Source organism: Benincasa hispida, chromosome 10 (genome assembly GCF_027475165.1).
Source record: "Benincasa hispida cultivar pf3 chromosome 10, pf3_genome.v1.1, whole genome shotgun sequence".
NCBI lineage: Eukaryota > Viridiplantae > Streptophyta > Magnoliopsida > Cucurbitales > Cucurbitaceae > Benincasa > Benincasa hispida.
In genome coordinates this window covers 45,426,478-45,485,784 of record NC_143487.1, presented here as the reverse complement: position 1 = coordinate 45,485,784, position 59,307 = coordinate 45,426,478, and the positions used below count along the sequence as shown (strand labels likewise).

At 37.5% G+C, this 59,307-nt stretch overlaps 6 protein-coding genes and 1 non-coding gene across 10 annotated transcripts; 4 read left to right on the top strand and 3 right to left on the bottom strand.

Moving 5' to 3' along the window:
* Positions 1 to 1,719: 1,719 nt before the first annotated feature.
* On the bottom strand, positions 1,720 to 10,942 carry RSW3 (Glycosyl hydrolases family 31 protein). The gene is made up of 6 exons (XM_039044707.2): positions 9,383 to 10,942; positions 7,777 to 8,050; positions 7,565 to 7,700; positions 5,904 to 6,114; positions 2,425 to 2,631; positions 1,720 to 2,240 (listed from the first exon to the last, which is right to left on the bottom strand). Exons 1-6 carry the CDS (start codon positions 10,940 to 10,942, stop codon positions 1,875 to 1,877), a joined length of 2,754 nt encoding a protein of 917 aa, XP_038900635.1. The 3' UTR covers positions 1,720 to 1,874.
* Positions 10,943 to 11,205: 263 nt separating this feature from the next.
* LOC120087801 (BTB/POZ domain protein TNFAIP protein) lies at positions 11,206 to 18,678 on the top strand. 4 transcript variants are annotated; one of them, XR_005484685.2, is made up of 10 exons: positions 11,206 to 11,640; positions 12,598 to 12,695; positions 12,785 to 12,830; positions 15,694 to 15,776; positions 15,865 to 15,929; positions 16,889 to 16,950; positions 17,679 to 17,738; positions 17,852 to 17,944; positions 18,307 to 18,372; positions 18,450 to 18,678. XR_005484685.2 is itself a non-coding variant. In XM_039044708.2 (10 exons), the coding sequence occupies exons 1-10, from the start codon at positions 11,206 to 11,208 to the stop codon at positions 18,492 to 18,494; spliced, it is 993 nt and encodes a 330-aa protein (XP_038900636.1). In that variant the 3' UTR covers positions 18,495 to 18,678. The 4 variants fall into 4 exon arrangements, 2 of the variants coding, with proteins under 2 accessions (XP_038900636.1, XP_038900637.1); XR_016524076.1 differs by having other exon boundaries at positions 18,291 to 18,372; XM_039044708.2 differs by having other exon boundaries at positions 17,912 to 17,944.
* Positions 18,679 to 21,218: 2,540 nt separating this feature from the next.
* LOC120088810 (uncharacterized) lies at positions 21,219 to 24,527 on the top strand. The gene is made up of 7 exons (XM_039046249.2): positions 21,219 to 21,971; positions 22,051 to 22,137; positions 22,215 to 22,864; positions 22,942 to 23,262; positions 23,344 to 23,636; positions 23,712 to 23,807; positions 23,893 to 24,527. Exons 1-3 carry the CDS (start codon positions 21,372 to 21,374, stop codon positions 22,599 to 22,601), a joined length of 1,074 nt encoding a protein of 357 aa, XP_038902177.1. The 5' UTR covers positions 21,219 to 21,371; the 3' UTR covers positions 22,602 to 22,864; positions 22,942 to 23,262; positions 23,344 to 23,636; positions 23,712 to 23,807; positions 23,893 to 24,527.
* A 7,794-nt stretch (positions 24,528 to 32,321) lies between these two features.
* On the top strand, positions 32,322 to 32,425 carry LOC120089533 (small nucleolar RNA R71). The gene has a single exon (XR_005485208.1). It is a non-coding gene; the product is annotated as a small nucleolar RNA R71 (small nucleolar RNA).
* Positions 32,426 to 38,704: 6,279 nt separating this feature from the next.
* Positions 38,705 to 44,747, top strand: LOC150033396 (uncharacterized). The gene is made up of 10 exons (XM_090306395.1): positions 38,705 to 38,859; positions 38,949 to 39,073; positions 40,303 to 40,391; positions 40,485 to 40,757; positions 41,560 to 42,025; positions 42,137 to 42,528; positions 42,976 to 43,292; positions 43,572 to 43,921; positions 43,981 to 44,102; positions 44,193 to 44,747. The coding sequence occupies exons 1-10, from the start codon at positions 38,705 to 38,707 to the stop codon at positions 44,745 to 44,747; spliced, it is 2,844 nt and encodes a 947-aa protein (XP_090162521.1).
* A 1,229-nt stretch (positions 44,748 to 45,976) lies between these two features.
* LOC120087622 (uncharacterized) lies at positions 45,977 to 49,123 on the bottom strand. Its single transcript, XM_039044452.2, has 4 exons — positions 48,721 to 49,123; positions 48,418 to 48,642; positions 47,525 to 47,738; positions 45,977 to 46,467 (listed from the first exon to the last, which is right to left on the bottom strand). Exons 1-4 carry the CDS (start codon positions 48,837 to 48,839, stop codon positions 46,267 to 46,269), a joined length of 759 nt encoding a protein of 252 aa, XP_038900380.1. The 5' UTR covers positions 48,840 to 49,123; the 3' UTR covers positions 45,977 to 46,266.
* A 1,364-nt stretch (positions 49,124 to 50,487) lies between these two features.
* On the bottom strand, positions 50,488 to 57,387 carry LOC120088289 (Leucine-rich repeat protein kinase family protein). The gene is made up of 11 exons (XM_039045480.2): positions 56,978 to 57,387; positions 56,316 to 56,441; positions 55,901 to 56,033; positions 55,694 to 55,765; positions 54,783 to 54,926; positions 53,858 to 53,923; positions 53,380 to 53,450; positions 53,152 to 53,295; positions 52,522 to 52,863; positions 51,309 to 51,703; positions 50,488 to 51,199 (listed from the first exon to the last, which is right to left on the bottom strand). The coding sequence occupies exons 1-11, from the start codon at positions 57,324 to 57,326 to the stop codon at positions 50,888 to 50,890; spliced, it is 2,154 nt and encodes a 717-aa protein (XP_038901408.1). The 5' UTR covers positions 57,327 to 57,387; the 3' UTR covers positions 50,488 to 50,887.
* Positions 57,388 to 59,307: the final 1,920 nt, after the last annotated feature.

The following is a 59,307-nucleotide window of genomic DNA, read 5'->3' as shown; positions in this document are numbered from 1 at the left end:
GTAACAAGGGATCTATAGTTATCGAATATTGCATCCCATTCCCATCCTTTAGCTATTGCTATTCTTAACCAACTGGAGGCCACTTGAACAAGAGTACATGTTTTATGACAATTGAGTTATGCTCAATTTCTTTTTTAGTTCATATTTAATTAAACTTCTATTGAACAATAGTAAAGGGTATGACTAAATGAATACATAAAAAGTACAATTGAAAATTTCTAAAAATTGAAAATAAAATTTAAAATTTAAATATACTATTTCCTGTGAAGTGAGAAGTTCAATCTCTCATCCTACGGTACTAAAGAAGAAAAAAACATTCCAATATATTCAATCATAGCTACAAGCCACAGCAGGCCTCCAGAAAAGATGAAATATCTAATTCAAGGAACTATTTTGCCGACCACTCTAATCTAGTGGAAAGTAAAAAAGAAAAAAATAATAATAAAGAAGAAAGTGGAAGGGCAAGGATTGTTGCGCACGTGGGAGAGGGTTGGTTTAGGAGATTTGGTGATTGGGATGTAAAGGTTGAAGAGGGGTTTCCATCTAATGTTGTTCTATTCTGGATAAGGGAAATTGAATTTACACATCAAAATTCTCTCTCTAGTCAAAGACACAATCATCTTCTTAAAGATTTTAATTCTAATTTAGAAAAGGGAGATTATATGTGCTAATAAATCAAATACAGCGCCCAACAAAAAGGAAAATAAAACATCTGAAGTGGAAAAAGATGGTCGTTTTTGTTTAGTGTAGCTTTTCTTTTCTTGGGGGCGTTGAGTTGAAGGTGACGGCATGGAGATATTCCTTCCCAATCCGCAGCCGTTTAATGAAATGGAAAAATAAATGGTTGTGGCAACTGGCAACTGGCAACTGGGTGGGTTCATGCATATAACCTAAAAGGGTCGCTATCAAAGTTGGAAAAAGAAAACCACACATCCAGGTAAAATGAACATGTTTTGCTGCTTTCCGGGAACCTTCTTACAGCCCTCAATCTTGACTCTTGACTCATTAGATCTTTAATGTAATAATTGTGGTCTGGGTTTCAAAACCAATGGGACGTCACCTCACCTATTTGGACCATAAAGTGAAGCCCAACTCAACAATCCCACTCATCAGCCCCAAGCCCAATAAGCCCTTCACCCCAACACTACATTACTCATTACATTCTAATTTCAAACATCTTATTTCCCAACTTCAGAAGGAATCAGAATCATTTCCGAGTTGGAACTCATAAATCCTTTTTCCAGACTCCACGTCACATCATCAATAACTAGATTCCTGACACTGGCACTTATAGATAGAAGAAGTATACCTGAGTGCCAAATACGCTAGAGCTTCCTTTTCGGGAATCCTTTGTGTCCCTCTGTTTTGCTCCTGTTTTCTATCAGCAGCCACAAGATGCCAACTCCAATATCACCTAATATGCCATTCAAAGATTCCTAAGAAAACAGAAATTCAGTGAAGTTGGGTGCCTGTTGTTTCTATACCTTCCGGTTTTTTTTTCTTTTCCCTATCGATTTTTTACCATGGCGCCACATGTTTCATTAGTGTACTTTTTCAAATAGTTAATACTCATATAGCCCAGACCATTGGGGAGAAAATCAAAGCTAAAGTTGAGACAATCAATCATGGATTGGTAAGAAACAACGCACATCAGCAGGAGCTTTTAATGTCTGCTTTCTCAAACGTGTTAGCTCATATAGAATGGTAAGAAACAACGCATTTTAGCAAGAACTTCTAACGTCTGCTTTATCAAATGTCGTTAGTTCACGTATTGAGAACAACAATTTCAATCCCAGGATGTGCCATAAAGACTGCATCATTCTTTTCTTATCGTATCTTTTTCCTTTCTACCATATAATGAAAGTTATGAATTCTTACAAAATTTTTACTGTCCAATCATCTGTAATCAACAAGTTGGGCTTCCGAATTGTAAGGACTGATATGTGTCGGGCTGTTTGGAAGTGAAGTGGACCAAGCTCGATATCTACCTTTCTATTTTCTGGTTCAACTAGAGCAGATTTTGATCTGGAGTGTCCTAGCAGTATAATCCTCTCAATAACACAGTTGGAAGAGAACTTGGTGCTACTAGAAGCTATAGGTCCCACGTTCAATGATGTAAGTTTGCCCCCTGAGAACACAAATCGGCGATGAATGAAAGCCCCTTGCTTAAATTCGAAGCTTTTACCATCATCAATATAAAGTTCGCCTTCAGCTGCTTGTGAACTATTAAGTGCTACCACCTATAAAAGATTAAAAAAATGTTAAACCACCGAACTTGATATCTAGCCCACATTCAAAGAGTGAAAAAGAAAAATTTGTGAACACGCGCAATATACTTCTTCCACCTAAACCACTAGCTGGTTAAACATACCTACAACATGACGGAAATACACCATCTGTATAGGTAAGGTAGCAAATACATACCAGAGTGTAGGGGTCATTCACCATCTGTGTAGAGCTCCGCCGAAATCGGTCCTTTCTGGGTATTATTGTTCCAGCTTTTTGGAAAGCAGGGATGCTTTCTTCAGAAACCTCTAGCTGGTGGGTGATACCACCCCTATATGTAGCTCCAGTTCTAAAATCATACCAAGACTGTTTCCCAGGCAAATACACCGACGCTTTTTTAGCTTCCTACAAGAGTAACCAACGCCATAACATTGAATAACATCAACAATCAATGAAAATAAAACATAGAATAAAATAAAAACTAGATAAAGCTAAGGATAAGGGGATATTATAGTTTATAAAATGCTAAAGAAAGACTAAAATCTAAAAAATTTCACTCTAACTCCTGAATTTGACGATGTGACATCTTAACTTGTGAAGTTAAGAAAATAATTAGGATTAGTTCCTAAAATCAACGCTCCATCACAGATGAGGAAGTTGCCCTCATTAGTTGGCTCATTTTGTTGTATTCTCTATCAAAAGGCAGAGGAAGACTTGGATAACATTCTTTGGAGATATGGGTTCTCGTGATTTGTTTAGAATTCTTTCTTTTAGATGTTTGGGTTCTTGCTATCTTGTCATTAAACTTCGTCAGAAAGATCGGATGGTTGTGATCAACCCTGATCACTATTAACACAAATTTCATCATTGCAAGACAATTTTGATGCTATCTTGTCATAAGAACACTAATGATTTGATAAGAGAGTTCCTCTTTCATCTGTCTTTTTGTGAGAAGGCTTATTGGGGGCACACTATTATGTGGGATCTTTGGAGAGAGAAATAAAAGTGTTTTGAGTCGGTTTAATTCATGGCAATCAGAGTGTTCTTTTAAGATGTGATTCCCAAGATTTCTTCATATTGCTTCCTTCCCAAATGGAAGTGTTAATCATCACTGGGATGCAGCTAATTGGTCTTGGTATATGATTTTCTGAAGGAATATAAAAGAATAGGAGATTTTAGAATTTCAGGACCTGTTGTGCATGGTAGAAGGCGTAAGAGTTAATCAAATTTAAGATTCAAGACTTTGGTCTTTGGATGTATCAAGGAGATATTTGGTGAAGTCATTGTCTATGCATTTGAATGCCTTTGTTCCTATCGAGTAGGAGATATATCATGCTCTTTGGAAGTCCAAAAGCCCAAGTCTCTTCAATATTCTGACTTGGATATTGTTTGGTGGATCTCTCAATTGTTCGGTAATGTTGTAGCATAAGCTTTGGAATTTTGTGGAATACTCAATTTAGGATTTGTCTTAACTGGAATGCTTTTATTTTTTGTGTAATCATATTCTTAAGTCTCTTTGGAACTCATGTATAAGGATATGATGAGGGTTCTATGGGTGTGTCAATTTAGTTGAGATATCCAAGTGCACTGATCTTTCTTTCTCTTTTATGTTCTCGTATTTTCCTTGCTATTTTGTTTCCTTGTATTTTGAGCAATAACCTCTTTTCATTATATTATTGAAAAGTACTGTTTTCGTTTTTTAAAAAAAGAAAGTATTTTGAGATTTGAAAAGGGATTCTATTGATATTTAGTCCTTTGTTAGATTTTATGCATCTCTTTGAGTATCTCTTTCTATTCCTCTTTGAGCTTCAAATTCAAAAATTTATTTGTAACCATTCTATTGGGTACTATTTAGCACAATTGGAGCCCCTTTCTTTAGGGGCACTCCCTTTTGTGCACTTGACTTTTTTGAATGCCCTTAATACGCTTTCAATTTTTCGCCTTAGGGAGGTCCTTAAGCCTAAGTCGAGGGGGTGAAAAAGAAAGCACTCCAATCTAAGTGAATCAGGTAAAGCTGTGTATTACAAAAACATTATGTAAAGTACTTCATGTAGAGGCTGTAAACTGTATATTTTCATGGAAATAATTGTTGGAAAATACTTATTTGAGAACACACCCGCCTATTTCTTTTGTTCCACATAGATCAAAGAGGGCTATGTGCTCGCATTGCAACACAAAATCCTAGCTTTTGCTTTAAACCACCAATCAGACAGCAGCTCAAAAAGACCAGCGATAATATCCTTTGGAGGGAACTAAACCAAGTCAAAAAGATTTGAAATGAAGGCCCATCTCTTGACTCTTATAATCAAAGAGACCGTGAAGGAAGAGATGGTTACTACTTTCAGAATTTATGTTACAAAGCAGACACATGTTGGGGGAGAGGGCAAGATTTGGAAATCTTCTTAGGATTCTATCCATGCTGTTGAGACTACCGTGAGCAAGGGATCATAGGAAAAAATTGACTTTCTTGGTGCTGTTTCACTCCCACAACAATTTGGGTAATACCAGGGTGCAAAAGATTATTATTTCCATAGAGAATCTGAGAGGCAGACTTAGTATAAAAAAGCCCGCATTTTTCAGCCACCCAACAAATTTGATCATCCTCTTTAGATGGTCCTCTAACCTCCAAGATAGAAAATAGCACTGATATTTTTATAATAACTTTCATTGACGGTTCATCTCCCCTTCAGACTGCTCCATCTCCCCATACCCACAGCCCAATTTTGTTCAAAGAAAAAGGTCTTCTCTCAAATCCTTATCACCCAAATGATTTCAGAGTCCAATATTTCCTGATTTTAGTGCTAAATTCTATCTCTCTCTCCTTCCTGCAATTTCTAGGCTTCAACATCTCGCTTTTCCCTCCCTGAAGTTCCACACGACCATCATCTCTCTCTGCCAACCTCCCCACCCCCTGAACTCCAGTGTCTGCCTCTCTCCCTCTCTCTCCTTCCTGTAGTTGCCCAGCTCAAGCATCTCTCCCTCACACATATATCTGCTTGTATATAGACCCACTTGCTTCTAAGATGAGATGTTGAATCAAAGCATTACCACAAGTAAAGAACGTGAAGGTAAGAAGTATGTGAGTCAGACTGTCGGTACAATTTATTTCAGGTGAAATGAATTTTCAATGCTTTTTTTCCTCTCTCTGAGTTTTCAAGCTCTCTCTCGTTTCTGAATATTAGCCATAACCAAAGGAGGCAAAGGAAACGAAACAAATGCAAGAGACAGAGTGAGTTAGGGTTTTTTTTGTGGAACAAGAACAGAAATGATGTTGGCTGAGATAGAGAAATGGAGAGAGAAGGAGACATGATTGGAAAGTAAGAGAGGAATCCATGAGAAGTGTATATATATCATAGAACTTGCACACCACATAAAAACGACCACATTAACTACCACTTGAGCACTTAACTTGCTCAGTCACTAGATCATCCATAGCACTAAAAGAACAGTGTGTAGGGACCAATTTAAACCATTTGTCTAACTCTTAAAGCTTAAATATAGTTTTCCCCCCCTAAAATTAATGGACTCAAGTAAAACAAGTTTCAAGTCCTGTTTCAAGAGCCCTCATCTCAAGCTTTAAGAAGCCAAACGTGTAATTCTTTTTCTCACTATTTTGTTGTTAAAAGAATTACCTTGGTATTGTTTCGTGCTTTTTTTCTTTTAAAAAAAGAAATTACCTTGGTATATATTCCTTGCACCAAAAGAGCGCTCCCTACCATAAAAGCTTCATCATTTTTAAACGTAACTTCATCGGATGGAAATTCCAACCACAATGGACGCACAACAGGAATACCACTTGTATTTGCTTCTCGGAATAGAGTATAGAAATATGGTAGCAACATGTACCGAACGCGTATAGCATCTCTCATCAATTCTGTATTTCGTTCCCTGCAACAATTCAAGACAAATAACACATGTTGTCAATCACAAAACCATTATTCCTATCACTACTTGGTTTCTTCTGGTTTTATACCTCTTTTTAAAAATTAGAAAGAGCGATTATTGAATTACCAAATTGATAATAGAGCTGATATAGTTGATTCCATATTTGATATCTCATAAGTTCAATGAATTGAAATCCAGCAGTCAATTTTACAACATAAACTTTCTACTTTCCACATAAGTCCAACACTACGTTTAGTATTGATGTCGCAACCATAGCTTGCTATGTTCAAGTAAAAACTTGGGTGCCAACTGTGTAGATCATAACCATGAAACAAAAAACAGCTCTCTAACAAAAGTAGCAAAATCAATGGGGACATGGACAGGGCGTTGAGGAGGATATTTAAATTGATGAAGTCATGGCGTTGCATCTTTGTAGGGGAAACTAAGGACTTTGATGATATGCTCTAGAGTTGCAATTTAGCTCATGCAATTTGGAACCAGTTCCTTGAAGAGTTCGGTCTTGACTTAGCTAGGCATAGGGGCTACAGAAAGATGGTCAAAGAGTTCCTTCACCATCCTCCCTTTTGCAAGAAAGGAAATTTTTTCTTGCAAGCAAGGGGGTGCAATCTTGTGGAGGCTTTAAGGAGAGAGGAATGATAGAATTTAAAGAAGGATTGAGATATCTCTAAGCGATATTCTATGTCTATTTGATAATATTAGGTTCCATCTCAAAATCAATTGGCTACGAGAGAATCCATCTATCTTAGTCCCTTGATTTTTCCAACGTGGGACCCAACATACCCCTTCAAGATGGTGCCTCTTTGGGTTCACCATTCTAGGATTGGATCCCAATTTTTGTTGTTGAATCAAATGCTCATTTAGGCTTCATGGACTCTAATACCATATTAGATAACACGGGGTTCCACCTCAAAACTAATTGGCTATGAGAGGACTTGCCTATCTATCTTATTAAAATATTGAGGTCCCTTGATTTTTCCAATGTGGAATCCTCTACAATATGTCTGTGGGCTTAGGTGGCAGAACTTTTTTGTAATTACTAGTTAGTCTAATTTTAATGGATTGGAGTCCCTTCTTGTATTTTACCTCCTTTTGTGCGCTTTTTTTTTTTTTTTTATATTCCCTTGTATTCTTCCTTTTTTTTTTTTTTTTTAACAGTGGAAGTTCGATGATTCATCAATAACAAAAGTAGCAAAATCGAGTAGATTACTCCAAACTTGAAATCAGCAAACAGTTGAAAATTTTGCAAACTGGTACATGCACTTAAAAACATTTAAGAAGACAAGCTTTGTGATGGTTGATGAGATGGAGGTCAGTTAAGAATATTGTCAATAGGTCCCTTAATTACGTTTGTTTTCCTTCTTTTTTTCTTTTTAAATTTTATTTTACTAATAAGAAACATAGTTTGAAAAATAAAAGGTACATGATATCCTACCCGAATAACCAAGGTTCTCTCCTTTTGGTGTCATGGTGAGCATGGCCTCTAAAGAAGGGATAAAAGGCACCCAGCTGAAACCAACGCACTAACAGCTCAGTCTCAGGGTTTCCGAAAAAACCACCAACATCGGCACCTGTTCAAACAACTTAGCCATAACTATCAAAGCAACATGATTGATAGTTTCAACATCCAACAGAGGGAATCCTTACCAGAGAATGACAATCCAGTAAGTCCAAGAGTCAAAACCATTGGAACAGAAACCCTGAGATGATCCCAATCAGCTGAGTTATCTCCCGTCCATACTGCTCCATATCTTTGGGTTCCAGCAAAAAGCGCTCGTGAGAGCACAAAAGGTCTATCCTTTCCATCACCCCGCTTAACTAGCCCCTCTGCAGTGGCCATTTGGAAGTAGTATCCATAGACATTATGCAATTCCCGATGTTCTACACCTCCTTGATGTAGAGCATTTCGAGGCATTGTAACCTGCATAGAGACATCAGTCAACAAATTAAATAATGTTATAGCAGAAGACCACAACTTGTTCCGAACTAATTTTTTTTAATACAAAACAATATAGTATTCAATATGATAAATGAGCCATAAATAGCTAAGACAAATAACAAGTTACAACAAAGTAGAACTCATCGAATATGAACTTGAAGAGAAAAATGCCTGATGACTAGAGATTGCTAGGCCAGAAAGTATTCTCAAAACTGTCTTAAGGTTTCAACAATATCATGAAAAAAAAAAAAATCCTCATACTTCTTTCCAGCAAAGTACCAAAAGGAAAACCCAGGCTGAAGGGTTAAAAAACGAACCTTCAACTTATTAAAAAAAAAAACCTTTCTATTTAGAAGCCTACCAACGGAGATCCCAACTCATGAAGGAAGCAAATGTATAAACTGCTGGGGAAAAAAAAAAAGAACAACCCTAATCAGCGCTTTAAAAGCACCATATGGATAGCAAGGTTACTTACCCTATCATCAAAGCTAAACAACTACCTTACTACCTACCAATTAATCTATTAAGGACTACTGGCTACCACCCTAGGTCACTCCTCATCTCAAAACTAAATTTTTTGATTCATATATGCACCCCTTTATGCAGTTGACCCATTTCCTTCCTAACCATTTCTTCTTTAATATTGTTAGCAAGAATTCCCAATCAACCATATTGTAGAGATCAATTTTCAGCACCTATCCTCAAAGTCCCCTTCCTACATTCTTCCACTGCTTAATTTGCAACTAGAATAGGATCAATAATTGGCCCCTCTTTAATAGAAGCATTTAGGCTTGTTGATATTGTAGAAGTTAATATCCATTTCAACCTTTCTGCCAAGTTTCTTCCACTGCTCTGATTCCAATATGATGTAACCGAAGCACTGAAAATGTTTTATTATCCAATCGACCTCTCTAAAATAACACAGGATAAACTAAAACAGAGATAAAGCCACAAACAGTAAACCTTCGGTTACAAGGTTTACCCACGTCCCACAGTAAAAAGAATAAAACACTAAAACTAAACTATATCAAATCCTCATGCGTCTAAAATTTCTCACTTTCTCTTGCATTTTCTTTCATTTACTTTTGGTTTTGAATAGATTATATATTATTAGAAGAAAATAATAATATTAAATAAGAGTCTCTAAATCCTTAAGCCAAGCCCTTTATAGCTCAGCATGTGATGTGAGTACATAAAGGCATGCCAGTGATGCATACCCTGTGTACATTTCAGGAATCAGACATGCAAGACACTAGAATTGCGCCCAATTACACGTTAGACAAAGGAATAAATGTAGACAATTCAGTAAAATACCTCTGGACCATTGAAAACAGAAGGCTCATTCATATCATTCCATATATATAAGGAAGGGGTAGAACCAACATAGTTTTCTAAAGAAAACTTCTCTCCCCACCATGACCTAATCTCTGGACTTAACATGTCCAGGTAAGATGATGAACCTGGCCAGCACCACCCATCATAATCATTTCCGGCAGCATCCTTGACATAATACCCCTTCTTGCTTGCTTCTTTATGCAATGGAAAAGAATCATCCCGCTTAATATGTGGATCTACTATGGTAACCATGTGCCTTCCTTTGGCAGCCAACTTCCTCTGCATCTCTTCCGGATTGGGAAAAAGCGCCCTGTCCCAGGTAAAATACCTTTTTCCATCTGTGTGCTCGATATCAAGCCACAAGACATCGTAGGGAATATCATGTTCATCAAATTTAGAATCGACATGCGCAACATCCTCTTCATCCCTATAATTCCACCTACATTGATGATATGCTGTTGCAAATAGCTGGGGCATTGCTGAAGTCCCCGTCACACTGGTGTACTGGCGAACAACATCCTTAGGCCCTGGACCGACAAAAAAGAACGTATCCACGATGCCCGCCTCACTCATCCAAAGAGTATCGATCCTACTTTGAGATGAAGGAAGAGAAATCCCAGATTCAGCATCCCAGCCAGATCCAAGAACATCAATTTGCATTTCAGCAGCATTCAACCAAAAAAACCCAGAAGTTCCCCGCGATTTCCCATGCGAAATCATGAAGGGGATTGACCCGTAAATCCCAAAAGGAGATTCATGAACGTACTCGAAAACATCCAGATTGAACAGCCTGTAAGGTTCCGACTCCTCGACGTCGGGTCCTCTGGTGGGCTTCAGAGCGAGACTAGTTGCACGCTCCGGTATTCCATAAACAAAATCAGCATCATAAAACGAAACGTCGAAACTAATGGATTGGGGACCATACGGCCTGGTATCAGTATGTCCTCTGAACTTCTCCTCCCAGTCCTCGCCTTCTTCCTTAACCCTCAATTGCTCGAAATCGAATAAACCATGAGAGTTTAAAGATAAGATACGCTTACCCGACTTCTCTCGCACGAAGACCTCGAACGGATCTTGCCGAAGAACTGCCTCGTAACCATCGGACAAGTAGACGATCGAAGAGGGGCTCAAATCGGAGCCAATTGTCTCGGTTGAAATTCGCTGCAACCAAAGTTTTTTGCTCAAAAACTCGTCGAGAATCACATCGGGCACCTGGAATCGCTTTTTGGATGGACCTAGAGAAGGATCCTCGTCGACCCTGAGGCGCAAAATGCCGTCTTGATACACAGAAAGAGCGAGTAACAAGGGCTTGGGTGGATGATCTGGGTCCTGATTCCTAGGGAGGAGCTTAGCAGTGAGGTCCCCATCGTTAATAGAAACGTCGTGAGCAACAAGGGAACAGGATCCGGGCTTAAAGGCGCGGGCTCGCTTGCAGAAGGGAGTCTGGTTACAGTTCCTGAACTCTTCCTTCTTCCATGGGAGGACGAAGGTCAGGTGCAGAGCTAAGAGGATTAGAAGGAGAAGGTAGGGAACTCTCATGTTAGCTTTTGGTCAGGCCGTGATCATAGTAGATTCTGCAGAGAGAAGGTTGAAATGAAGATGGAAATGGTGAACCAGTGAAAAATCTCGTAAAACGAATCCCATTGGAGATTTGCCAATTTGGGGGCTACATTTAAAAAATATGAACTTGGAGGCTAAATTTGGAAATTATGGATTTGGGGGTTAAATTTGTAAATATAGCTCAACCAAAAAAATCAGGAGATATGTAAGGAGAGGAGCGACGAACGAGTACTTGAGCAAGCATGGCGTTGTGCATCTCAATTCCTTCCTTCTCCGATTCTGTTACTGCTCCTTCGCTATCTCAAACGTATTTTAGTCTCACTCGCCGCCCTTCCAATTCCATCCATTTTCTTAATTTGAGGCTTCCCACTCGCCCACCATGTCTTTGCCGAGCTTCCAATTCTCAGCCTGGACCGTTGCCTAAGCACTCTGTCTCCACTTCGTCTAAGAAAAGGAAGAAAAAGGGTAAGGGAGATACCAAGGTTTTTAATCCTACCGACGTCGAAGTTGTCGATGATTTTACGGTCGATGAGGCTGGACCCTCGAGTTCCAGTGCCAGTTCCAGTTCCAGTTATTTGTCGTACCATCCTTCGACCTTGCCCAAACCGCCAGCTGGGTTTGTGCTAGACGACCATGGAAAGGTCCTCATGGCTTCAAATAAGCGAATTGCTATCATGGTAAGATTTCTTTCTCAGTTCCCTCTTGGAGGTTTTGTTTAAAATTGGTATCATTTTGGTGCTCCCCTGTTCACCTAATCTCCTGTGCCTTTTGATTTTCTTGTATGAATGAGAAGTACAGTTTACATTGATAGTGAATACATCTGTAAATTTTAGGCACTCAGTTACTGAATCTAAACTAATCTAACTAAAAGTATGCAGTTGATAAATTGAATTAATTTTTCTTATTTACATTCATTTCGCTTTCCTCTTTACAGCCGGTTTTCTCATTATTCATGGGTTGTTTTTATGTATTTGGGTTTGTTACTCTTTGACCAATTGTATTGCGATGCTACAAGTGTATGACTGGTTTATTCATATATTCAGTGTATTGCTCTAGCTTTTTTTCATTATATCGATTGATTCTCGAAAAAAAAGAAAAATAGAAGAGATGGTCACAATTGATGAAGACTAAAGAGTACAACACTGTGATTTCATACAGCATCTAATCTCCAGTTGTAGTATTCTTCCCTGTTTCTTTTCTTGTAATTATACTATTAGATCAACCTCGATTGGGGAATCATCTTCCCCTAGCCTTAGGCAGTGTGTTATTATTATTATTATGAATATATTCTTATCCCAAAAAGTATTATTATTATGATTATTTTATGTATTCTAGCGGCATATTGTTGATGTTGTTCTTGTTATTATTATTATTATTATAAGAAACCTGGAGGTATATTAAGAGAATAGAAACAAGAACAACCAAAATGGCCCAGGATAAGAGAACCCCCTCCCAGAAGAACTAATCAATAGTTTAACGAAAGCTTGTTCTTATCAAAGAAAGGAAATTACATCATAACTAAATCCTCTTCCTTCTTTTTATTATTATTATTTTTGTTGCATTTGTGACCAATAAAAATCTTACCTTTTTCTTCCCTTTTGGGTTTTGCATCTTTAAATCTTTTAATTTTACAGGTTGATCCTTTAAATAACTTGCCTCTGGAATGCGTTATACGAAGAATTTTTAGAAGTTCAAAAGGGGATGAGTGCATGCTGCTTTGCCCTGTGGACACGTGAGTGTTGTTACTACCATGTCATTATGCTATAGCCTGATGCTTTGAAAGTTTGACTTTTTTTATAATTTACCTCAAAATTGCTGCAGGCCTGTTCAAATATTAAAGAGCAAGAATGTTGATGGATGGTCAGCTGTACGCTTTCTTTTCATATGGTTAAATTCCTCGCTAGTTTTAGTTTGTTCATGAATTTAAGTGTGGATGGTTTTACAATATTTGATTCACATCATGAAACCGGTATATTTCACATTTCTGTTGTGCTGTGTAAGGACAATTTCATGTGTGTATTGTTCATATGTTTGTCCCATTTAGCATCTTTTTTCTAAATAATTTTGTTATGTTTTTTTTTTCTTCTATATTTCCTAAGAAAATAGTTTGTGCAAACCCTCATTTTTAGCAAGGAATCTATGAAGATTACAGCTTAAAATCACATTTCTAACCTCCTCCAAATTGCTTTTGTAATTTCCTCTCGAGTATAAAGTACTATGGTACACATTGACATTCAAAAAGAATGGTTTAGTAATGTGATTTAAAGTTGCCAGACTTTCTAACTTCATATCATTAAATGCTGACAGTTGCATACTGTGGTTTACTTGTTCAGTATGGGCAATGGAGTTCCCATTATGTTGCGGGATGATTGTTGGATGGACAATGAGCCTTGTAATCAAGTTTATCCTTAGGCTACACCTTGATTGATTCAAGAGAAAAACAGTTAAAGAATGTTTGGACAGAAAATTCATTGGGTTTGAACCTCAACTAGAGAGTGCCTTTGCTTGCTAAAGAATCAATGAAATGGGCTTCATTTCAAGGTCTCTAAATATTTAGAGTGTTCAAGTATATTCAACTCATATATGTAAAAGGACTTTCAGCATCACAAGATCTCTAGAGGGATAGTAATGTTTTCTAGGAATTGGTCTAACGATGGGGCTTTTGAGAAGGATGGTGTGTTGTAAATTGTCTTGGGTGGAAAAAAAAGGAAAAGGATCAAACAAATTATGTAAAATGCCCCTAAACAAATGTAATTGGTTCCTATTTTGTCCTGAATTATCAAAAAAGTTTTGTTTTGTTGTTGTTGTTTTTTTTTTTTTTAATAAGAAGCAAACCATGCATTTAAAAGGAGAGATCATACAAAAAAAGAAAGGGTGATGAGAAATTTTCCAAGGCTATAGGGCTACGAAAAAAAAAAAACTCAGTTAGCCATAATATGTACAAGATCATAATTACAAAAATAAGAGGAAAGAAAACACCAGATTACCAAATGGAGGCCAAGAGGTTAATGGAATCCAATAAACCATCCCTGCTAGTCAGCTTCTCTTTGAATACCCTCTAGTTCCTCTCCAGCCACAATTTAAGAAGAGCAAACCTTTATCCCTAAAGGTAGTTCCAAAATCAACCGATAGAGGGCTTCATCACTTCGCTTGGGCCAGCATCAACTAAGGTTCAAACTGTTGAAAAGTCTAGTCCACAAAGAGCGCACCTAGGGTCAGTGAGAAAAGAGATGATGCTGGTTCCCATTATTTGATCTGCAGAGCACGAACCAATTAGAAAGGAGAAAAAGTTTGGTCTTCTTCTTTGAAGAACATCACCAGTATTCAGCTTTCCTTGAAAGTTCCAATTTTACAAGTTCTTTTGAAACAAATTAACAGGTTTTGGTAGAATTGAAACCGATTACACAGATTAAGATCAGCGTGTATAGCATCTATTTTTTAGAAAATGGTGGACAAGAACGGAAGTGTGAGAGAAATATAATAAAATTGGTGGGTGAAAAGCATCATGTTTTCTTTTTTAGGCACATGCATGATTGGCTTAAAATTTTGTTTTGCATAAGATATTAAATCATTTAGGAAAATGTTGAGTAGGTTAATGTTGAGTTGGTTTGGATGTGTTTTCTTAATAATTTGAAATAAGTGAATTTATAACGATAGATTGACCTACTGGTCGATGAGAGCAGATGAAAATAGTAAAGATCCTAACATTAAAAAATAAAAAAGAAAAAGGAAAAAGCAACAGCACTAGTTCTTCAACCTCGTTTTATAAACTATTGCACATTTCATCACTACTCTTACATTGTCTTTTAGATGAAGTATCACAAACAAAAATAAAGTTTTAGCTTGAAAATCATTGCCCCTAACTCACCTTGCCGCCCAAATCATGGGGCAGCCTGGCCAATCTCTCATTGTTGATAAGTATCACAAACAATTACATTATGGGGAAAAAACTTGTTTTTAAAAAACTTCAATGCTTGCCTAGCATTAGAATCAATGTCCTTAATAGTCTGCATGCTTTGGAGACTATTTGAAAAAGCCTGGGTGAGTTTGGTTCATTCTTGGCTTTGAGAGTAGTAACCAGCGCTGGCTGGTATGTATTTCTTTTGGCTCATTCAAAGGATAAGTATTTCTATTTTTTGTATTGTTTGGGTAAGATTATTTTAGAGAATGCTTTCACCTCCAAATGTACTCTACCTGTTTCTGTTTAATTTTTTTTTTTTAAATTTCTTTTCTATCTTTCTGACTCTCTTTTTATTTAATTATTTTTTTATTTTTAAAGATTGAAGTGGGATCTTCCTTTCCTTATGCTTGGCTGACCTTAGAGTAATTGATTGCAGACTTGCTGTTTCTTAATGGGAAGATCAACATTGTTGTTGTCTTTTTGAGGAGAGCCTGTAGTCTATGGGTCAATTTGTTACTTTTTTTTTCAACAGAACTTGCGACTTTTTGATGGATACTCTTTGTGGTGACAGATTTCTTCTCATCCATCATTTGAGAGCTTCTTGATGTCTCTATTCGTTCTTGTTTGGAGTTCATTGTTTTGATGGGTAGTTTAGGGTGTTCTTTCATTATTCCGTAATCCATATATATATTTATTTATTTATTTTTGTTGGGGGGATGTTTATATTCTGAATGCAAGTTGTAAACCTTCTGCAACTTTTCGTAGATTCAGGGAAAGTTCTGTTTCCTTTACAACAAGAAAAAAATGGTATCCATGTTCTATGTCTCAGGTGAGTGATGATGAAGTTGAAGCTATTCTGCCTGCTGCTTCTTATGCTCTTGCCAAAATACACATGCATTTGGTACACAGCGGGTATGATACATTTTATACTGTCATTTAAACTTTATGAAAACAATTGGTCTACTATCTTGATACATCATATGATTTCTTGTACTGTTAGATTTTGCTATACAGCGAGGGGAGGATTTTGCTATTCAGAAGATGACATCTTTGATTTCCGCACAGGTAGTAATATTAGGTTCCTAAAATTTTGAAAGTGATCATTTTTAGGTTAAGCTATACAAAATGCCCTCAACTTTAGGGTTGGTTTCACTTACTCTTCAACTTTTGAAAATTTCATTTTTTACCCTTAAATTTTTAAATTGCTTCACAACAATCTTCAGTCAACTTTTCGTTAAAATGAAGATAGAAATCTACTATGTGAGTTGTAAAATTAGAGGTTCACATGGACATTGGTGGCTAGTTTTAATTATGCCTTTGAAACTCTAGGATGTGTTTCAATTATGATTCTATGATTTCAAAAGTTTTATCTTCACCCTTTTAACTAGAATTGATTCAAAACGATCATTTAGTTAGCTTCCCCCTTTAAATAAGGATGGGACGACATCACAGTGAATCATAAAAAAAAATCATGAGAGTCATAGTCTTATTTGAGATGACATCATTTGCCTATGTGGATCTCAAAAAGAGGATGGCTTATCTTTTGGAAAATGTTAAAGGACTTTCCCTTAAAGTTTGAAGTTATGATCCAACTGGTAAGGTCTCTTCTTAATCCGCCATTGATCAAAAAGTTAACTCCATTGACAAGGCCTATATATAGATAGTTTTATCTAGTTTAAAGGATCCCAAAGATAATCCAATCAATGAGAATTGTACTTCGATCAATTCTGTGAGACATGGTCCTTTCTGGGTTAGAAAGGTCAATGAGTGGTTTCCTTGGGTTTTAACCATTTATTGGTTGTATCCAAAATATTTTCACACAATGATTTTTCTTTTTTTGGAAAGTTCAGCTTGAAAGTAACTAAAGAACATTTCACGATATTGAGCTTCTCTTTGAAGTCTTTATTTAAACACACCAATGTACAATACTAGAATTATCTGCTCGTTTCCACAAACATAAATATATTGATACTTGAATAGATTTCATTGCTTCCGACTGTTTTGTATGTAACATTCTTTTGCAGATGATGGACAAGATGTAGATGGCTTGCCTAATGAGGGTGTAGAGATCACTTGCTTTCATATGGTAATGTCAAATTTAAGGATTTAATTATAATAATGGGTTTGAAATTTTCTTGGATGCCTTTCTTCTACTTGGAAGCTTTAAGACTCTTTTTTGTAGTATATGTTTTCTTGTTCTTTGTTGATTTTAGAATCTGTTTAAATTGTCACTGAAACATCAATATGATGACATTTCAGAAAACAGGGAGTAATGTACAATAACTTCTTTCTTTCTATAATAATGGGTTGGGTTCTTATTTTCATTCATGGCATTCAAAGTTTCATCTTCTTTTTGTATTTTAACCTGGGCTTCCAATGGTCGTCTTCATTTGATCTGGTTGGTATTGTGCTATAATTTTCTCAAGAGCAGCACCTCCAAAAAATATAGAAACAAGTACCGAAGGTGATACTTGGGATGGGAAGCATTTTGTAACCTTCGCAATAAATAACAATGTTCCAATTCTTAATTCTTTTTCAAGTACTGGTAAACAAATGTATTCCAAGAATAGAGCATCCATATGTAGCTGCAGTAACTTCATATTGCTTGCTAGTTGATTGTTTATTCTACAATAATGCCTTTTGATATACAAAAATCAAGACTAAATCATTCTATGGACAATGACATACGTGTATGTTATGATGTGAACATTATTTCTCAATAGCTGAAGTTCCTCAGCAGGTCTTCTCTGTTTCAGATTGTTGAAATATATGATTTTAATGCCTCATGATTGCTATACTTTTTGTGGGGTGCAGAATGGAGCACATTACATGATTTATACGCCGTCTGATCCACTTCTTTTTGTTGCTATCAAGGTACCTATGAACTAGCTAGAACTTTGCCATGTTTTGATTAGGATCTCCCTTTAAACACTATGATGCTAAATGCATGGTGCTGGGTATCGTTTTTCCAAATCAAATGTTGTTAGGTGGCTGGTGCTTCTATTGACAATGATTAATCAAGTGCATCTATCCATTTGTTCATGCAGGACAAGCTTGGCCAACTAACGATTGCCGATGATGTAAGTCATTTCTTACGTTTTATGAACACTTTCTTGTCTAGTCATATTCCGTCGTTTGGAAGTTCTTTAAAAATCAAACTAGAAACTACTGCATATGGTCAGTGTGTTTTAAACATCTTTATCAACGATTTCTGTTATTCTGACTGATAAAGAGTAGCTTTGAGGTTGGCTGATTATCATCGAAGAACAATGATTTCTAGTTTAAGAAATGAACGGATTTATAATAATTGAATAGCTATAAATTTGGAGATCATATTTGGTGAATGAATGCACAGAAGGGTTGAGGTAAAAGTGGGAGCATTAAAAGAGTAAAGGACCGGTTGACAATTCATTTAACTGATTACAGAATATTGTGGAAACAGGAGCTGTTGGAGGATCCAGCAATTATCAGTGCCATTGACGAAGAGACTGAATTTAATGCACTGGTGGTATGTGAAATGTGTGATTTAGTGAAGTATGAATTAAGACGTTTCTAATGTAATGGCTTCTTTTATAATGTCTGCAGGAGGAGGAGGCTGCTCTTCTTGAATCGGTTTTAGGGAAAGAATAACCCAGCACAGCTTTAGTTTGGAGAACACTAGGTAGCATTTTGTAATATATAAAATTGGGTTTAGATGTGTATGTCCTATTGTCCTTGCATTACTTTGCCTCTTTTGAGTTTCTTGCTGTTGGGGGAAACCACATCAGTTGAGGGCTCTATCTAATCAAAGCTCAGGGCTGCCATTTCATTGTCATTCTTTTAATACGTAAAAGCTGATAAAACTGGTTTGGATATCTTTTTTGTTCGATAAATGTTGTTTGGTGCATTTTTTCTTCTAAATTATAAAAAATGCCCTTCAACTTTGTAATTTGGATAGAAAAAAAAGGGAAATTGTCATAAAGTATTTACACACTTCACAGCAGTCATGTTTATATTTTTTAAAAATTTCCAAATTGCCCCTTTTTACATTTGAAATTTGTGAATACACTGATCGCCACTTTCTTCTTCGGAATCTTCTGGATAGTCTTCTCCATCGGCTCCGAACTTCATCAACTCGATCTGTTTTCTTCCTCTCCTCGTTTTTCCTCTTCTTGATCTTCTTCATCATCACAGAATCTTCACAAAATTTTAGGCCAAATTCATTTATTCCTTCTTATTTTTGTTCTCCTACATGGCATCAACCTCTTTCTTTTTCTTCCTCAATTAATAGACGGTGATAAAACCCTTATCACATCTTCTTTATACAATAAAACTAACTATAAAATAAAAGTTTATTTATCCATCTTCTTCTTAATGAACTATAGTAATGGATGATGATAAACAATCCACCGTGCTTTACTTGGGATCGTGGGATATACACTAGAAAAATTCCATACTTCACTGATACACATTGATAGAATCATGATTTATTTTCTTACTAAGTTGTATATAAAGAAGAACTACCAGTGATAGATAGTGATAATAGTTTATCAGTGTATAGTATTGATTAATGATAGACTTCTATGTTAATGCATAACAAACCAACTAGAATGGAGTTTTGAAGAAATTATATTTGTATGAATTTTAATGTTAGACTCTCCCCTAGCCCATAATTATATTTACCTTTTTCTTATTATTTATTCAATATATATTCTGATAAAAATTCTATATCTAAGTTATCAAAGTTCATTCATTAAAAAAAAAATAGTTGGATTACAATAAACTAACTGGACACTAATGAAAAGTTATCAGTGTATCATTGATAGATAGTAGTAATTTGTGTATGTTGGTGTGTACATTATTTCGAATAGATTGGATAGAACAAAGTGTTGGGGCCGTGGAGTTGGGTGCGGCGGTGGGAGAAAAGAATGCCAAAAAAGAGGAGGATGTTGAATTGGTTTTCACGGCGAGAAACCACTTTCATGCAGCTTCTCTTACATTTACAACAATACCTCAATGAAAATTTTGTACTTTTTTCCTTTTTGCTTTTTATTCCATCTGTAAAGCTTTTCAGTACCTCTAAACAGTTGGCTCTATTTTCTCACATCTAAAGTTTGCTTTTGATTTTTCCCTTTAGATCTGTTTTTCGATTCCACACCCATCTTTCAGATGTCTCTTCCTTTTAAAATCTTCTTCCGCAGGCCTCCCCTCTTCCACTTTCTGCTTCCTCTGTTTTTCTTTTTCTTTTCTTTTAGTCTCATATCCTTCAATTTTCATTTCTGGATCCTCGTTTAAATGTTGAAAATGGCGGTTTTCAATGATGTTCTTGCATACTATTTTTCTTATTAAAAAACAGTGTCTCCTGTTCTGTTTCCATTTCTTTTCTTTTTCAATTAGTGTGATACTCGATTCGATGAACCTCATGGTTGATCTGTCACCAAAACCTGTGTTTCAAGGTTTGACATTAGAGATGGTAATCTCGGTTACAAAATCGATATTGCTTGCAATTGGGGAAATTTGTACGAATGACCCAAAAATTGGGTCCAAAATGTCAAATGACCAATTTTTAAAAAATAATGTCAATTGACCCTCTGCTGACATCATCACCATACCAAATTACGTAAATTGCCCTTGCTTCGTCGTCTTCTTACCTTTTTACTGAGAACCCATCAAAACTAAAAACTATTCTTCATTCAAATTTTCCAAGGCTAACGGCTTTGTATCGCTCATAAACAAAAAAAACTATTTCCGGCTTGCAAACGATTTTACTGTCATTGACAAATCCAATATGATCGGTAAATTTTTCAATATGTGCCTGAAAATATCTTACACTGATTGGTAATGGGGCTTTGTGGGTAACAGGTTTAGAAATACACTGATATGGTTTTTTTTTGTTTTCAATGTGTTGTGTGGTTGAGACTAGTAGAAAGAGTTTGTGAGCGAGATAAGTGAGAGTGAAATCGATAAAGCGACACCGGAGAGAGGAAATGTGAGCTAGATAAGTGAACCTATGGTTTTTTTGTTTGTTTTTTTGGTTTTCGATGTGTTATGTGGTTGAAGACGAGTAAAAAGAGAGAATGTGAGCGAGATAAGTCAGAGCGACACCGGAGAGAGTGATATCGGAGAGAGCAACATCGGAGAGAGTGATACCGGAGAGAGCGACACCGGAGAGAGCGATACTAGAGAGAGCGATACCGGAAAGAGCAATACTAGAGAGAGCGATATCGAAGAGAGTGACACTAGCGAGAGCGACACTAGCGAGAGCGGCACCAGCGAGAGCGAGTCTAGCGAGAGCGGGTCTAGGGAGAGCGAATCTAGCGAGATTTAAACAGAATGTTGTTGTTTTACATTTTTTTTTCTGAAGGAGTTTACTGATTGAATTTTTATTTCATGCAGGAGTCATTTAAGATGGCTACACGTTTCAGAATAGCCGAAGCCGACCGATTTTTCGATCAAGTAACCAACTTGGCTCACATTGCTAATGCAAACAAGATTGTGAAAGAGAAGCTTACGCCAACGTAGTTAGACATGTTCAAGAAAACAGTTTTTTGGCGATTTGTAGACGTTGACATGGTGGTTAACAGCCCAATTATCCATCACATGTTGCTTAGAGAAGTGAAGAGGACAAGATCAGACTCAATGTCATTCTCTGTTTGTGGGAAGGTTGTCACTTTTTTGAAGGATGATTTTTTGTTGATGACTGGTTTGTGGCAATCCCCAACACGAGTTGATCGGAACCAGCAGTCCTCATATGAACTTGCTATCAAGTATTTTGGTAATCGAGTAACGAAGGACACTTCACACCTACGTCAACTTGAAGAAAAATATAAGGACTTAGAGTTTGAAAATGATGATGATGTTGTGAAGATCAGCCTAGTTTACTATACTGAGGTCGCAATGATGGGAAAAAACAAACAAAAAGATGCAATCAACCTCAAACGTTTCAAGGACGTTCAAAACTTGAAGTACTACAATAGTCTTGATTGGGGTACCATTATTTGGGAGAGGACATTGGATGCCCTAAAGATTGCGTTAAATGATAAGAGCAGTCTATACAAGACGAGGGTCAAAGCAAATAAAAACTACGTTGTGAAGTACTCCTTACGTGGATTTTCACAAGCGTTCTATGTAAATTTGATTAACATAATAATCGTGTTGTTTGATCTAACATTACTATTGTTCTTAATATATTTTAAATTTTATTTAGGTATGGACATACGAGATCCTAGCTTCATCGATAGCTGGGAACATTGCGGAGCGAAGGAGCAAGAGAGAGATATTTGAGTCTAACAATGTACGTTTACTCTATACATAATATGTTTATCTGGTTGTTAAATTGACACTAACCAGTTTACTGAGTTGTTAATGCAGATAAAGGTTAAAAAGGGCACTGTCATGTCAGATGCTGAAAGGGAGTTTCGGGATACCCTAGTGGACAGACGACCTATATTTGAGCTAGGTGGGGATGATGATAGTTCTGAAAGTGGCAATAGGTTAACTAGTGAGGGGGGTAGTCCTGAAAGTGAAAGTGACGGTGATGATCATCGTGGAGATGACAATGATGAAGTTGTCAGGGTGGAGGGAGGGGATGAACTTGAGCATTCTGAGCACGAGGATGCTGAATATGGAAGGGTGAAAGGAGGGACATACACACCTAGTGATGATATGATGGGGGACGTACGCGAGGAGGACGAGTTGAACCAACTTGATGTCTATCTTGCGAACTCCGGTAGAGAGCGACCTGTGGATGATGAGTGAACCAACTTGATGTCTATCTTGCGGACTCCGGTAGAGAGCGACTTGTGGATGATGAGTGTCCTGAGTGTGCTGCCCGCCGCAGGGAGGGAGCCAATCCCAACGAGTCTATTTATTCATACTTGTGGTCTATTGACAGCTCATTATCAAGGTTTGATGGTCGTATATCGGGTTTAGATAGTCGTGTATCCAGTATAGAGGAAAACATGACTGACATGAAAGGGCAACTGTCGGCCATTCTGTCATTGTTGTAGTCTATGTGCAAGGTTTGCATCATTTTATGTCTTTATGTGTTTAGTTTTTACGTGTTCGTGAACTCATCATTTTACTTTACTAATTGAAGGTTTCCACGGTGAATGAGGTGACGACCAGGTCACCCATCCCATCTCAGGATCCCAATACGACTGCGACTACCTCTGACACTCCCATCCCCATCCCCCCTCTACAGCCCGATACCACCACTTCACCTACTCCCACCCCCCCTGTACAGCCCGATACTGCCACGACATCACCAATTGACGTCAAACCTATACAGGCTGACGCCCCACAAATAGAGCCTGACATGTCTGTCTTACTCACCATGCCACATACAGAGGCTGACATGTCTGGCATCCCAAAGGCTGACACTTCTTGGATTGTTACGACCACAAAAGGAGTTCCACTGGTGAGTAATTTATCGATCAGTAATCTTTGTTTATATTTTTATATATCTTGATGAATAACGTTTTGTTATCTGTTAATGTAGGAATCTCAAAGAATTAGTCGTAAGAGAAAACCTGTTGATAAATATACACCCCTAGCCCAAGTAAAGAAGAAAAGTGTGGTTAAACATCCTCTCCCAGGTGTAGCTACGTCACTATCCAGATCGATCGTCACATATAACGTAGCAAACGATGTTCCACACAATATCCTTACAGAAATGATGGCTGGATCTCGGACGACAATACGGACAATGAGGTTCGAGAGAACTCCTTTAAACCACTCGCCAAGCAATTCTTCAAGGAATTGATTACCCCGAATTCGTTGATCGAGTGCGATGTAAGTATCCTAGTTTTTACGTCTTTACATGTTGGCTATCTTGTACTTTTATTGACATATTAATTTTTCGTGCAGATCATAAATACTTTATTTTATTTTATTAAAGATAAATTTTATACCCGGCCTGACATGTGCATGCACAAGTTCACCATCTTGCCAATTGGTGTAATGGTAAATTTTGATATTTCATTTCTTCTCATTTCGTTAAGTTTCCTGGTCTTTACTTCTTTACTTAACTTCTCATTTTATTTGACAGAGTCACCTTAATGCTCATGGCGGGGTATTTAAAGGAATAAAGAATAAGTCACTTCTAGAGGCTGCCCTAGCATGGGAAGATGAAGACACGTATAAAAACTATGTCACCGGTAAATTCGATATCAAATGGGCAGATGTGGATTTCGTTTATATGGCGATTAATATCAGTGACCACTGGATGGTCCTTGCAATGGACATTAACAGAGGCCACATATTCGTGTTCGATTCACTTCCGTCATACACACCAATGACAAAGCTGGTGAATTGGCTAGAGCCATTGACGGTCCCAATACCATCCCTACTTCACTACTGTGACGAGGATCGTTCAAAACCGGACCTATCCACAGCCCGTTGGAAAATCTCACGACCTATGAACGTCAACATACAACACGGGTTGCTTTATTGTGGCATCTTTGCAATCAAACTACTGGAACACCTGGTGACTGGTGTTGATCCATCCGTAATCACTTAGGAGAAGATGAGTAAATATAGTATGCAGTTAGCGTATCAACTATGGGCAAACACTCCATATTTTTTATATGTATAGAACATGTATTTTTTATTGTATTTTTTATGTATGTAAAAACATTCATTTATTTTTTATGTATGAAAAAACATTCATTGTATAATTGAACATATATTTTTTTATGAAAGTTCAAAGTTCAAATTTCAATATCAGAACATGCATTTTTTATGTATAATTGTTCGTTGCTATCGTGATTCGAGCTGGGAGTGTATTGTATAAAATAAATTGAAAAATTAAGTTCTAAGTATAGATGCATTGATGCTTTGATGCGTTTATGTGATTGTAACGCGTTGGTCCGTTAGAGATATGCAACAGAACGCACAACACTCCACTATTATTGACGTTCAAGTTTTCCTAAACTAGACCCAAGTATAAATCCAATTTAGGTTCCTGGTAAGTCTAGGGTCGAACTCAGGGATTCAGTTAAACTGACGCAGACCTTGTGTTGTAGCTATTGTAGGGGTTTTCCTAAATGTATGAGAGAAATATGTTATTTACACTAAAGTGTTGTGCTTGTACAAGAAGATACAAAAGAGTTGAGTAGTGAGTGATGGATCATGCAAAAATAGATTTTAATGTAAGTGATATACGTCGGTTTAAGATGAGTGTACACAAACCAGAGTGTGATGTGGATGAGATGGGATGATTTGCTTATCTTTTTTTATGCGTTAGACTTTATTCAACACTTCTCAATGCGAATAACATACAAAACCTATCTCTAGGATGCATGCGTCTAACACAGAATTCAATAGACACCAGCAAGTCTATCTCTATATGTACTAGGCGTCCTACTTGATGCTGGCTTATCTATTCTTTCAAATAATCTAAGCTAAGGATGCTTTCACCAATTGATCAAGTCGGTTTAAGCGTTTGAAATGAGATTTTGCATAAAGTATAAATGCATTCAACATAAACAAGAAATAAACAATGACAAGTGTGATGGATCAAATATATGAATTTATAAAGAAGCAAATTGTCTTTACAAAAGCAATATTCAATCAAATGAAATGAAAGTCATAAATAAGATGAAAGGAACTGAGTTAAGCTATAGAGTACAATCTCTTGTATCTCTTTGGCTCAATTCTATTGTGTACAATCACTTGTATAGGAGTTGGACGAAGTGTCTTTCTTAATCTTGGCTTCCTCTGCTCCCTGACCTGCAGTGGTAGTGGTTCTCAACCCTTCTGATCGTCTTGGCACCACAGCATAGCTTAAACTACAACTACGCTGATTACAGAGAGTGAGAGTCTTGATAAATTTCTATGTACTATCTAACTCTGAAGGGACTTCATCTATTTACAGGCATTGGTCATGTCCATTTGGTGAATGGGCAGCATTAAAGTTCATGCCCTGGTCAGCCGCCTGACTCTCGGAAGCTTTTCAAACGCCGCCTGTTGCAGATGCCCATACTGCAAGTGGTGATGTGACACAATCAGCCTGGATCAATGTATCTTCTCTGCATTGAATTCCTTCCGACGCATGGCCCATGCGTTAGAGTTTTCCCTGTGGCACTTCTTGATTATGCGTTAGCTTTGTGTAAAGATCCTGCAATACAATGCATTAGCACCACAATATTTAGTAATAAAACTTCTTTTGCATGAGTTTGCTAATGTTTAAGTAATTCCATGTGTTTCTACTAAAAGTGGGTAGAATTTATCATTAAAAACCTTAGTTGTTCCAACTTAAGAGCAAAAATAACTTGTATTTCTACAAGTTATCACCACCCTCAAATTTGAACAATGCTTGTCCTCAAGCATTCCAAAATAATTCTTTATTATCTTCTTTGTCTTAAATGTGCAGAGTTCTCCTCTCATCATATTTAGTCATAAGCTTGAGACAAGAGTTTGGAAAATATAACTCAGATTGACTCTTTTCTAAAAGGACTAATGTTCAGTTTTAGATGTAGGAGGTCTTTTATCAACAACTCCTTTCGTTTCTCAAAACATTCCTGTTTTTTCTAAACCAGCAATGTGTTAGATGCTCCTTTTAAGATAAATACCAGATAAAAAGAAAAAAATTATGAATTTTCACTTACCCATGCGTTGTTCTAGGTATCCCACTTTCGTTTTGGCTTATCCCCACGGGTGTCATGCGAGCATCCAACTACGAGTGAGAACCCTTCACAACTAAACTCATATCTAATATTCATGCGTTTCAAGATATAATTTCTTCAGACTAGATAGAGGAGTTCTATGGGACGCATTGGTCTAGGAGACTTAACTTCGTTTTGGCTTGCCCCTACGAGTGTCATGCGAGCATCCAACTACGGCTAAGTGCCTGTTCCAACTTTTTAACTCATGTCATTTTGAGGTTTTTCTTTTGAAGTAATGACAGAGGAGTTGCTTTTAATATTTTTTCTTATTTTGTTCCCTTTCTTATGATGTACTCGTTTGATGCGTCTTCACTCGGATTTCCCTCATCCCCAAATTTGGAGATGAGCTAAATCCTCATTGTTAAAAGAGAAAAAAAAAATTTAAAAAGGCTTTGAGAGTCCAAAAGGAGTTTAAGACTTAAAATCTTGTATGCATTAGAAAGAAAACATGTAGTCTTTTTAGATAAGTTCAGGCTTTGTTGATTTTCCTAATGCCTACTCTATACTCATAGATTTCATATTATTGAATTCATTGAGGTCAGGAAAAGCACAAGACTTAGAAAATATCTAAAGAACAAAAATAAAGTATGCTAAGGTCAAATGCAAGGAACAAAATGATAGGAATTTCTCATTCATTTTCATAGAATAACATAGAATAAACAAACAAGTCAAACTAATACAAAAGAACATCAACTAAATCAAAATACAAAATAACCCAACACCCCAAAACTTTATTGAGCTGGCACGTCATCCCTGCGTCCTTCTCCAGGGTCTTCATCCATAAAGCGCAAGGGGTTTCTAAGATGGCAGGCAATGGAGGCAGAGCAAACATTCTAACCAAGACCTGGTTGATGTACTGCGTTGTATAAACGAATTGGTCTTGCATCCGTCTTGTTTGCTGCCTTAGATAATCTCTTAGAACCCGATTTTGTTGCTAAAGAACTTCGATGGACGCGGTCAATGGTCTGAGCTGATCATTGCTGCATTGAGGTGGTGTAGGTTCTTCACTTTTACCAACTGGGTCTTCAAAATTTACTGTGTTGCTTGATCCTAACCCAGTTGGTTCAAAGATGGTTGGAGGAGGCACAAAATTGGGAATTGGACTTGGTGAGGGCGAAGAAAGGGAATAAAGAATGTCTTGATCTATGTTAGTAGGTTCTTGATGCGTTTGATCAAGACTCCCTTCTAGTGGGGCCATTGGTGAGTCATGAAGAGTAAGATTGAGGATTGGCTGCGCTTCTTCACCCATAAGATCAAGCTCAACTTCATATTCTTCATGCTCTGAAGCTTCATCGCTGTGTTCAACAATCTGGACGCGTTTTCTTTTAGGGGCGCGCTTAGATGATCGAGGTTTGGTTGCCACTTCTTTGGTAGGTAAGGTAGGTTGATGCGGCGAACCGTGAAGTAGACGCTTTACTAACTTGATATCTATCAAATCATCGATCTCTTCATGATCATCCCCAGAGGGATGCTTCCGTGTTCACATAGCGCACATATCAACCATGGGAAGTAGAGTTGTCCTCGTGGTTTAGTCTTGATGGCCTTGATCTGATCCCTTATTATTTTTCCAACGTCTAAAAGGATGCACTGCATGACGCAATAGGTAGCCAGGACGCATTCGTTTGACAGTGTTTCATCATGCGTTGTAGTCATGATGCTCCTTTTGATCAGATAGTACCATAGATTCGCGTCAGGGGTTAAATTCCTGGAAGCTAGCATCTTTGCTCCATTTTTAGATGTTTGTCACTTGCTTCCAGGTTTGGCTACCGTTCTTAATACATCTTCCAGTTGGCTTGGCGTTGGCTGCTCCAAGATGCGATTAGCTTCCGCGTCCGGATTACTATCGATATTGAACACTTCGTTGATCTTGTCGGCTGAAAAACACACTAATACCCCATCAACGAAGGCTGTGTTCTTTTCCATGTCAAATTCGCTGCTATAGAACATGCGGACCAGGTTGGGCCAAATTCGTGTGTGCCCAACGCAGAACTAACTCCAACCCATTGCGTTTATTGTTTCTGTTATAGACTGACAGTGGGTTGCGCTCAGGAGAGAAGCCCTTTTCTACAAGTATGTCACTAAATTGACGCTTTTTTCCCGATGTCTTCTTAGGTAATGCGTCGGTTACCTTGCATTTTCCTGCTGCATGTTCCTTAGCTTCCCTTGCTAGCTTTCTCAATTAATTCTCCAATTCCCTTTGGAGAGCTGTCTTTCTTCGCCCTTACCTTGCAGGCTGATAGTCTTCCAAGTTCTTCTCTAATGCGTTGTGCCTTAAGCAACTCCCATGCGTTGTATCCTCAGGACATGATGTTGATTGCTCATCTTCTTCCTCCAATATTAATTTTCTTTTCCTTATTACTCTCTTTGATTTTAAGGGCCCTTCATTCGTGTCGAGTTAGCGTGATTGAGACGCATCTAGGCCAATTCTCCTTTCTTCTTCTCCTTCTTCTTCTTCAAATTCTTCTTCAAGCATCATAGTGTACCACTCTGCTTTGTTCAATTCAAGTGATGCGTTAGGTGGGTCTGAACGCATCACTTGCTCTTCCTCTTGACTTTGATTGAGATTCGCCAAAATAGCACCAAAAACTACCTGCTCGTCCAGTCGAGCTAATTCCACCAGCTCTTCAGGGTTGCACTTTGACGCAGGACTGTCAGAGGGGGGTCTAGGTGGAGTAAGTGGAGGGGTGCCTAATGGAGCATGAGGCAACCCAGGGGAGGATATGACTATGGGTGAACGCGGCAGTTGGCTTGACGCGTCTGATTCGACTGGATAAATGGTGGCTAAGGGCTAGATAGAAACTGGAGGTGGTGGATGCACGGCTAGTGATGGTGCGTTGTGAAGGTAGGCTGGAAGTGGGTCATGCGTTGCACCCACCGGAGTTATGTTAGGAATGAATGGTGGTGGGGTAGGCTTGGTGTAGGATTTACTAGCAGTCGTAGATGGCGAACGCTGCCTCGGTTTCAAAGGTGTTTTGGGATTTGGCTTAGGGGTAATTTTGAGTTTTGGTTGAGAAGTTTTGGAAGGAAGGGTTGTGATGGCTTTGGTGGTTTTAGAAGGGGGTTTTGTGGGTGTTGTGGAAGGTTTCGACCGAAATGGCCGCTTGGAAGAGGAGGTTGCTCCGCCGTGCATGGGTTTGGTTTGGACAAGGGCTTTGGAGGTTTTTCTAGGGCTCGGGGGAGGTGAAGTCGAAATAGAGGACGAGGAGTAGGAACTTACCAGTGAGTCGTTCCCGAAGCTCATGGTTTGGTTCTAACAATCTGATGCAGAAAACATTGTGGCTGGAGAGGTGCTTTGAGTAGATCGACGATGAGGGAAACAGAGAGGCTAGGGTTTTTCTTTTTCGTTTCAGAGATGGCTCGAGAGGGAAATGAGGAAAAAGAAGGAAAGCGAAGCATTTGGGTCTTTTTATAGGCTGAGAGAGTTAGTTGGCTGACGTCAAGCGGCGCCTGACGTCCGTAATAAATGTGAAGCTAAAGGGACGTCTTGGGTTTCTAAGCACTCGAGTGCTTTTGTATTCTCGAGACGCGTCCCTTCAATTGGGCCATGCGTTAGACTTGAGTCTGACGCGTCCGTTATTTCCATCCCAATTGTACATAACTTTAAAAAAAACAAGTGAAATTTCTAACTCAAGAAGGCAGAAACAAAGAACAATCAATCTTAAAAACATAAACAAATAAACAAGCCAACAAACTCAAACGCATTGTAAAATACAGAATGCAAAAAAAAGACAAGGATAGAGGAAGCATCCCTAGAATGTATGGCGATGCGAACGCAGGGATGCTTCGACGTGGGCCTCAGCTGGCTTCGCATAGTGCGAGAGATGACACGTTCCAGCTCATCTTCAAAGTATAGCTTCACTCGTTGGCCATTTACCTTGAATGCGTTGGTGCCATCTTCCCGTGTTACTTCCACTGCTCCATATGGAAAGTCTGTTTTAATGATGAAGGGACCTAACCACCTGGATTTTAACTTCCCTGAAAAAAAAAGGCATATTTCAGGTGACTAGGTAACGGTTTCAACTCGAGTTCTGGTGGTTCCTCAAGTGATGGATGCGTTGGTTTTGTCTGCCACTCACTCAGACTTGGCAACTCTGGTTCTTTCAGGTTCTTCTCCAACGCAAGGACCTCGCATACATGGGTCTCTTCTTCAGGCAACTCTATACTATTCAGTTGAAAATCTTCACTATCTGGGAACTTTAATGTGTTTAACACATTAAACTTCACCTCTTGATTATCCACGCGAGTTGTTAATTCTCCTTTATGCACGTCAATTAAAACTTTCCCAGTAGCTAAGAAGTGGCGTCCAAGGATAATTGGTACATCCCTATCTGTTTTATATTCCAAGATAATAAAGTCTGCTGGGAATATGAAGTTGTAAACCTTTACCAGAACATCTTCAATCTTTCCTTCAGGGTACTTAATCGTTCTGTCAACGAGCTGAAGAGTAATAAAAGTGGGTTGTGCTTCGCCAATTCCCAATTTCTTAAAGATTGAGAGTGGCATGAGATTAATGCTAGCTCCCAAATCGCACAACGCATGACCCACATCCAATCCTCCTATCGAGCAAGGAAATATGAAGCTCCCAGGGTCCTTCTGTTTCTTGGGTAGGTTGTTGCTTACTAACGCGTTGCACTCATGCGTTAGCGCGATTACTTCCATCTCGCTGACTCTTCTTTTCTTTGTCAAAATGTCCTTAAAAAATTTGACATATTTTGGTATCTGCTCCAGGGCTTCTATAAGTGGAATGTTGATATGCAATTGCTTCAAGGGCTCAAGAAATCGCTTGAATTGTTGTTCATCATTCTTCTTCATCAGACGTCTAGAGAATGGTGCATTCAGCGACACTGCATGTTTTCCCGTGTTAGACGTACTGGGTTCTGAATGGCTTGTGGTCTCAGGCGTTCTTTCTTCTTGATCCATTGAACGTGTGATGCGTTCTTTTGAAGGACTGCTGTTTCTTGGATTCATTCTTCTTTCTTCAAGAGCTCTTCCACTTCGCAATGTCACCACGTGACATTGCTCTTTTCCATTATTGTTCCCAGGTGTTTCAGTGTTGCTAGGTAGAACTCCAGGCTGCCTGCTTTTCAATTTGCTCGCTATCTGCCCTACCTATATTTCCAGGTTTCTGATAGACGATGCCTGGCTTTTCAGCAATGCGCCATTTTGGGCTATGTATTCCTTCAATAGGTTCTCAAGCGGAGATTTTGAGCTCAATGCCTGTCCTCCTCTATTAAAGGGTTGTTGGTGTGGCTGATGTGTTTGTTGAAATGTAAGCAGCGGTCCATTCCTTTGCTCTTGGTTCGCCCCTGGGTGATGCTCCTGATGATTTTCTCTTGTCCAAGAAAAATTTGGATGGTTTCTCCATCCAGGATTATATGTATTGGAACATGGGTTGTTTTTTATGAAACATACTGACTGGGGATTTTGTAGGCAATCCGCATAAGAGTGAGGATCTCCTTCTGCTGATTTGGGCTACCTAAACACTTCTACCTGATTCACCTTTTGCTGATTTGATGTGTTTCCTAGCGTTATGTTTTGCAAAAGGCTGGTCATCGTAGCCATTTGTGCAGAAAGTGTGGCTATTGCATTGGAATCGATAGAATTAACATTCTAAGACATCTTCTTCCTATCAGCTTTTCCATCATACGTATCGTCCACCCATTCCATGTTGTATTTAGCAATGCGGTCTAATATCTTCTTAGCTTCAGATTAAGATTTATCCATAATTCCAACAGTCGCTGCTACGTCTGCTACTATCTGCGATGCTCTATTCAATCCACCATAAAAAGTCTCCATTTGGATAGTTAGTGGTAGTCCATGGTTCGGGCAATTTTTAACCAAGCCCTTAAAACGCTCCCATGCGGCGTTTAAGGTCTCCACTTCTTCTTGTTCAAAGTTCATAATCTCTCGACGCCTTCTCACATTGGTGGTAGGTGGGAAGTATTTTTGCATAAATTTCTCCACCAACTTCTCCCAGGTGGTGTTTCACTAGGCTCCAGTGAGCTCACCCATTGTTTTGCGTCATCATGCAAAGAATAGGGGAACAAAGACAGCCTGATCGCCTCTTGGGTGATTCCAGGAATCACAAATGAGTTACACGTTTCTAGGAATCGCTTCATGTGGGCGTGAGGATTTTCACCACGACCACCCCCAAATTTTCCAGCAGTCTGAAGCATTTGGAGCATTACAGATTTCATCTCGAACCTCGTCCCATCTGGCGTTGGGTATATGATTCCTGGAGAGAAATTATACAGTATAGAGGATGCATACTCCCTCATGGGACCCGTGCTGCTTTTCGCCATTAGGATTGGATTTGGTGTAGGATGAGCTAGTTGTTGAGCTAAATTTTGATTTGCCTGTTCTTCCGCCATTGCTCGTTGCCTATTCTGTTGTCTGAGAAATTGCTGCCTCAACCTTCGACGACGATTTGATCGGTTTCTACGTCGGAAGGTTCTTTCAATCTGAGGGTCGTATATGAGTCTAGGAGTGCTCTCCCTGCTCATAAATGTTCACAAGCTTAGGCTTAGCTTGTAATACTCCCTCGACCGAAGTGTTCCTACAACAGATACAAACGAAATTTCTGGTTACTTTTGTTTTTGAATCCCCGGAAACGGTGCCAAAAACTTGTTCGTTGCTATTGTGATTCGAGCTAGGAGTGTATTGTATAAAATAAATTGAAAAATTAAGTTCTAAGTATAGATGCATTGATGCTTTGATGCGTTTATGTGATTGTAACGCGTTGGTCCGTTAGAGATATGCAACAGAACGCACAACACTCCACTATTATTGACGTTCAAGTTTTCCTAAACCAGACCCAAGTATAAATCCAATTTAGGTTCCTGGTAAGTCCAAGGTCGAATTCAAAGATTCAGTTAAACTGACGCAGACCTTGCGTTGTAGCTATTGTAGGGGTTTTCCTAAATGTATGAGAGAAATATGTTATTTATACTAAAGTGTTGTGCTTGTGCAAGAAGATACAAAAGAGTTGAGTAGTGAGTGATGGATCATCCAAAAATGGATTTTAATGTAAGTGATATGCGTCGGTTTAAGATGAGTGTATACAAACTAGAGTGTGATGTGGATGAGTTGGGATGATTTGCTTATCTTTGTTTATGCGTTAGACTTTATTCAACACTTTTCAATGCGAATAACATACAAAACCTATCTCTAGGATGCATGAGTCTAACACATAATGCAATAGACACCAGTAAGTCTATCTCTAGATATACTAGGCGTCCTACTTGATACTGGCTTATCTATTCTTTCGAATAATCTAAGCTAAGGAGGATGCTTTCACCAATTGATCAAGTCGGCTTAAGCGTTTGAAATGAGATTTTGTATAAAGTATAAATGCATTCAACATAAACAAGAAATAAACAATGTAAAGTGTGATGGATCAAATATATGAATTTATAAAGAAGCAAATTGTCTTTACAAAAGCAATATTCAATCAAATGAAATGAAAGTGATAAATGAGATGAAAGGAATTGAGTCAAGCCAATCGCTTGTATCTCTTTGGCTCAATTCTATTGTGTACAATCACTTGTATAGGAGTTGGACGAAGTGTCTTTCTCAAGCTTGGCTTCCTCCGCTCCTTGACCTACGGTGGCGGTGGTTCTCAACCCTTCTGATCGTCTTGACACCATAGCACAGCTTAAACTATGACTACGCTAATTATAGAGAGTGAGAGTCTTGATAAATTTCTATGTACTATCTAACTCTGAAGGGACTTCATCTATTTATAGGCGTTGGTCATGTCCACTTGGTGAATGGGCAGCATTAAAGTCCATGCCCTGGTCAGCCACCTAACTCTCGGAAGCTTTTCAGACGCCGCCTGCTGCAGATGCCCATACTGCAAGTGGTGATGTGACACAATTAGCCTGGATCAATGTATCTTCTCTGCGTTGAATTTCCTCTGGCGCATGGCCCATGCGTTAGAGCTTTCCCTGCGGCACTTTTTGATTATGCATTAGCTTTCTGTAAATATCCTGCAATACAATGCGTTAGCGTCGCAGTATTTAGTAATAAAACTTCTTTTGCATGAGTTTGCTAATGTTTGAGTAATTCTATGCGTTTCTACTAAAAATGGGGAGAATTTATCATTAAAAACCTTAGTTGTTCCAACTTAAGAGCAAAAATAACTTGTATTTCTACAAATTATCAATAATGGAGCTACTGCTGTTTTCATTGTATAATTGAACATGTATTTTTTATGTAAGTTCAAAGTTCAAAGTTCAATATCAGAATTTTATCAGAACATGCATATTTGAGCTTAGAACATTATATGGTTCAAGGTTGAAAGTTCAAAGATTGGGAGAGTGAGATATTGAGAGAGAGCTAGATTGAAAGAGCGAGATGTTCAGAAAGAGTGAGATTGAGAGAGCGAGATGTTTAGAGAGAGCGAGATTGTGAGAGGGAGCGAGATTGAGAGAGAGCGAGATTGTGAGAGAGAGCAAGATTGAGAGAGTATGAAGTTATCCATTTTTGTTACAAGTATGAAGACTGGGAGAGTATGAAGTTATTGTTTTTTGTTACAAGTATGAAGATTGAGAGAGTATGAAGTTACCCATTTTTGTTACAAGTATGAAGACTAAGAGATTATGAAGATGGAAAGAGTATGAAGATTGAGAGAGTATGAAGATTGCTATTATATAAATACTTTAGCTTGTTATTGTTTTTTGTTTATAAGATGAAAGTATGAAGTATGAAGTATTACAAGTATGAAGTATGTTACAAGTATGAAAAAGTATGAAATATGTTACAAGTATGACATATGAAAAAATGATCAATGGTATTTATAACTAAACTGGATGAGGGGTATTTGTGTCTCGATCTTTGGCATTTTCAGCACGTCGCAAGGTTGTAAGCGGTTCAGTACAATTTTGGCGGTTATGCCCATAATTCCCACAATGACCACATTTCATTTGTCTGCGAAATTCTCCTCTGGATGGTATTCTTCTCACTCTCCGTCGCCCGACTTGTGGCACAAACTTTGAAGGAAGGATAATCTTTTCTACGTATCCAGAAGGTCTTTTCCATTCAGATATGTGGCCAAGTGGATTTATAGGCTCCGCATACGCAGTCATTAGAGAGTCCACTATATAAAATCGACTGCAAAGACTGTGGATGGGTATATTTCTTTCCTTGGCAGCAAAAATTGCATGCAAACACGGGATACCAAGTGAGTTGAATTCTTTACACGTGCATTCCTTCGTGTGAAGATTGATAATATCGTCCAATCGATTATCTTTCACATGTACCCGATAACAATCAATAGGCTCCACCCGATATCGTCTTCCCTTATCGGCTTCATTTGCCAATTGGGTTTCATAGTAGTCAGAGTGCAATGTCTTCGAGATGCCGAGCAGTTCCTCCGTTCGTAGAACCATGATTGGAGCATTCCTCTAACATGTTCAATCAAGCATACTATGGGCATTAATCGATACTCTTTAGTTAAGGAATTGAAACACTCTGCACTTTTGGATGTCATGTTATCATATCTTTGTTCTATTTGGTAACCTCGTGCCCACCTTTGAAGACTGATATCTTCCAAATATTTTGTGACAGTACCGTCTCTAAAACTGCGTAGTTCGTCCCATTTTGTCTGGAACTCTGTCATGCGAAATACCCTTGCTGCATCTCTAAATATCCCAACAACTGTGCTATCCTTAAAGTTTTTAACCAGATTCTGTTCTATATGCCATGTGAACAATCCATGAAATGTTGTGGGAAAAAAAATGCACGAATAGTATTGCCAATAGATACCATCCAATCAAACACAAACACCAGATTATCGGGTTCTCCGATACTGCATTTCAAGTTTGACATAAACCATTTCCATAATCAATCGGTTTCATTGTCCACTATTGCATATGTTAGAGGGTATAATTGATTGTTCCCGTTCATAGAAACCGCAACCAACATGGTGCCTTTGTATTTTCCTTTCAAGTGCGACCCATCAACAATAATACAAGGCTGACAGCTTGCAAAACCTCTAAAACAAGTCCCTAATGCCATAAACATATACTTGAAATGCACCTCATCTTCAAGTTTGATCTCAAAGACTGTACCCAGATTCTCTATTTTTAGCGCTTCTCCATAAGCATGTAGTATGAAGTATGAGTATTCTGGAGTATCTCTAGTGAGATCATACACAGCTTCCCTTGCATGCTACGGTTTATCATAACTTATGTTCACGCCATAATCTCTCCTCATATCCTCAACGATATGACAAGGTTTATAAATACGTCCTATTCCCGTGAACTTATCTTTGATGAACTGACCAACAACCATAGCAGTTGCTTGAATATATTAGACCCTTCCATTTTGACTGCACGAAGGCTCCACTTACATGTCTCCCCAATGCATTTGACAGTGAACAGAGATTTGGTTGATTTCTTGACCTTAAATTCAAAATTTCTGTTGATGGACAGAATAGATAATCTCATTTTCAAGTCCTTTTTGCTCAAAAATAGTTGACCAACTTCAACATCCTCCGTCTCAGATGAAGAGGTGCCAGGCATAATCAACTATATCCTATGACTTGAAGACACAGATCGTGGAACCACTAAAGTTGCTGTAGAACGATGCACATCTCCATGATCATGATCCATTTCATTCATCCTGCTAGTTGCTCATTCACATCCACTAAAGAACCACAATCCATATAATTGAATGTTGATGGTACAATGTTGGTAGACAATGGAATATTAATGTTGTTAGACAATGGAATATCATTCTCTTCCCAACGAAATTGATATGATTCCTCATATTGTCTGTCCACAACCGTATCATCATAACTCACATTTCCAAACCCCATCCTAACTCTTTCGTCTTGTTTAGACTTCAACGTTACAGCTATCTGAAGTCTACTAAGCTCTTCTCGCAAAAGAAGGAAGTGAACATCATCATCATCCATTATGCATTGTGGAGAGGCTTCAAATTCAAGATTATATTTAACTTTCAGGAGAAGATCAAACTCTGAAGAACTGACTTTTTAGCCCTGTAAATGCGAGATTTAAGTTCTTCATAATTCAATGTATGAGGCACAACGATTCCTTTCAACTGTCCCACAATATACGAATTTTCATTCTCATTCCAATCACCTCCAAATCGAATAAATATACACTTATCTGTCATTCTACAAAGCAAGAGAACATTTTTCATTAAGTTGTACAAGCAATTGAAGTTTACTCTCGCTCTCTCTCTTACTCTTCCTGCTCTCTCTCTTACTTTTCCTTTTTCTTACTCTCTCCCAATACAAAATTTCGTAATGCTACATTTCCAGAAATAACACATCAAAAATAATTAAACAGACTCAAAATAATTCACCTTTCTGAAAAGGCTGTTCCTTTAAGAGAAAGCCTCGTTTTGGAAATCCCTGTTCGAAAAATCTCCATTCAACAAAACACCGTCGAAAACCAGAGAAGTAATCACCTTTGAAATGGAGTTTAGAGTTTAAAGAAATCACCATTGTATTATGTTTAGGTATTATTGATTTGATTTGAGGCTTCCGTCATGAAAATTGTCAAATCAACAGTACACTGGCGATCAATGACGTCAAACCAGGGAATTTCAAGCAAGAGTGAGAGTGTTTAATCAGACGAGAGCGAGATTTACCTCGTGAGGCCGGTAAGGAAAATTTATGTAATTTGGTATAGCAATGATGTAGTAGAAGGTCAATTGACATTACTTTTTAAAAATGGGTCATTTGACATTTTTAGCCCAATTTTTGGGTCATCCGTACAAATTTTCTTGCAATTGGGCTCATATCCACTATAATTTTGTTCAAAGTGGCTATATTCCCAAAATCGATGGTCAAGAAGAAGAACAACAAAGTTTGACATTAGGTCAAGCTGATGGATGGCCCAAAAATTAGGTAAAAAATACAAAATGCCTTAGTTTTTGGAAAAAAAAAATGTTGAATGACCCTTTGCTGATTCAAATTGTGGTGAAATTATTAAAATATACTTGTGCACACGCGGAAAAGAAATCTTGCTCTCGCCCTCGCTTGTCTTGCTCGTCTCGCTCTGCATGCGGAAATGACCCCATTTTTATTTCCCTTCTCATTGGTCTCGGTCTCGTTCTTCCATTCTTCACTAGTTGCGCTCTTCCTTTCCTCACACAGCTTGCCAGGCGCCCGACAACAACAATCACTCTCTTCGAAGCTACTCGTGTGAACCCACCGTGTCAGAGATGAAGCCGAAGAAGATGCAGCGAAGGAAGTTAGAGAAGAAGTCAGGAGAAAGGAAGAGGGAAAAGAAAAAGGGAAAAAGGAAAAAGACATGGAGAAGAAAACAAGAAAGCAAGGGTAATGTTGTAATTTCACGTGATTATGACATCATCAATGGGTCATTTAACATTTTTTTTAAAATTTAGGTCATTTGACATTTGGGCCTTTAAAATAGATCTTTTGAGTAATTATCTTATTTGACATTAGAGATGATAATCTCGGTTACAAAATCGTGTTCAAAGTGGCTATATTCCCAAAAGCGATGGTTAAGAAGGGTTCGGGTCACGTTGATGGAATGTGCGCGTTTTTTGCGTGTGGGATGGGGTTTTTTGGTATTTTAGTAGGCTGGAGATGGATATTATAGAATTTGTAGAATTTGTTTTATCTTGTAGATAGTTTGATCCACTTTTTTATACTTTCAAAGCCCCTTCCTCTTATACACATCTTTTAAAAGTTAAAAAAATATCCTTATGTCCAAAAAAAAGTCTAAAAATACATTCACTGTTACCATATGAACAAAAACTATTAGTATCTCTTTGAAAAAATATTTCTGATTTTTCATGTTTTAAAAGTACTCCTTTTAACTTTTAAAAGTTTCAAAAGTCCTTAAAGAATTAAAAAATACTGTTAATATATGAATGAAAATATTTAATATCTTTTTATCTATTAAAAGTTGCATTAATATTCTTGACTTTGAAAAATAAGTTTATAAATACTCTTACCATTTATCACCACTCTATTACTTCACTCTTTCATTCTTCCATTTTGTTTATTTTACTAATAGATTTATCCATTTAGAAAAATTTATCATGTTAAATGGTCAATTGGTAAGTTGTATTGACGTAGTAATTACTCCAATTAGAGGTCTCCAAACACCCGATCGTTCGCCAATCAAGAATTGAAATCAAACTTAACCCTCGAATGACCTTAAACTTTTTTTTTTTTTTTTTTAAAAAAAAAAAAGAAATTTAGTTTTTACTGAATTAATAAAGAAACATAAAAACATTCTACACACAAAATAAAATGAAAAGACATAATAATAAATGGAAAATCCACAGATAGAAAAAATGTCAAACTATTTACAGAAATAACAAAAAAAACACTGGTATAAGCTTCTATAAATCTCTATCAAAGAATATTAAATTTTGTTATTTTGTATAAATAGTTTCCCTCATTTTTCTACTTTTAAATATCTTCCTAATAATATCATATTAAAATTAATTTTAATTTAAGGATAATTAGTAACATTTTCCCTAATCGTTTGAGTTAAGTTGTTCCATAATTATAAATAATAAACAAGAAAAAGACACATTTACACATGGCAAGGTAATTCTACTTGTTAAAAATAGGGTTTTTAACCTAGGGGCATTTATGTAATTATGTAAGACCCCTAGGGCTTCCTACTGTCTATTTATACAGTGTGTCCCTGTGTATTCAGTGTATCAGCTTTAAAAAAAAATAAGAAAAAACTTTATATCGTGGTTTTTCTCCCTACACTAGGGTTTCTACGTAATCTTGTTGGTCTTTTCTTCCCTATTCTTTATTTTTAACATGGTATCAGAGCACGGTGACGAAAACCTAGCTGTTATGGAAGAGAATCAACCTCAATCCTCCTCTGCTAATGGGTCTTCAAGTTTTGACATAAAAATGGCAATCTAGGCAGCAGTAAAGGAATGTTTTCAGGATGCCCTACCGAAATTAATTTCTGCCGTTCAGGTACAATCCTTGGAAAATCACCCTTAGCCAATCAGGTATTACCATTCAGAAACCAATCAGAATCCCGTCACGATCGGAGCTGGAGCTGGCCGCGAAGAACCAACGATTCACGATCAGAGCTATCACGGTCATGGCAGAGTCGGCAGTCTCGGACTTGAAGAGCAGGCTGGCTGCAAGGAGGTGTTGACTATCAATCAGAGCTATCAGGGTAGAGTGGGCAGTGTCGGAGGCGAGGAGCAGAGGAATCGTGATGATTTGATTAGGGTTGGTACTGGTCTGAAGCAAACCGGACCAGTTCGGGTTGAACTAGGGCAAACCAGCCATACTTGATTTTTTTATTTTAAGTCCGACCCGAGATCCGACCCAAGGTTAGCCCGACCCGAGAGCTCTTCAGCCCAGTTTTTTGCACCAGTCGATCCACTTTCAGCCCATCTAGACCGACCCAGTGATCTGGTTTCCTTCAACAGCAGACCCGATGGTTTTTTCACAACCAACTGCCGAGGTCTCTATCAATCTGAGCGACCAACACTTGTTCCAATCAATTGTAGTTCAGCTCGTTACCCAGATGATGTAAGACAACGGTTGGCTTACCTACAACAACAGATTTCTGATTTGGATACGATGTTTGGTACAAATCCTTAACCGGTTTATTCATAAAATCTGGTAAACTCATTATCTATAGTGCCTAACGTTTCCTACTTATCTGGTTCGATGGGTAATTTTGCAGGATTTATCGTCGGAGAAAAATTAAAAGACCAGAACTATTTCTCCTAATCGATTCGATGGCCTTGGAAGGGCGTCACAAGTTTGGATATTTAATAGGAAAAATTCCAAAGCCGGCCCCAGGTGATCCATAAGAACGAATTTGGAAAGGAGAAGATTCGTTGCTATGATCTGTCTTGGTTAACATATGGAACCCTAGATAGGAAGACCGCTATTATATGTTGCAACAGCCAAGGATATCTGAGAGGCGGCGCAAGATCTATATTCTAAAAGACAGAATGCCTCTCGGCTATATACACTCCATAAACAGGACCATGAATCCAAATAAGGGTCCATGGATGTTACCTCTTATTTTAACAAACTGTTGATGCTGTGGCAGGAAATGGACTTATGTAGAGAGATTGTCTGGAATTGTCCACAGGATGGGGCCCAATATTTGAAGATTGAGGAAGTGGATCGTGTTTATGTGTTTTTGGCTGGATTAAATCCAAAGTTTGATGGTGTTCATGGTCAGATATTGGGCCAGCGCCCGATTCCTTCACTTCAAGAAGTCTATTCTGAAATACGGCTGGAAGAAGATCGGTCGTGTGCCATGAATAATACCACCCCAACTACTGATGCAGTAGCCTTCGTCGCCAAGCCGTTCGGTACTGATGGTGATAAGAAACCTCCTCTGGTTTGTGAACATTGTAAAAAAGTTTTGGCATACGAAGGACCAATGTTGGAAATTACACGGGAAGCCCCAAATAGTAGGCGACGACAGTCTCATGAAAAATCTAATACTAGTCGTGCCCTGGTAAGTGATTCAGTAGATGACCAAACTCAAAAGCAATCTTCTGGTGATGGTAAACACAGCTCGAGAACAATTGGGGTGAGTGCAATTGCATAGTCAGGTAATTTTCCTTCTTTTGACCTAATTAGTGTAAATAGTAAGAAACCATGGATTGTGGATTCAGGGGCTACTGATCACCTTACGAGTTCCTCAGAGTTATTTATGTCATATAATCCGAGTGCTGGTAATGAGCGGATCCGAATTTTAGACGGGTCTTTTGCCCCTGATGCAGGAAAGGGCAATATCTCTCCGTTTAATGGTTTAATTCTACGTGATGCCTTACATGTGCCTAAAATATCGTATAATTTGTTATCTATCAGTAAACTAACAAGAGATTTGAAGTATAAGGCGATCTTCTCACCAGATTTAGTTTTATTTCAGGATCTGAAATCGAGGATGACGATTGGCACTACCCGGCACGATAGGGGACTTTACTTCCTTTCTGACGAAGATTCCTCTAGAAATGATCACCAATCTGGGTTTATGTCTTTAAATTTCTCTGTTTCTGAAAATGATGTTATGTTATGGCATTTTCGTTTAGGACATCTGAATTTTCAATATATGAAATATTTATTTCCTCATTTATTTTGTAATGCTAGTACTTCTTCTTTTAATTGTGATATATGTATTCGTGCCAAGTAATATCGTGTTTCTTTCCATTCTCAGCCTTACAAACCCTCGAGTCCTTTTTCTCTTGTTCATAGTAATGTATGGGGTCCCTCACCGATTACTACTTCCACGGGAAAATGGTGGTTTGTCACGTTTATAGATGATCACACCCGTCTCATCTGGGTTTTCTTGCTCACTGATAAATCTAAAGTGTCCTCTGTTTTCCAACAGTTTTACACAACTGTCGAAACTCAATTTAAAACAAAGATTGGGATTTTAAGAAGTGATAATGGGCGAGAATTCTTTAATGCCTTCTTCAAAGAATTTCTCGATTCTAAAGGTATTGTCCACTAGAGCTCGTGTGCTTACACTCCGCAACAAAATGGAGTAGCTGAGCGTAAAAATCGGCATCTGGTTGAAGTAGCCCGATCTCTTATGTTAGCCGCCACCCTTCCGTCATACCTCTGGGGAGATGCAGTTCTTACTGCTGCTCACCTCATTAATCGGATGCCCTCTCGTATTCTTAATCTTCATACCCCTTTAGAATTGTTTAAAGAGTCTTTTCCTACTACTCGGTTGATTTCTGATGTTTCTCTTCGGGTTTTTGGTTGTGTTGCTTTTGTTCACTCCCATGGTCCAAACCACACAAAATTTACTCCTCGTGCTCAGAAGTGTGTCTTTGTTTGATATCCACTCCATCAACGTGGATATAAGTGCTATCACCCATCATCTCGAAAATACTATGTCTCCATAGATGTCACCTTTCTTGAGGATCAGTCGTTCTTCCCTATTAGTCATCTTCAGGGGGAGAACATAAATGAAGAGACTAACTGGTCATCTTATGCTATTCCTTTAGAGTCAGCGCCCATTCAAACCTTGTCTAAACCTAGTCTTGAGCATAATAGTCTGGTCCTTCCTACCAATCAAGTTCCTTGGAAAACGTACTACAGGAAGAATCTCAGGAAGGAAGCAGTGTCACCTATTGAACCAGAACTGCCGGCTCCAGTGCAGGAGTCAGACCTGTCATCAAGTCTAGGTACGTATATTCCTAATGATGTTGATTTATGTATGGTGAATGATGAAGGCGGGCATAACAAAGGAGAAGGGAGCAGTAATACTAAGAGAGTGATAGAAAGGGAAACTGCAGAGGATGAAATGATCTGTGCTAATGATGATGTGGAAGATACTACTGAAATTTCTGATACACAGATAGTAAATCATGCTGAGAAACCTGAAGAGGTGAAAAAACGTGATGCATCACTTGATCTTCCTATAGCCCTGAGGAAAGATACCCGTTCATGTACTAAATATCCTATGCATAGTTACATGACATATAGTAATTTGACATCCGAGTTCAAGGCTTTTGCGTGGACACTAAGGTGGTTCTAGATAACATAAGTGTTGCAATGAAAAAACCAGAATGGCGGTCTGTTGTTATGGAAGAAATAAGAGCTCTGGAAAAGAATAAAACCTGGGAACCGGTGACTTTGCCTGAAGGACATAAAACAGTAGGATGTAAATGGGTGTTTACTATAAAGTACAAGTCATATGGGACGATTGATTAATACAAGGCTAGACTCGTTGCAAGAGGCTTTATCCAAACATATAGAGTAGATTATTCTGAGACGTTTTCACCTGTGGCTAAACTTAACACGATCCGAGTGCTTCTGTCAGTAGCTGTGAATAAAGATTGGCCCCTACACCAACTTGATGTTAAAAATGCGTTTTTGAACGGAGAACTTGAGGAGGAAGTCTATATGAGTCCCCCTCTCGGGTTCGAGAGTCAATTTAAAAATAAAGTGTGTAGATTGAGGAAATCACTATATGGATTGAAACAGTCTCCAAGGGCCTGGTTTGATAGGTTCACGACATTTGTGAAAGTACAGGGATATGTTCAAGGACATTCCGATCACACTCTTTTTATAAAAAGATCAACATCAGGAAAAATAGTTGTTCTTATTGTCTATGTTGATGACATTATTTTATCTAGGGATGATGATATAGAAGTCATAAGACTAAAAATAAAGATGGCTAGAGAGTTTGAAATTAAAGACCTCGGGAAGCTAAGATACTTTCTGGGAATGGAAGTGGCTCGCTCAAAAGAGGGTATATCAATTTCTCAATGAAAATATACACTGGACTTGCTAAAGAAAACAGGTATGACTGGGTGTAAACCTATTGTCACGCCAGTAGAATACAATGCGAAAATCAGTGATAAGAATGATAGAATTTCTGTTAATAAAGAAAGGTATCAACAGTTAGTTGGGAAGGTGATATACTTGTCTCACACAAGACCAGATATTTCTTATGCAGTAAGTATTGTAAGTCAGTTCATGCAAGCTCCTTGTGAGGATCATATGATAGCAGTTGAACGCATTCTTCGGTATCTGAAAGGAACTCCTGGTAAAGGCCTAATATTCAGGAGAATCGATAAACGATCTGTTGAAGCTTACACTGATTCTGACTGGGCAGGGTCTATTGTTGATAGAAGATCTATGTCTGGGTATTGTATGTTTTTCTAGGAAAATCTAGTCACCTGGAGAAGTAAAAAACAAGGAGTTATTGCTAGAAGTAGTGTTGAGGCTGAATATCGGGCCATGAGTCTAGGGATTTGTGAAGAAATCTGGTTGAAGAAAGTATTATCAGATCTCCAGCAAGATAATGAGCTTCCAATGAAATTGTTTTGTGATAATAAAACTACCATTAGTATTGCAAACAACCCAGTTCAACATGACAAAACTAAACACATGGAGTTAGATAGACACTACATTAGGGAAAGGTTGGACGGTGAAAACATATGCATCCCTTATATTCCTTCAAATCAACAAGTTGCTAATGTACTTACAAAAGGGTTATTGAGACAATTTTAATTATTGTGTAAGCAAGTTGGGGCTTGTTGATATCTATGCACCAACTTGAGGGGAGTGTTGAAAATAGGGTTTTTAACCTAGGGACATTTATGTAATTGTGTAAGACCCCTAGGGCTTCCTACTGTCTATTTATACCGTGTGTCCCTATGTATTCAGTGTATCAATTTTTTTAAAAAAAAAATAAGAAAAGACTTTATATTGTGATTTTAATCTTCTTGTTCTTCTCTTCCCTATTCTTTATTTTTAACACTACTCATCTCGAATATGTTCTTTTCTTCCTTACCACACATTTTTTTTATCATCTAAAATTACCTTAGCTTAGCAATGCCATCTTTTATTCGTTTTTTATGAGTTCAACCATTATATGAGTTAAGAATCGTACCAATCACATTTTGGTCCAGATTAATGTCATTAGTTCACAGCATAAATTGTTAAGACAGCCTACAATTTTTAAGAATTGATAATAAGCTTTATGAGCACTTCAGTTATAGAACGACTTGACGAGATCAATTCAATAACAAATCAACCACCCAAAATTCATGTGTTGTCCATGTCATAGAACAACCACAAAACAGAAACTCAAAGGGGCGCCAAAGAAACCAATATCATTGTCCCACAAAATGCAAGGAATAGGTAAATAGCCCAAACGATATTAGCAACTTTGACCAAAAATCATCGGCTTCAAGTTCACCATTGCATGGATCAGGAAACTATGGATGTACCATATTTCATCTACAGTAGACCATACATTCTCGGCTGCAACACAATCTACGTTCTATGTTCTCTCCTCTCCCTGTTCCAGCTTTTTCCTCCGAGCGGCCTCCTCTTTTTGTCTCTGAATCAGCTCCAGCTCACGATATCGTTCTTCTTCCTTCCGCTGCAGCTCCAGAGCTTCTCTACGCTGAGCTTCTTCTACCCTTCTCCTATTCTCTTCTAGCATTCTATCTAGCTCTTCTCTCTCTTTTCGGGCTTGTTCCTGAAAATGTTGCATTCAAAAATATCATAGGTAAATTTGACAGAAAAGAGAGAAAATTTTCACTAAAGAGCGTGAATATAAGCATTAGTATTCAGATTCCAATCCAGACATAAACCACAAGCTCATTCACTAGGGAGTAACACGGATTGCCCAAGAACTGGACTTTTCCTTCAAAACTAATGCTGCTTGCAAAATAATACATCATGTTTCAAAATGATATAATATAATTGACTACTGAAGATTTAACCAAACCCGATTAAAACTATTCAACGTGCCTTTCTCTCCAATAAAGTAGTGTCCATAGACCATAATCACTATCTAAAGGGTTCAGTGATTCCCATTCCACTCCACCACACTAGGACTGAACAGGTATACATGTGTCAGCATACCTCTGATTATTCCTGTCACAACAGGCCTAATTCCAACTAACAATGGCCAGTGATAGTGTCACAAAGGGCCTACCCGGAAACATTGCTGTCCCAAATAAACCAATAAGGTACCCTTTCATATCATATAATTTAAAGGGGTCTTAATTACAAACTACTTAAAGAAGTATAAGCATAAAGTAGTGGAGGAAGAAGTCAGAGATTCGGCCATAAATGGGACGTCAGAATTTTTAAAAGAACTTGTATTTTGAAATCTTTAATGAAGCCAATATTCCTATAGAATTTCGATTTGGATTTTGTGTGACCACAAAACAAATTCCTTGCATTTACTTTCTCCTGTGAACAGCCGCTTGTAACAATGTTTCACCCGATATCAAATCCCATTAGCCAAATTATATTTCTTGAACAAAAATGCGAGGAGAAAAGATTATTAAATTGGCTTCCACAAGCTACACAAGTACATTGAGACATAATATTGTAAGTAGAAGTTAGAAGAAAATACCAAGTGCTTAAATTGACATATTGTAAATATCCAACGGCTGCAAACAACAACATCCTCATACTTTTTGATGCAAAGTAATCGTTCTATAACATGTGATGACTATCAATGTGTCTTTAGAGTTGAAATAACCATAAAATGGAGCAAAAGGCCTACGAAAGAAAATGCTTACTTCTTTCTGTCTTGCAGCAGTAAGAGCAGCTTCTTTCTCTTTCTCAAGTTGCCGATCAACATCATCAAACAATTTCTTGCGACCTTCCTCTATTCGCCTCTGTATTTCTAGTCTAGTCTCTTCAGAGTTTAGTATTTCTTGAACATTCTTCTGAATTAATTCTTCCAGCCTCCTAGCTGCATCTTCTTCTAACTTCTTCAACTCTGCTTCACGCCTGAAAGAAGGAGCACTAAATGTCAATCATAGAGCCAAAATCTCATTCAGGTCAGAAACAACAAAATCAAAAGATCAAAATCAAAATCAAAAGTTTGTCATTTCTACCTATCTTCAACCATATCACACCATACATAAGTGATTTGCACTTGTTCAACGTATAAAATTGTACTAAACTCTTATAGGCGTATAGCTCAAGAATTTGGTATGTTTAACATTGCATCAAAGCTTACAGTCAAGACAGTCAAAATAAAGATTCAAATGCACAAGGAGTTGTGGTGGTTCTGAAGTATGCTTACATCCTCGTAGACCCAGCAGCTTGGAAGTTCTATTAATGAAGGAGGGTTACAAGATGATCAGCCAAATGAGAACCAAGAAGTTAAAGAAAGAAAATATCAAAATTCATCTCTTATTGCACCAGCTTGCTGTTTAGTTTCAGTTCTTAGCCGTTAGAGAGGTAACTACCATTAGTTAACTCATATTTTGTTTGATTTAACTGATGATCTTCTGGCCGTTTGTTTCAACTGCTTACATAGACCACGTTCAGTCACATTGAAGACATTTTTTCACGTTTTAATATGTAAAAGCACCTAGGTTGTGAAGCTAAGGAGCAGTACGAATTTAGAATAAGGACAGCGTAACTGGGATGTGAATTTAAAAAAAAAAAATGGGGGAAGTACCTTTTCTTCTCTTCTTCCTCTTTCTTAAGCTTGTCTATGGAATTTTTGCGATCAGTGGATGCAGGGCTAGGACTGGAACTAGAGGATTTGGGGGAAGGGGATAAGGAGAAAGACCTACTTCTGCGACGGCGGCGTCTCCGTGGGGTGGGAGAGCGACTTCTACGACGACGGTAGGAGGGGGAAGGAGTTCTGCGGCGGCGGAGGGAGGTTGAACGGCTCCTTCTCCTGTAAGAATATGGAGAAAAAAAATAATGGAAAAGCGTAGAGAAGAAGAAAAGGAGAATTGTGAGTGATGATGAAAACCTGGAATGGGAATTGGAATAATATGGGGAAGGAGTTCGGTCCCTTCTGCTTCTCCGACCATGGCGATGGGAACTGGAGCGGTGAGTATACGACGGAGACCTTGAAACACTTCTCCCCATAACATTACAATTCAATTCTGCAATTTGAATTAGCCACAGAATCAAGGAAGAAGAAGAAGAAGAAACCAACCCTATGGACCTTCACTGCGCAAAATTAAAACACTCCCATGCTTCATCTAAATTTTTGTATAGATGCCCAAATTTTGTTGGCTGCTAATAACAAATTATTCACATTCTAAAAATAATGAGAATTAGCTTTTTTTTTTTTTTCTCTCTCTTTTTTTTTCATTCATAATACTAGATTCTCATCCATCAACAATAAAAGTGAATTTAATAAATTCACTGTGCATTTTAAATCGCGTTTAGGATCTTATCAATTTATGATCTATATGAACTCCAAAGATTTAGTGTTGATTGGTGCTTTGTGACTAAATAAAAGGTTAGTTTTAATTAACTCAACCAAATTTGAGTCATTCATACAAAAAAGATCGGAAGGCAATATCTTCACTTTTTCTCTCATGTTTCTACCTAAATTATTTTTTGGATATAAAAATACTATAATATCCCTTAAATATAAAGATTAGATGATCCTCTTAGAAAGTAAAATTAAAAAAAAATGCTTATGTGTCTGTCTCCGTTTTAGTTCTGAACATTACATTTATAAATAATATTCGATACATAAATATTTATGTTTTCTTATCTTATTTCTACTTGTGTTTGAAAAAAAAAATAAACTCAAATTTTTAAAACTTAAAAAAAGTTATTTTTGGTTTTGGATTTGATTAGAAATTCAAGTGTTTTTTTTAAATCGATAAAGAAACTTAGGGAAAAAAATATAAATTTAAAAAATAAAAAACTTAAAATTAAGCCCTCATTTGATAACCATTTAGTTTTTTATTTTTGTTTTTAAAAGTTAAGTTAAAGACACTACTTTCACCTCTAAATTTATTTATTTGTTATCCACTTTTTACGCATGGTTTAAAAAACTAATCCAATATTTGAAAATTAAGAAAAGTAGCTTTTAAAAAATTATTTTTGGAATTTGACTAATAATTGAACGATTGTACTTAACAAATATGCAAATAATGGTAAGAAATGGAAAGGAAATGAAATGGGCTTAATTTTCAAACAAAAAATAAAAGACAAAATTATTGCCAAATGAGGCCTAAGTTGGTAGTAAATGAAGGCTTGATTTTTTGCTTCTATTTATAAAAACTATGCTTGTTTTCACACACTTTCATAATCATAGTATTCATTTTTTCATGAAAACGATTGAATTCTTAACCAAATTCTTAAAAAACAAACAAACAAATATTTTTTTTTTAGCTTTCAAAGTCAAAACTTATTTGGATTTTGAAAACACTCCTAAAACGTAAACAACAATACAAAAAATTAATGGATATAAACCGTATTTATAGACTTAATTTTAAAAAATCGAATGGTTGTTAAACGTGACCTTCCAAACTGAACTTTTAGTTTCGAATTGAATCAACTTATAACTTTTAGTTTCCTATCATGACATTCTGTTTTTTTTTTTTTTCTTAAATACTTTTATGGCTATGGCTGAAGTAGTACTAAAAGGCACTTGCTACCATTTCAAGTGTGATAGTTCAAACTTACGCTTTTGCCATTGTTGAACCAAAGAAATAAGATAATGATATCACAATACAAATTCAACGGTAAAAATTCAAACTTACGACCTCAAGTATTGAGAAAATGCCTTAAAGCTTGATATACACTTAACAAAGTATAGTTTAACAGGACTTGTTTCATACAGTTGAGAAGTCTTGCAAGAAAATACAAACAAAACAAGTATAGTATATATGTATAAAAACAGCAACTGCTACTTTTAGCAGCCTCAACAGCTCACAATATCTATATATTGTATTGTAATCCTAAAGCTCTTGCCATCACAATTCACAACCATCTGCTCCATCTTTTGACAGACAGAGACAGACAAAACAGTGACAGAGCTATTCAGTCCTAGGTAATTTCCATCTCCATGCTCCCAACAACCTTATATACAGAGATTCAGAGTAAATTATGAGTTTTCATTTCCTAAGAGTTTAGCTTCAAAATTGGAGAATGTCAATGGTTTCTTTCTCTTTCTATCTGGCTTTTGACAACTGTATGGCTTCTTGATCATGACTTGACTCTTCACCCCAAACAAATTGGTGACACAAGAGGGACACCTCCTGATCTCTTACCTCTTCAAGCTGCATCCACTCTGCCCACCTATCTGCCAACCCTTCTCCATGTAGTAGATTCACAACTTCCGCCATTGTCGGCCGGTCCTCCGGTGAGCTTTGAGTGCAAAGCAATGCCACCTGAACTATGTTTTCGACTTCTTTCTCGTCGTAGCTCTTTAAGTTTTTGTCCACCACATCTTCAAGCCTATTCTCCCTCTGCAACTTCTTTATCTGTTCAGTTCATAAACACATACTTCACATTATATTTCAGCACATCACTAAAGGACTTCTCAAGTGGACATTTATCTGGTAAACCAAGGATGGTAAATGAAAATTTTACATGATCAAGTAGAAGAACATCTTCCTCCTCTTCGAGGCGGGAGAAATCTATTGCTCGCTGGCCAGTGACAAGTTCAAGAAGGGTGATACCATATCCAAAAACATCTGTCTTTTCGGACGACTTTCCAGTGGACAGGTATTCTGGGGCAATGTGACCCATCGTACCGCGCACTTGAGTGGTAATATGAGTCACTTTAGTATCAACTAGCTTAGCCAGCCCGAAATCTCCAAGGACAGCTTCAAAGTCATCGTCTAATAAGATATTTGCAGCCTTCAAATCGCGATGAATGATCTTAGGATTACAGTGCTCATGCAAATACTCCAAACCATGAGATGCACCGAAAGCAATTCGTTTCCTTGTGGCCCAGTCCAAGCTTCTTTCTCCAGGTTTTAAATCTACATCATTTTTAAATGGTCGTGTTAATCTGCAAAGTATGGTCAACCTATGAAACAAATTAATTGAGGAAAGAGAGATTGAATAATAGGGGTTAATTTTAAGTCAGCATTCATTGTTCTCCTTTTTACAGAGTAGAAACTATACGACTTCTTTTTCATTGTTGGAACTTCCAAGTCTCATAGCTATTATGTCTCTATTAGCGACGATAACCTCCAAATATCTTCACAATATTTTGATGTTGTCCATTTTGGACATAAACCCTCATCATTTTGCATTTAGTTTCACTCAAAAGACCTCGTACCATTGGAGACCCTTATATATCCAAAGTCATTCCCTTATCTAGCTAATGTGGGACTTTGATCACATTTCCAACCATCTCTTTTGATTAAAAAAAATTGAAACGGACTTGATTTGAAAGGAGAAAAAGTATATTCTTGAGAACCAGTTTTTTGGACTAAAAAACTAGAGACCTAAACAATTCAAGTATTTTATATCAAGTTGAGGTCTGCTAAGATGAATTTTCTTTGTTTTATGACCCTTGTTCCATCTGATTCCAAAACAAACAAAACAGTCAGATTCACAACAAAAGCTTCTTGCAATTAAGGCCAACTGATGAAAAGAACAAACAACCCATGTAGGACAAGAAAATGATTGATGTAATGTACAATGTAGTATATTCAGGAATCTTGTTATTCTTAGTATGAATTTGTTTTAGTTCGTGGCAGTGGGCTTGAATCTTCTATAAATAGAGGGTTAGATTTCTCTCCTAGATGATGGAATAGAGTACCAAGATTGCATGACAAATAGAAGTTATTACCTCTCAAGCGATGTGCCACGCTAAGATTCTGCATGAATGGATAAACAAGGATTCTCTCAGATGTGGTTGTGCAGAAACCAATCAACCTGAGGAGATTTCTGTGCACCGCAACGCTTATTAGTTGAACTTCTCTTAGGAATGCAGCCTCCCCGCCAGGACTATTGTAGTCTGTTAACCGTTTCACAGCCACCTTGGAGGCATCTGAGAGGATGCCTTTATATACCTTTCCAAAGCCTCCTTGGCCAATGATGTTCGCTTCGTTAAAGTTATCGGTAGCAAGTTGGATTTCCCGCAATGAAAATCTTCTGATTTGCCCAAAGCAAAGTTTACATTCATCTTCACCTGATATAATATAGATGATGTTAGCTGCACAAGAATGCATGCCAAGATACTTTCCCTAGGATGTTGAACTCTTGTAAAGAATGAATCCTATAAACATCCATCCTTCCTATCATTCTCGAATTATCGACGTAGAATGTCTTAATTAGTTGAACTACGTTAAAGTTGGCATTTGCTATCAAAGAATTAGAATTATTGAGAGTATGGTTTCATTGATAAAACTTCTTCAATATTATTGTCATAAAATGAGAAACACGCTTAAAAGGATTGGAAAGTTAAGCAAAACCTTACCAGCCACATCAACAAAAATAGAATCCTTAAGCTTATGCATGTAGAAGCATCTATAAGCAAAAAAGGCACCAATGGACAGAAGTATAAAACCCCCACAACTTGCAGTACTTGCCACTACCCCGAACTTTGAATTCTTTGCAGAAGCTGTCAAAATACAAAGCTGAGGCTGTCACTGAATAATTCATGTGGTATAATAATGGTGCAATAACACGATATATATAAACCAACCTCGATGGGGAGATGTCGAAACACAAGGTTTGTCCAACCTAAACCCACAATTTAAACCAGTTCCTGTAAAGCTGAAAAAAATGTTTCAAGTTAAGCAGATGACCAACTCGAACACGTTGCAGTGCTTGTAAGTTCTTCAACAGGATTGTACTAGAGTGATGTGGAAAAAGTTAGGCATTTACTTCTACTATAGAGCATTTGATTTCAATTCAATCATGATATTAAACCCTTCTAGTTAAAAGGTGATATAGAAAAGCGAATACTTTAAGAGGTGAAAGTTTGCAAATTGCAATTCACTGACATTCCAACAAAAATCAAAAGTAATTATTAGTGGATAATGATGCTTCACATTTTCATTAACAGATAGATAGGTTAAGTGACACTGACATAGTCTGCTAAATAACTCAGCAGACAAGATAATACATTATCCTTAATTCTTAGACATGTGATAAAGGAGAATTTGAACGAGTATATTTACTTGAACATCGGAATTGAAAAGAACTGTGTCGGAACTTCTCCTGTTAAGTTGTTATCTGAGAGATCCCTGCCACAAGCATTTGGGGGTAGAGTGTACGAAAGTCAAAGGTCAGCCTGGTGAGATGAATTATAAGAATAGTAGAAAAAGGTTGAAGTTTATTGCAATCCTCTCCTCGAACAAAAGACTACCGAAGTCTCCCCCACAGATCACACCATGACTACTTCCAAGGCTCCACTATACATCTTTGTTCAGCACTGAGGATTCTGATACCACTTGATAAGGACAACGACCCTCAAACTATCTCCACAATGGTATGATATTGTCCAGTTTGAGCATAAACTCTCATGGTTTTGTTCTTGGTTTCACCCCGAAAGGCCTCATACCAATGGAGATAGTCATCCTCACTTATATACCCATGATCCTCCCCTTATCTAACCAATGTGGGACTTTGGTAGCATTTCCAACCCTTGAGTTCAAAGACTTTCAACCGAAATGACTTGGTCTAGTAATGCATCAAATCCAACCCAAATTTCTTTTTGAAATTTTGTAAACAGAACTAGGGAAATATAGTACATTAAAAAACTACTTGCCCATTTTCAGGTCTAGAATTTAGAACCGATAACTTTCCAGAAATTGTAAGAGAGTAAACAAGAATCTAAAAGAGACATGATGTGACGATAAGCTAATTTAAGAACCACGAACCACTAACCAAAGTCATGAATTCAGTTATATGAACTAAACCAATCCAGGCAACTTTACAACTCAACCTCGCATAGAACTTTTCTGATCATCATGCTTTGAGAACACTCCCAAATCTTTGATAATAATCCCCCCTCAATGCACTAAACCGAAATAACATGGACATTACGCAAAATATGTCAACATTTTTTAAGATTTAAAAAACAAGGGGAAAAAATAGCCTTACAGATGCTTTAAACCAACAAGTCGACCCCAAGCTGCAGGTATAGGGCCATTGAAGTTATTATTAGCAAGATTCAAATTCTGTAGGTGGGTCATGTTAGCTAGATAATCTGGTAGAACACCAGCTATATTATTGTTCTGCAAATCCCTGCGTGAAGATAGTGCAAGCATCACATTAAGAAGCCAAGTTTGTAGGCTCACAACATTATGAGCAGGGAAAAGCGTAATGACGATGCTCCATCCAAAGAAAATATACTTGTGCATGCAACAGAACGTTTAACTTGATAATTTTTTACACTTCACAAGAATCACTACAGTTCACAAACTCATCAAAACAGTAAATTCATCTTTCTGTTGTTTTGAAATGAAAATTTGAATTAACTAGCAACATAACTACGAATTTATAATTTAAGATAGCGCCTGGAAGATTGTTAGCAGTAACAGAATCAGACTAGTACTTTGATTATCAATATCTCCAACCATTGAAATAGTATCATTCCAAGAAGTAGAAATAGTTTATGGAGTACTGGGAACTAAGTTTCTCTACCAAATGTTTCTTTTGTTTTTGAATGACTTGTGTCACCAAGTTTCCATATCTATTTTGTATAGAATTGGTTTCAGTAAAAGGTTTACGAACAGGATTTCATATTAGATTATTGAAGTGGAGGAATAGATTCAAGATAAAACCAAAATAAGATGGAATAAGCAAAAGATAGAACAAAAGAACTAAATTTTAGGCTAGAAAACGCTTCTCGACTGTAGTTTTAATCAAGCTAAACAAAATCTACTCTAGATTCTCTGTTCTCTTTGATAAGAAATTCTACTTTAGATTCGATTATATAACATTTTCTAGAGAACTGCCTGATAATAATAATAGTAATTATAGAGTTCAGTAAAATGCAGAAGGCAGCTTACAGGCTGGCCAAATACTTCAGTTTGGTAACTGAGGGAGAAAGTGATCCTGAAAATCCTACTGAACCCAAGCTCCTGAAATTATTCCAAATCAAAAATTAAATCCATAACTGCGAAAAGAAAGTCAAATTCTGATGATGGAAAAAATCGAAGGCAAAGACAACAAAACAGTAAAATTGATTCAAATTTATCTTAAGCAAAAAGACTTACAAGGATATGACATTTCCATTTCGGCAGGTAATATGCGACCAACTAAAGCAAGGGCTTACAAGATGATAATTCCAATCAGTTATCTGATGATTGGAATCATTCAGTGCTCCTAACAAATCGACCAAAGCTTCTCCTACACATTAAAAAAAGTAATATCAGAGTGAGTGACAAAAAGAACAAAAACACAAGCAAGATCAGTTCTTTTCCACTGAACATAATCTTGTAATATTAATATTACTGATACCATATGAAGAGCAAGATCCATCTTAGGGTGAATAGTGCTACTATTCAATATCAATATGCTTTAGAATATTAGAAACGGATAGAAGAATAAAGTGATCATTTAATATATATATATATATATATATATATATTTATATGAAGAATTTTCCTGCTAACTTGAATTTGAGTATACCTTCCACATCAGGATCCGTTGATGCATAATTCAACCTCAACAATGAGAATAGTAGGAGCCCCTGAATGATCAGTCTTAAGGGGTTGTTCCATCTATAGAACGTTGAAACCATGGGAGTATCTCCTCCTTCACACAAAATATATCAACAGTGTAAAGGGCATTAAAATTGACAGAACAGAAAGAGTAAAGAACAAATGAGTATTGGGTTCATAAATCTAAGGAAAAGATTAGGAAGTAAACAAACTAATATATTTAAATTAAATGAAGAGGAAAGAAGAGGCCATCTTCTCAATACAAAGGAGAGAGATCACAATTAAAAATATCATATACATGAGTGAAACATCTCAAATTTCAAGCTGTTAGATACTTGTCTCTCCATTTTATTTTATTTTTTTCATATGGACATACATAAATGCATACATACATACATACATACATATATATATATATATATATATATATATATAAGCAAAACATTATCAAGTAAAAGTTATGATTGAACAGTCCCCAAAGTTTGTTGTTGGTTTTTTCTGTTTCCTCCATCTTTCCTTTATTCCAGGAACAAAAAGAAGATATCGAGGGATGCAAAAAGAGAGATGTTGTGAAGGGAATAACATAAAGAAAAGAAAAATGGAGAGGTTGGGGAAGTTTAATTTACTCACTAGAAAGAGGCATGGCTTCCGAGGGTGCAAATGCTGGAAACAAAGAAGAATGGATCATGCTAGAGAAACAGAAGCAGGAGACAATGTTAAATAAACTAATCCAATCATGGGGAACTGAATGATAAGAGGAAAAATGTGTAGTGCAAGGGCCCCACAAAGCATTGAGAATGAAAATGCAAGGTGGGATTGTGAAAAATCCTAAGAAAAGCAATAAGAGAGAGAGAATAAGGTGGTGATGAGCATAAGCTGCTGCTTGCTTCTGCTGCCAGTTGATGGTGGAATCCGAATGAGAATGAGCATTAGAATCTGTGTTCCCATCGCACCTATGGGCCTCTGCTTTTAACATCATTGATCTGTATCATTCAGAAATGAATACAAATTAGCACCACCCTCCTCCACCTTTGCTTTGCTTTACTTTCCCAAAATCCCCTTTTGCTTTTATATATGATAAAGAAAAGGTTAAAATGCACTTTAAAAGAGTCAAAGAAGCTTCCACTCCTCCACTGGACATCAATGCACTATCCATATTCCCTGTTTGGATGACAACAAATCTTAGATTTTTTGAAAATAAAGGCAAATGAAAAAGTCCCATTATTGGGAAAAGGTTGCCTCGACCATAACAAGTCGATAACCACTGCTTGCTTTGCCCTTCTCCTTCCCTACTTCTAAATCAATTCATCTCATGGAGCTAATGGATGCTTTAACCTATTCAAAATAATGGGGTTTTTGCAATCATTGAAAATTAATGGGGAACACAATGCAGAAAATCGATAACCACCCAATGGAATAGTGGGTTTTCTTCCATTTCTTACACCCTCCTGGTTCAACACAGAAAAGGGAAAGGCCCTGGTTCTTGTTTGGGAGCCATCTACATTGGAAATTTGTACGGATGATCCAAAAATTGGGCCCAAAATGTCAAATGACCTATTTTTAAAAAATAATGTGACCCTCTGCTGACATCATCGTCATACCAAATTACGTAAATTGTCCTTACACCGACCTCACGAGGTAAATCTCGCTCTTGTCTGATTAAACGCTCTCGCTATTGCTTGACATTCCCTGGCTTGATGTGATTGCTCGTCAGTGTACTGTTGATTTGACAAAATGTCACGACGAAAGCCTCAAATCAAATCAATAATACCTAAACACAATACAATGATGATTTCTTTAAACTCTAAACTCCATTTCAAAGGTGATTGCTTCTCTGGTTTTCGACGGTGTTTTGTTGTATGGAGATTTTTCGAATGGGGATTTCCAAGATGAGGCTTTCTCAGAAAGGAACAGCTTTTTCAGAAAGGTGAATTATTTTGAGTCTGTTTAATTATTTTTGATGAGTTATTTTTGGAAAGGTATCATTACGAAATTTTGTATTGGGAGAGAGTAAGAAAGAGGAAGAGTAAGAAAGAGTGTGAGATTTTGAGAGCGAGAGCGAGATTTTGAGAGAAAGCGAGAGTACACTTCAATTGCTTGTACAACTTAATGACAAATGTTCTCTTGCTTTGTAGGATGACAGAAAAGTGTCTATTTATTCGATTTAGAGGTGATTGGGATGAGAATGAAAGTTCGTATATTGGGGGACAGTTGAAAGGAATCGTTGTGCCCCCTACAGTGAATTATAAAGAACTTAAATCTTGCATTTACAGGGCTACAAAAGTCAGTTCTTCAAAGTTTGATCTTATCCTGAAAGTTAAATATAATCTTGAATTTGAAGCCCCTCCACAATGCATAATGAATGATGATGATCTTCACTTCCTTCTATTGCGAGAAGAGCTTAGTAGACTTCAGATAGCTGTAACGTTGAAGTATAAACAAGACAAAAGGATTGGAATGGGGTTTGGAAATGTGAGTTATGATAATACAGCTGTGGACAGACAATACGAGGAATCATATCAGTTTCGTCGGGAAGAGGATGATATTCCATTATCTACCAACACTGATATTCTATTGTCTACCAACACTGTACCATCAACATTCGATTATATGGATCGTGGTCTTTTAGTGGATGTGGATGTGAATGAGCAACCAACAGGATTGAATGAAATGGATCGTGATCATGGAGATGTGCGTCATTCTACAGCAACTTCAGTGGTTCCACCATCTGTGTCTTCAAGTCATAGGATAGAGTTGATTATGCCTGGCACCTCTTCATCTGGGACAGAGGACGTTGAAGTTGGTCAACTATTTTTGAGCAAAAAGGACTTGAAAATGAGATTATCTATTTTGTCCATCAACAGAAATTTTGAATTTAAGGTCAGGAAATCAACCAAATCTCTGTTCACTGTCAAATGCATTGGGGAGACATGTAAGTGGAGCATTCATGCAGTTAAAAT

Coding starts and splice junctions, on each gene's coding strand:
- RSW3 (XM_039044707.2), bottom strand. CDS start 10,942: ATGAGAGTTCCCTACCTTCTCCTTCTAATCCTCTTAGCTCTGCACCTG. Junction 7,701..7,776: donor TACTGGATTGTCATTCTCTG/GTAAGGATTCCC, acceptor TTGTTTGAACAG/GTGCCGATGTTGGTGGTTTT. Junction 6,115..7,564: donor AGAGAACCTTGGTTATTCGG/GTAGGATATCAT, acceptor GAATTGTTGCAG/GGAACGAAATACAGAATTGA.
- LOC120087622 (XM_039044452.2), bottom strand. CDS start 48,839: ATGGGGAGAAGTGTTTCAAGGTCTCCGTCGTATACTCACCGCTCCAGT. Junction 47,739..48,417: donor GAGGAAGAAGAGAAGAAAAG/GTACTTCCCCCA, acceptor TCCTTCTTTCAG/GCGTGAAGCAGAGTTGAAGA. Junction 46,468..47,524: donor CTGCTGCAAGACAGAAAGAA/GTAAGCATTTTC, acceptor CAACATTTTCAG/GAACAAGCCCGAAAAGAGAG.
- LOC120088810 (XM_039046249.2), top strand. CDS start 21,372: ATGTTCAAGAAAACAGTTTTTTGGCGATTTGTAGACGTTGACATGGTG. Junction 21,972..22,050: donor GATTTTCACAAGCGTTCTAT/GTAAATTTGATT, acceptor AATTTTATTTAG/GTATGGACATACGAGATCCT. Junction 22,138..22,214: donor AGATATTTGAGTCTAACAAT/GTACGTTTACTC, acceptor TTGTTAATGCAG/ATAAAGGTTAAAAAGGGCAC.
- LOC120087801 (XM_039044708.2), top strand. CDS start 11,206: ATGGCGTTGTGCATCTCAATTCCTTCCTTCTCCGATTCTGTTACTGCT. Junction 12,831..15,693: donor ATGTTGATGGATGGTCAGCT/GTACGCTTTCTT, acceptor TCTATGTCTCAG/GTGAGTGATGATGAAGTTGA. Junction 17,945..18,306: donor AACTAACGATTGCCGATGAT/GTAAGTCATTTC, acceptor TTGTGGAAACAG/GAGCTGTTGGAGGATCCAGC.
- LOC120088289 (XM_039045480.2), bottom strand. CDS start 57,326: ATGATGTTAAAAGCAGAGGCCCATAGGTGCGATGGGAACACAGATTCT. Junction 55,766..55,900: donor AATGGAAATGTCATATCCTT/GTAAGTCTTTTT, acceptor GAATAATTTCAG/GAGCTTGGGTTCAGTAGGAT. Junction 53,296..53,379: donor TTCGACATCTCCCCATCGAG/GTTGGTTTATAT, acceptor GTATTTTGACAG/CTTCTGCAAAGAATTCAAAG.
- LOC150033396 (XM_090306395.1), top strand. CDS start 38,705: ATGAAGCCGAAGAAGATGCAGCGAAGGAAGTTAGAGAAGAAGTCAGGA. Junction 38,860..38,948: donor GATTATGACATCATCAATGG/GTCATTTAACAT, acceptor ATTTGACATTAG/AGATGATAATCTCGGTTACA. Junction 40,758..41,559: donor AGCAAACCGGACCAGTTCGG/GTTGAACTAGGG, acceptor ATGCTGTGGCAG/GAAATGGACTTATGTAGAGA.